The sequence below is a fragment of the Streptopelia decaocto genome, assembly GCF_964273445.1.
Source record: "Streptopelia decaocto genome assembly, chromosome: 1".
Taxonomy (NCBI): domain Eukaryota; kingdom Metazoa; phylum Chordata; class Aves; order Columbiformes; family Columbidae; genus Streptopelia; species Streptopelia decaocto.
In genome coordinates, this window is record NC_138663.1 from 4,606,580 (window position 1) to 4,677,357 (window position 70,778).

Here is a 70,778-nt window from a genome sequence, read left to right on the forward strand (position 1 = left end):
TCCTTGTCCTGCTTTGCTCCCTGGCTGGTGTTTCTTGCCAGGGTATTTTCTGTCTGGCTCTTTGTTTTGTTTAATCTCCTTTCACCTCACTGGTTTCTTGAGCAAAACACAAGGAAATGACCCAAAGGAGCAGGTGTCTCACCTGTCCTAGCACATCCCTATTCCCTGCAGCTCCAGGAAAGCACGTGGTGAGCATGACCTCTACACTGCCTCTTTGACATTATGCTGTCTTTAGCATTTATGACCATTTATGGAGAGATTTTAGAATCATAGAATCACCGAATCATAGAATAGTTTGGGTTGGAAGGGACCTTCAAAGCCCATCCAGCCCAACCTTCCTACCATGAGCAGGGACATCTTCACCAGCTCAGGTTGCTCAGAGCCCCGTCCAGTCTGGCCTGGGATGTCTCCAGGGATGGTTCATCCACCACCTCTCTGGGCAACCTGGGCCAGTGTTTCACCACCCTCATTGTAAAAAATTTCTTCCTCATTTCTAGCCTGAATCTCCCCTCTTTAAGTTTAAAACTGTTATCCCTTGTGCTATCACAACAGGCCTTGCTAAAAAGTCTGTCCCCATCTTTCCTATAGGCCCCTTTTAAGTAGCGAAGGGCCACAATAAGGGGTTTAAGGAGCCATCATGCTGAGCAGTCATGTTCTTAGAATCATAGAATTGTTTTGTTTGGAAAAGACCTTTAAGGTTATCGAGTCCAACCATTAACCCAACACTGCCAAGTCCACCTCTAAACCATGTTCGTGCTGGTGCTCATGGGGTTGTACACAACCAAGCAGCAAAACCCAACACATCTCATGGCGTGGGTGCAGGGAGGACATGCCAGGCTGTGGTGGGGAGGTGGGATGTCCTTCGTTTCCACCAGCCAGAGGTGGGACCACCATCTAATTTGAAACAGGGGTAGGAGGCTTATAAAGGGATATGTGCTGCTATGGGGGAGCTGTGAGGTCCAGTGAGGGTTTTGGGGACCTACTCTGCACCCCAATTGCTCCACAGAAACGCGCCAGTGGGAAGAGATGGGTTGTTACAGCCTCTCAGACTTCCTGAGTCTGGGAATTGAAACCACATAAAGATGAGGTTGTTGATAGCATCTCATCTCCTAACCTGGGAGCAGGCAGATATGTCTGTAACCTGCCTTCCCAGGGACAGCCACCCACGGAGCAACTCAGGATGCTGGAAAAACCCTCATTTTGGTGTCTTGCCTCCCTTCTGCAAGGCTAGAGGGCTCTCCTTTGCTGTAGTTACATGGTGAACAGGCATTGGAGTGACCCTGGTGCTTTCTATCCACGCTGCCAGCTGAAGACTGGGCTTGGTGGCCATGTCATATAGGAAAAGCCCATCTGGTTGGGCTTTTCTGGGCTTGGCCCATGAAGAATGATTCACCCTCTCCATAAGAAGCTCAGCGTTTGCTTGGGCTTCACCCCAACTTTCAGGTCACACCACCAACACCCCATGGGCCACATCTCCTCCTGGCATCCCACCATTTGGGGCCCTCACAACAAGAAAGGCCTTGAGGTGATAGAGCGAGTTGAGAGAAGGGAATGGACCTGGGGAAGGGGCTGGAGCATAAGTGTGATGGGAGTGGCTGAGGGACCTGGGGGGTTCAGCTGGAGAACAGGAGCTGAGGGGAGACCTTCTGATCTCTGAACTGCCTGAAAGGAACTTGGAGCATGGAGGGTGTTGGTCTCTTCTCCCATGTAACAAGTGATAGGACAAAAGGAAGCGGCCTCAGGTTGCACCAGGGGAGGTTGAGGTTGGATATCAGGACAAAATTCTTCATGGAAAGGGTTGTCGGGCATTGGAACAGGCTGCCAGGGTAGTGCCATCCCTGGAGGAGTTTGAAAGATGTATAGATGAGGTTCTTAGGGACATGGTTTAGTGTCAGAGTTAGGTTAATGGCTGGAGGTGATGATCTTGAGGGTCTCTTTCCACCAAGATGATTGTATGATCTCTGACATTCCCTTTGCCACCAGGAGCCCATGGGGCGATTGACAGGCCCAACCCTTCCCTAACACACCCTTCAGTGATGGAGAAATTCATCTCGGCATAAAACAGCTCTCCAAAGGCTTTAAATCAGATGACCACGGGTTTTTCATGGAGGGACGTGGGAGGATTTCAAAACCAGCAGCTGGTGAGGCGTGAGCCCTGTTTGCCTGGTGCGTGCATGCACACATGCACATGCAGACACACACGTCTCTGCAGGGCACCCCGCTTTACTCCACCCCCCTGTGTAGCCGTATTTTAAGACTGAAAAAACAAGGGGGGAGGGGGAAGATGTGGGACAGGCCCCAGCTGAGAGTCAAGATCACACCTATGCAAGTAGTTTTAAATCCCCCATATGTTTTTCCCTGGGGGCGTCCTTGTCCTCCCAAGAGGTATTAGGCTTCCCTTAATACCTGGACAACTTTTCCTATATCTATTTTAAATCTTCCTTGCTATTGAGGACAGCTGCAATTTTCTTTATAACATCCCTTTGCAGACTGAAAGCTATTCCCATGTTTTTTCCCCTAAGTTTCTCCTTCCTGGAGGGTAAAACTCTTCTCACTTTCTGCTTTCCCATATATCCTGGTCTGGAAATACCTCCTTGGTGTTTTCCATTCCTGATTAAAGCTCTTCCAAGAAGTACGGAGCCCAGAGTGAGGTATGTCCTTCTTGGGCTAGAAAACCCAAACTCCTGCATTTTCCATACCACCTTTCTGCTAAAACACCCTGGAATTTGCCTTTCTGGTTTTGTTTGTTTGTTTGATGTCCAGGGGAATCATGCTCTGGTATCATAGTTGGCTGCTGAGATTTGTTTTCTCCCCTCTCCCCAGTTCTTCAGTCCTCACTGGAGGATTTTCAGCTTTATCATTCAAGGCAGGGGAAACTGAGGCACAGGAGTGAGCAGCCACAGGCTGGAGGCTGCTGTAATTGTGGCTTTAGCTGCTCTTATCTGCAGATCCATCTCTCTCCATATCAAACCTGGCCACGCCAGAGCATCCTGCAGTGTGTCCCCCACTTTGGGACATTTTGGTGCGTATTGCTGGTGCAGACCTTACCATAGATCAATGCAGAGTTCCAAAATCAACCCACGTGGGCTGGAGCAGGGTGACAAAACCCCACCTGGGGAGATTTGGGTTGGCAAAAAATGATAGGACAAGGGGTAATGGGATCAAGCTGGAGCACAAGAGGTTCCACTTAAATTTGAGAAGAAACTTCTTCTCAGTGAGGGTGACAGAGCACTGGAACAGGCTGCCCAGGGAAGTTGTGGAGTCTCCTTCTCTGGAGACATTCAAAACCCGCCTGGACATGTTCCTGTGCGACCTCACCTAGGTGTTCCTGCTCCAGCAGGGGGATTGGACTAGATGATCTTTTGGGGTCCCTTCCAATCCCAAACATACTGTGATACTGTGATACTGTGAAATCAGGAAGAGCTTTGCTCAGCCCTGGGATAACTTATTTAAGGACAGAGTGGGGAGACTGAGGTGGACTCCCTGTGAAATGACTTGGGGAAAAGTGATTCTGCTTTGTGGCTGAGGAGGGGGTGATGATAAATCTGCTGGGAAAAGGAGATGCTGCTGTGTTCTTGCACAGCCCCAGCCTTGCTTTAGGTCTGGCAGCCCTCGGCGCCGGCATTTGGGCAGGGTCGTGGCAGTGCTGGTGTTAAATACCTGCAACCTTCCTGACACCCTGATTTATTGCTTTCCCTGACGCCTTGGCAGTCAGCTCCAGTACTTGTTTGTCCAACCTGACGTGGGGAGAGCCCTTTGCAGGGTGGCAAGCTGAACTTGTTTACCCTTTTTTATATATATATATATTTTTTTTTTTTCTTTGGCCGTGCATGCCCCGCCGACTCGATTGTGGCTGCCAGCGCATGTGCCGGCCCTGGGAAGCCGCACGGGCTGTCCATGCTCCGTTCACATGCATGCAGGGAGGAAAAGCTGCCAGTATCTGCTTTCATGACCTCGTCGTCACCCAGCACCAGCATCGTCCCTCCCAGCAGCTGCAGCTTCCTCCGGAGACATGCGAAAGGGGCATGAGCAGCTATCGCCAGTGCTGGGGGGGCTGTGGGGCTTTCTGGCTATTTCTAGGAAACCTGGAGAACAGCTGAGCCTGGTAAACAACGGGGATAAGACGCTGGGACAGGAGGTGTTTTTCTCCCAGTGGTAATGGTAAAAAAAATGGGTGTCCTGCCCCCTGCACCCAGATTTGGCTGCAAGCCCCAATGTGGGAGTTTGAGCTCCCAGTTTCAGTCTCTCTGGAGCTGGGATGCTGTGGTTGCTTCTGCCAGGGGATGAGCAGGAGGGTGGGTTGCACTGAGTGTGTCTTGCTCATGGGCTTGAAGGCAGGGACTGAGTGCATGGACCAAGGAGATTGAATTGTTCTGCCCCTAAAAATGCATGACTGGAGAAGAAAGACTCCTTAGTCACTGACAGCAATTTATTTGGAGGAAACTTGTCCCTTCAACCCAGGTATGACCCAGGCAAGCATCCCACCCTGATGCCAATAGGAGACTTTAGCATGCCTGGTGCAGAAACTTGAGTTTTTGACTGATTTGTTTTTCCTGCTCACCAGTTTTCTTAGCAATTGTCCTTATTAGCAAGGGATTTCAAACAGGAGCAGTAGGACATGGTTGAGCTGTGATCTGGGCTTGGACAGCTCAGTCAAGGCCCTCAACCCCCAGCACTGCTTAGTGCCAATACCACTGCTCTGGGGATGGATCTACACTGATAAAACAATACTCCTTTTGCAAAAAAAAATTAAAATAGGAAATAAAAAAACAGCTGTGTTTTTGTGCTTGGTTTGGTTTGGTTTGGTTTGTTGGTGAACTGACCTGAGCAGGGTGAGTTGAGACAGAAGAGGCACCTGCCAGCAGTGATAGTTTATTATAGTTTGCTTGTGTATTTGTTTCTCCAAGGTTGGTTTGCCACAGGCAGGGAATGCATTTCCACCTCACAGCAGCTGTGAAGAACATGTATTTGGGGGCATGCAGTCAGCAAAGCCCTCAGTCCTATTAAACATGAAATAGCCTTTTGTTGCTGCTTTCTCCTCTCCCTTTTCACTTTCCGTAACTTTTGGGTGCAGATGAGTTGCTCAGAAACTAACCGAGGTCAAACTCACTGGTGCTGTAAATAGGAGAGCAAATTAATAAACCATTAAAGGTTTTATGGCTGTTGCAATGGCAGCAATTTGGGCAAGTTCTCAGTGGAGGACACACAGGTGGGAAGAGGTATACTTTGGGTATGGTTTAGCTGTGGAAATTTTCAAAACCCTGTGTCTGCCTTTTCTGTCTCGGCTTTGGATGTCCTACCATGCGGTGCTTGCAGCGGTGGAGCTGGTTGGCCTTGGCAGCTAACGGCCCAGCTGTGAACAAGGCAAGGCAGCGTGGGATGAGCCTGGTGTGTGCCAGCACTGAGCCTTAGTCACCCCATTTTGCCGATGACTGACTCCGCCTGAATGCGAAAGGACCAGATTTTTGAGTAGCATCTGAAGGCAGCAGCAGCGGAGGCTGCCAGGGATGGAGGCGGTTGCGTGTGCTGCTGCACACGTCCGAGGGAGCTGTGCTTGTCCAGGCGTGGAGGGATGGATCAAGTCCTGCATGGGGCTGTTTCACTGGTCACCTCTGGAATGAGCATCTGTGTACAAGGTAGGACAGGGAGCAGACATGGAATGCATCTGAGCTCAGACTATGTTCTGTAAATACAGAATCATTGAATAGTTTGGGTTGGAAGGGACCTTCAAAGCTCATCCAGTCCCACCCCTGCCATGAGCAGGGACATCTTCACCAGCTCAGGTTGCTCAGAGCCCCATCCAGCCTGGCCTGGGATGTCTCCAGGGAAGTTTCACCCACCACCCACCCTCGGAAGCCTGGGTCAGGGTCTCACCACCCTCACTGAAAAAAATTTCTTCCTCATGTCCAGCCTGAATCTCCCCTCCTTTAGTTGAAAGCCTTTACCCCTTGTACTATTGCAACAGACCCTTCTAAAAAGTCTGTCCCCATCTTTCTTATTGGCCCCTTTTAAGCACTGAAAGGCTGCAATAAGGTCCCCGTGAAACGTTTTCTTCTCCAGGCTGATATGGGGGAATGCAGCTACTGTGACCCTCTGACCATCCTTGCCTTCACCCCAAACCCACACTGATGGGACCCCATGAGCCACAGCTGCAGAAAGACCTTGCTTGTGCATAGCTGGCAGGTGTGGGAAGTGCTGTGCACTTTGTCCAGATAAACCTCTGTGGGTCTCAGTATCCCAATGGATACAGACTGGAGCTCACATTGGCTCTCAAATCCTGTGTTCAGTTTTGGGGCCCTCATGACAAGAAAGGCCTTGAGGTGCTGGAGTGAGTTGAGAGAAGGGAATGGAGCTGGGTAAGGGTCTGGAGCACAAGTGTGATGGGAGCGGCTGAGGGACCTGGGGGGTTCAGCTGGAGAACAGGAGCTGAGGGGAGACCTTCTGATCTCTGAACTGCCTGAAAAGAGCTTGGAGCCAGGGGGGTCGGGCTCTGCTCCCAAGGAACAAGTGATAGGATGAGAGAAAATGGCCTCAAGTTGTGCCAGGAAAGGTTTAGATTGGATATTAGAAAAAACATCCAACAGGGTTGTCAGGCATTGGAACAGGCTGCCCAGGGCAATGGTGGAGTCACCATCCCTGGAGGGGTTTGAAAGACACATAGATGAGGTTCTTAGGACATGGTTTAGTGTCAGAGTTAGGTTAATGGTTGGACTCGAAGATCTTGAGGGTCTCTTCCAACAAAAATGATTCTGTGATTCTATAAGTACCCATCTGACCCATGAGACATTGCCAGAGCCTTCATCAAATAGTGGGGAACAATGTGCCCATCACTGAGATACCTTGGATTATCCAAACTCAGGCAATAAACGCACAACATGAAGTGGAAGAAGGTCATGCCTTGATCCTGAGCCCAGCTTTCTTTCTTTATTGGGAAGTTGGCAGGAGAACCTGCCCGGGAGTCAGGTGTCCGTCAGATCTCTTGTTGACTCAGGCCACTCTCTAGCAGTTGTTTTAATTCAGCCCGAGCGCTGGGTAAACAGCCAGGCTGGGAAATGTGAAACCCTCGCTCTGACCTTGCCGTCGCTGCAGGTGTCAGCCCTGGAGAAGTGGAAGCAAAGAAGCGCAGACCCACCAGCGTGGTGAAGGGCAGCACATGGGCATGGTGGGGTGAGCCCATCTCCTGGAGCCATTTGTTTAGTTTTCAAGGAGCGAGACAACAAAATTGAACCCTACTTGGTTCATGGAGTTTATCATAGAATAGTTTGGGTTGGAAGGGACCTTCAAAGCTCATCTAGTCCAGCCTCTGCCATGAGCAGGGACATCTTCACCAGCTCAGGTTGCTCAGAGCCCCGTCCAGCCTGGTCTGGGATGTCTCCAGGGATGTCTCCACCACCTCTCTGGGCAACCTGGGCCAGTGTTTCACCAGCCTTGCTTTAAGAAATTTCTTCCTCATGTCCAGCCTTACACTGTGATTCCCCAATGAGTGGTGTTGCCAGAAATACTGAAGTAGATGCAATAAAAGTTGTATTGAGTGGGGATGACTCATGGTCAATGTCCAACATGTGCTTCCATCTGTGCCATCCTCTTATGGCTCAGGCTCTTTGCTCAAGCAGCAGTTGTTTTGGGAGGAAACTGGGGTGCTCCCCGGTGCTATGAGCACAGCATCTTCCTTCATGAGCCCTTCCAAACTGCCAGCTACCCAAACACCAGTTTGCTACTGTATGTTAAACTCCAGGGCAGGAATCTAAACATTCAGCTGATATTGTTTTTCCCAAGGCGCTGTTAACAGCTTGTCATGGTGGGCTGGAAAATGTAAATGCATTTGAGAAAATATGTTGGCAGCAAGCTCCCTATATTGTTTCAGCTTGTCCCAAAAGCCCAGAGAAATTTCCCTTTAATATTTTTTGTGTCTAATTGGAAAATGTCAGGGGAAGAAGAAACAAATTCTCTAGCTATTTTTGGACAATTTAGCCTTTTTTTGTTTTGTTTTGTTTTTTATCCCAGTCAGGTCTCCATGGCATGGAAAAGGCTAAACAAAATGCACAAATTAAAAACATCTGCTAGGAATTAGATAAATGGAAATCTTTGCTCCATAAGCAGAAAAAATATTTAAGAAAATCCTGATAAGGAAAACTGGTTATTTAACTTGTGCATTCCAGCAATCCGTGTGATCTGATTCCAGCGATTTGGCTCCAAAAATTGGTTAGGAGAGTTGTTAGGAAATCAGAGATCTGAAAGGTTACCTGGGGGAGGCTTTGCCTATGAGGAGCTCCAGAGAAACATACGGAAATTCAGACTGACTCCTGCAGCTGAAAAAAACCCCAACAAACCTACCACCTTGAGGTGTTTGCTGTGTGACGGGCAGAGCCTTAATCAGTCTTTTATCTCTTGATCACTATTATTCTTGGTGCAGAGAATTTGGAAATCTTTGCCATCTCATGATGGCTTTTCATTTGGTTGGTGTCTGAGCATTTTTCAGTGTAGTTGTAAAACTTACTATTCTAAATTTCAACCTATTGACCATACGCTTTCCCTCTTAATAGTCTTTCACGGACATTCTAAAAGCAGTCCCTGTGGGTCTCAGGTTTAAAGGCCCATGGCAGCAGTCCGGAGAAGTCTGACACTTAGACCTCACCTCTTGATGCATTGTGATTTCCATCAGTAGACTAGAGAAGTGAACCCTTGGAGAGATTGGTCCAAAAAATGACTCAATCCAAAGAGTGGTTTTTGTCCCAAAAGTGGTTCTTCTTGGATGGCGTTGAGGTGTGTAGGACACTGTTGGGCAACCGTTACCTGCTGTTGCCTGTATTGTCCCAGCCCTGCGACGGAGCAGGGATGAGCAGGTTGTCGATATGGCAGACGTGCTCACAAGGGCGTGGGTGGAAAGATTTTCTGCACGTACGCAGTTTCGAAATGCATCTCCTCATCAAAGCGTTGCTTTTTTTCCCTATATGGGAGTCTGGATTCAACAAGGAATTGTGTTTTGGGTCACCTCATGCTGGAGTGCACCGAGATGTGTGTCAGATGACTTTGGACGTAGACAGCAGTGAGGTCTCTCAATGTGGTACAGGAACCTCCAGAACACATCTCAGCCTGGTTTGCAATCAATGACCACAGCAGAGCAGGTGAATTGCTCTAGGAGCACACACTTCTCTCCATGGACGGTAGAAGCGATCAAAGGTGACTGGCTCTTTGTAGACACCCAAAGTGACATAAATCCTTCACAAATACTGCCCACGGCTTTGCTGTGGATGGAGGCAAACACAGCAGGAGCCACGGGGGGCTTCCACGCATCCTTCCTGCTCAGCATCCCCCAGGGAACGCTTCCATCCAAGCCTCCCAGATAATCCCCTCCTGGGATGCTGCTTCATAACAGAGCATTTTATCACCTTTTGATCAAAAGCCCCATAAACTGCTATTAGCAGGGTTTGACAGTAGGGATAAAAAAATACCCTTTCTCCTCAGCTATGATTAATCTGGTGCATGCTGCTGCCTACAAGCGCCTCCTCCTCGATCAGCAGGAATACAAAACACCATGTTTTCTTCCTGAGACCTTTGTGTTGTAGCTTCTTGCGCTGCTTTGAAGAGATTCCCCAGCAGGTACCTGGCTTGAAGGCTCAGATCGGATATTAGGAAACATTTCTTTCCAGAAAGGGTTGTAAAACACTGGAACAGGCTCCCCAGGGCAGTGGTGGAGTCACCATCCCTGGAGGGGTTTAAAAGATGTGGAGATGAGGTTCTTAGGGGCATGGGTTAGTGCTAGATTTAGGTTGTAGTTGGACTCAATGATCTTAAGGGTCTCTTCCAACCAAAATGATTCTATGATTGCTTGCAACTCTTCAGAAGCCTCTTGGTCACTATGGCAATGGTGAGGTTGTCACTGGCCTGGGCTTGTTGCATCATCATGAGACGAGTCAGCCCCAGAATCAAAGCCACAGCCTCTGCGGTGCTGTGATTTAATAACCTGCAATGATGAGATAACGATCCAGGCCCTTAATGAAAGCTGGGTGTTAATAAGACGTTAGGAAATAGTTCAATAGCAAAGTCCAGGGGATAACGACAGGCTGTGATTTCCAGTGGGAGATCATCTTCCGCCTTCAAAGGGTTGAATAGACTTATCTCTAGGGGGTTTCATATCCATCACTGTGGCCCTGCAGGCAAGAGAGCAGGACAGCTGCATCCCAAATGCACCATTAACTGGGAATTTAGCTCTTCATGAGCACAATCAGCTTCAACCACTGGGCACGCCCATGGAAATGGCTCCTCTGACAATCTGTGCTTGGAGGTATTTTAGCTCCTTCCCGCTGGATCTCCACCTCTCTGCATCACTTTCCAGCACAAATTAGGTCTGGATGAAGTGTGAGCACATGGTATTTCTGCTGATTTATCCACTATGGAAACATATGCCAGCAGGATGGGTAATATTAATATCTGATCAGGCAGCTGGGACAGAGTAACCCAGCAAATACACTTTTTCTTTCAGACCAGTAGGATTTTCCTGCTGGATCGGTGCCTTGTCCCAGGTGGTTGTGGCATCTTGCTTAGGGACAAGGTAACCTAAAGTCAAGTTTAACATCAGGGGATTTACACCTTAAACCAAATCCCAGAACTTTTACAGTGGGGATGTTTTGCACCCTAAAATCACAGGGTAAATGGGGAGGTGTTCCTTTGATGTAACTAAAGTACCTGGGAGTAGGAGGCACAACCCAGCGTCAGCCTAATGTGAATATTGGCTTCTCGGACTCACTGACAAGTGCCAAGACCTGAATTTTGGCTCTCTGACTGATACTCACCCTTCGACCCCTTCTGTTGGGCCCAAGCCTGAAATTTTGCAGTCAGATTTCATTTCAAGCAGAACCAGTATCAGATTCCCAAGACTGTAATATCCCCAACCTCTTGCCATCCAATTACCCTGTAACCACTTTTAAAAACACATATTTGTCTCTGTAACCTATGGAGTCAATTATCTTTATAATTTACTCCATGTATGGGGTGAGTTTTGTTTTGCACTAATCTTGTAAGGTCAGGAACTTTCACGGGACGTTGCTCAATCCTCCTGGACCCGTTTCTGAGCAGACTTGCCAGTGTTGAGAAATGTCCCTGCTCCAATGGTTGTTGCAGGTTCAGAACGTTATTTCCAAATGTGGGGTTTTTTTTTTTTTTTGAGATTTACAGAATGTAATTCTTAAAAATTACAGATGAAACTCCTTTCCTGGAATTTTAAATGAGGAGATCCATCTGGGAGGCTCTTTTGGGGTTACCGGACACCCATCTTATACCTCCCCTTGAGCTTTATTGTGTTTTCCCAAGGTTCTTTCAAAACCTGAGCACAGTCAGGGGCACCCACCTCTCTCTGGGGATGATGGAGGGATCTTTGGCTGATTTTCCTTTTAATTTGGGGAATTGAGTTTAAATCCTAGCCCTCATCTTTCCTTCTTCCCCAGTGTCCTGGTTTTGTTAAAAACCAAGTTTCTCTTTTAGTGAATTTGCCTGTTAGCTAAAGCTTCGTATTAGCTGCATTTTCCTGGAGAACCAGATACATGTTTTGGTAAATATAGCAATGGAATGCTAACTTATTGATAAGGACAGATTCACATCTCCCGAGAGGGGCAACGAGAAACAGGTGACCAAGAAACTGACCAACGGTGTATAACATGCCATTCATGTGAATACTTCATATAAAAGTGGGAGATCACGGGGATCTCATCCCTCTTTGCCCTTCTTCGTCCCTTCTGCTTACGGCCGACATTAGGAGAGGACCTGCAAACTGAGGCCTAGTGAGAGACTGAATCCAGCTCCGGTTGGCTGCAGAGTCCAGTCCAGGACTTTGGGTGCTGACTCTGTAGTTGCTGAGACTTTCAAGATTGGTTTTGTATATTTTGTATTATTTTCTCTATTCTTACTAGTAGCATTAGTAAAACATTTTTAATTTTTCCAACTCTCTTCTCTCTGTCCTTCTTTCCCTCCCGATCGCCTGTCCTGAGTGGGAAGGGGAGAGAGGGAGGGGCAAAAGGAGGAAAAGGGGTGGAGAGGAGGTTAACAATACATCTGCCAGGGTTTTATTGTCACCCTGCAATCAAACCCTCGACACTCACGTTCATCTTGGCCATGCAATATGCTCACAGCTCTCCCAATTCCTTTCCTATCTACCTCTAACTCACCTGGTTATAACCAAACTCCTCTCATTAGGGCACAAATCTGCCAGGCCAAAAGAAACTGTGTTTGAACTCTCATCCTGCTGCTTGAAGGGCTTCTAAATGAAAAGGAATTACAAAAAAATAAATTGCTTTCAGCAAGGTTGATGGCATAGCATGACAGAGGACCTGGGGCAGGTTTCTGCGTTGCACTGAGTGTGACGGTGACAACACACAGGGGAGCTCAGAGCAGAGGGCTGAACAAAAGCAAGGAGGTCTCCAAGCTTTCTGGACAGGTTTTTGGTTGAACACAACCAAAAATCACTTAAAGAAAACTATAGGAAGCCTCATTTTTGCCAGCGGACGCTGAAATTATTCTTTTTTGAACCGCCTGGGTAGTACCCACTGTTGCAAGCAAGGTCATGCGCTGATTTTTGCTGCTTGTTGCTTTAGTGTTGGCAGTGTTTGAGCACAAGACCTATGGGGAGAGGCTGAGGGAGCTGGGCTTGTTTAGTCTGGAGAAGAGGAGGATTAGAGGTGAGCTCAGCACTCTCTAGAACTACCTGAAGGGCAGTTCTAGCCAGGTGGGGATTGGTCTCTTCTCCGGGCAGTCAGCAATAGGACAAGGGGCCATGGGCTTCAACTCTGCCAGGGGAAATTGAGGCTGGAGATTAGAAAGCAATTCTGTGCAGAGAGAGTGGTCAGGATTGGAATGGCTGCCCAGGGAGGTGCTGGACCACCATCCCTGGAGGTTTTTGAACTGAGATTGGACATGGCACTTAGTGCCATGATCTAGTCAATGGGCTGGAGTTGGACCAAGGGTTGGACTTGATGATCTCTGAGGTCTTTTCCAACCCAGTTGATTCTGTGATTCTGTGAAAAGTGGCCTCGTGCGTCTCTTCAACCCCTTGGTGGCTTTTCCTGCCTCTTGGCCACCGGGAAAGACCAGATCAGCTCCCGGCACAGTGTTTGGCGCTGATACAGCAGGGCTGAGCAATGCCCTGTGACTCTGTGGGGATTTCCCCCTCTCGGGCTCAGCACTTGCGTCTGAGACTGAACCCCTTTGAATTTTCCCCTTCTCTGCTTGCAGCTATTTTTAAGAAAAGCTGCGCCCAAAGGCACGCGTGCCGCGGCCCTCGGCGCTCGCTCTGCTGGTATTTCAGCACTTGGCATCTAGCAACGAGCTGAATTTCTGACGATCGGGGAAGGAAGATGTTTTGTGAGCACATGGGGTCCGGTTACAGTGCGCAATAATTTCAAAAACTGGACGGCTTGTCCCCAGCTGGGGGAACGGGTGTATTTCTCCGGTGTTTGCGGGATGGATCAGGGGCAGCCCCAAGCACGGGATGTTCCCTGACTTGCCCCCATCTTGCACCCCAGGCAGGGTTCAGCCCTCCCAGTTGCAGACCTGGGAGCTCTCCTCTGATTTCAGGGTATGGGACTGCAAGTGCTGTGCTGAGCAGCAGCCCGTCATCACGGCAGGAAACCCTGCCTTGAAATTATATCGTGAAGAAACGATTTTGCCCAGTTTCTGTTCCTCTTTGGCCAGCGGTGGGGTTGATGCTGCAGGTTTGATGCTGTTGAGGAGGGAAGTGTGTGATTGTGAGGGCAGGGGAGGTGAAAGGCAAGAAATGAGGAAGGAAAAAGCTCTTTTCCATAGCAGAAAAACCCTGATGTGGTACAGGGGCTGATGTGGGGGGCTCACCATGGTCCCCCGAGGCAGCAGGGCTTAGGTGGGATGAGGGAGAATGTGAAATGGGAAGAGGGAGTGGTGATATCCTCATGATACAGGCAATTCACTCCTCGTTTATTTATTCTTGTAATCGAAATACCTGCAAGGGGCGAGGGGGTGATTGGAAAGTGCAAACACAAAGGACCATGAACTCCAGCTGCCTCGCCAAACCCAAACATCTTTTATCGGCCTTTTGCAAACCCTCTTCTCCATAAGCTTGACCCTCAGCAGCTTTTGCAAACTTCAAACCCCTGCAAAGAAAACACCATCAGCAGCAAAACCAGCTCAGCATCCAGTGGGCAAGAGAAGGAGGCAACCCCTGGGATTCATCCCTGTCCTGTTTGAAAGCACCCAGTTCCTCTAATACATTGCAAACAGTTTTCTTGGCTTCTCCAGGATCCCGCTGATTTTTTCCAAAGTGCAAAGCATTAAACTTGTTTATTTTAATGTTTTTTTTTAATAAGTGTATAAATGCCCCTTGGTCAGCCCAGAGGGATAATTTTCTCTGTTGCAAGAGGGTGTTGTTAATGTACCAGCAAGAATTTGGGCAGCTGCTGCCTGATTTTTGCAACCTCCCTCCCAGGGTATGGAGAATTGTTTGTGCCCATGTCCCTGGCTGGTAAACTGAGGCTGTGCTGGGAATTGCTGTGGGTCAAGCTGCCCTGCCGTTAACTGAGCACATGTATGGCTGTATCTATACGGGGATCTATGCACAGATCCCAACCACCACTTCCAAATGTTAACCGTGCAAAGGTTTGCTGGGGTGCAGGGTTGGACCTCGCGACTCAGATCCCACTGGGCACCACGCACACTGTCCCCTCCATGCCACATCCTAAGGAGGTGGTTCATGCTGGAATGTAGACATGAATGTGACTTGTATTGTCCTTTCATGTTGCCTTTAGAGGCAAAGAAACAAAAAAAAGAAAAAGAAAAAAGAGGAGGATGAATCATGGCTTAGTCAGAGTTGGGGCTTGCAGGAGCAATCACTGCTGTTGCATTTTAGTGCCAGGGGAAGGGTGCCAGGGGAGGGTGGCTGGTGGCCCCTTGGTACCGGTAGGTTCTTCCAAAGAGGATGGGGATTTTAATCCAGGATTGTTACTTTTGGGCTGTATTCACAGCCTAATTCCACTGTTTGGGGCAGGTTGCTAGGTCCGTTGGGTGAAAAATAAAAGGGGGAATCGAGGGGTTTTGGGTTTGGTGTTTTGGAGAAATCCTCAGCCTGCATACCCGTAAGAGATAGGTATCCCATCCTCACAAAAACACATATTTTCACCATTTTCTGCCAGAATGCCTTCCTTTGCTCTGCCCTTTCCCACCCCTCTGGACCTGCCACCTCCATCCCTTGGTTGCCCAAGGTAATTTTTTCCCCATCTACCATCAGGACCTTCAGATATCAAGCCCTGACGTTACATTTATACCCCTGTCCCTTTGCATTTATTAAATCCCTGCAGATTCCTGCGATGGAGTAGGTAAGGCAGCATCTCCAGTGAACACCAGGTGATTTATTCCTCCCTCCGCATCTTCCATCACCCGGCAAAGCAGAAGATGCAGGACAGCATCGCTGGGCATCCCATGGCACGCTGTGCCCATGGTGGCTCTCGGCAAGCTGACGTTCCTCTTACTAACAGCATTTGGCCCCGACGGTGTTTTGATTTCTCAAAAAAATGCTGAGCTAAGCACCCTGTGGGCTCCTTTCACAGCAGCTGTGAGCGACAGCTTATTTACCGTCCCGGGCTCTATTTATAGGGAGCTCTACTTTTACGTAGAGAGGGGGAAATAAACCCTCTTGGTGCACCTAGTGCTGTCCTGCTCGCCACCCTGTCCCTGCGGTGAAAAAGCGCCTTATAAATAGTAATGATGCTCCTTCCAGCTGACCTCGCTTGGAGCAGCTGGGCGCTCGTGCCTTTGAAAACCAGGCCATTTATTTAGGAGTTGAAGCTTTCCGCTCCAGTTATTTGAGGAGTTTTTAAGCCAAGAATTACTAGGTGGATCTAATTTGAAGTGACTGTGATTTTAATTCAGGCGGGGTTTTTGCTTTCGGGCTCCTTTTGATATCGTGGGGGTGGTGATTTCTGAAGCGGAGGAGAGGGATGGAGAAAGAGAGCCGAGCTGCTGGAGGAAGCGGGATGCCCAGATTCCTCGCCCTGCAACATCACGTGAATTTTCTTCCTCCTTCTGACTCGGTTTTTAGCCAGGAACCAAATTTTCATTGCCCTCCATGGAAAAATGTCTGGGATTTTGGAAAAAAAAAAACCCAAACCAACTCCTGTCTCTTCCCAAGGATGGATTTTGTGCATGGTGGTCCAGCGAGCACCGTTGTGTCTGACCCCCATCCCCACCTCTACCAGCCAAAGTGCTCATTGCTTTCACCCTCTCCCATCCCACGCCCAAATCTCTGGCTCTTTTCCAGCTCCCTCATAGTAGCTGCTTTTTTTTTCAGTGATTTTTTTTTTTTCCTGCGTAGGAGAAGGAGGAATTGTGCATTTTTTACTCCATCCATTTTGACTCCATGTAAGGAGGTAGCCAAAAATACATTCTTTCTAGATATGTTATAAAAATACAAGCCTTTTCTTCCAGAGGAGGAAAATGCCCTACGTATTAAAATTTAAAAAGGCTATTGAACACTTTAAGTACCCGAGATGCTCCTTATTGAGCTTTAAATTTTCAAGCAAAATTTGCTTTATTAAACCCCATACAAGCAGATGCTCCCACCTCTATCTACAACCTTCCCAGCTAGGATGTATTCTAATATTTCCTCATTTACCCCATAGCTGGAGTTGGGAGTGAGGGGGTGTGAGCACCTGCACACGTGGGGCTTCAGTGTCTCCAAAATGGTTTTTCTGAGTGTCCCCTGGATGTCCCCAACCCCTCAGTGCTGGGAAATTTCAGTGTTTGGGGGTTGTTATTATTGCTGGGCTGATTGTCGCGGCCTGATAATAAAATGAAAGTCATAGAATAATAAGTTAAATTAAAAATTTAATCACGAGTGCGATGGGTGCGGTTGAGGGACCTGGGGGGTTCAGCCTGGAGAACAGGAGCTGAGGGGAGACCTTCTGATCTCTGAACTGCCTGAAAGGAGCTTGGAGCATGGAGGGTGTTGGTTTCTTCTCCCAAGGAACAGGTGATGTGACAATAGGAAATGGCCTCAAGTTGCACCACAGGAGGTTCAGATTCGATATTAGGAAACAATTCTTCCCGGAAAGGGTTGTTGGGCATTGGAACAGGCTGCCCAGGGCAGTGGTGGAGTCACCATCCCCGGAGGGGTTTGAAAGACACATAGATGAGGTTCTTAGGGACATGGTTTAGTGCTAGACTTAAGTTGTGGTTGGACTCGATGATCCTGAGGGTCTCTTCCAACTGAAATGGTTCCATGATGATTCTATGAAATCATGAAGAATAATATAATACAACGCGTTAGAAAATAATAAAAAGGGGAATATTAAATATAATAATAAATAATAAGAATAAAATAATAAAAATGACAAAATAATATGATCATGCCCCTTTGAGAGCGAGACTTCCCTGCAGAGCATCCCCAGCGCTGCTGTCGCTTCACAATCCCCCCCGAAAGCCGCTTTTTGCGGGGAGGGACCGAGGCGCACCGGGGGGACAGTGGGACGGAACGGTCTGATCCGCCGCCGGGGCGCCCGCCCGCGCGTTTTGCGCGTCCGCGGAGCGGGGCGGAGCGGAGCGGTGGCCGCGGGCGGAGGCGGAGCCGCCACCTCAGCCAGGGCATCCCCGCCGGGGGAGGCGGCCCCGGCCCGGCCCGGCAGAGCCATGTGCGACGTGAGCGACGTGCCGGAGCGCAGACCCCGGCCCCCGCCGCCCCCCGACCCGCCCCCGGCCCGGGGGGAGCCGCAGCCAGAGCCCCCGGCGCGGGGGTGCGAGGGGGCGCCTTCAACACCCCGCGTGCCACCGCGGTTTAGTTAGTTTAGTAGTTTGTGGGGTTTTTTATTTTAACTTGTTGTCTTTTTACTATTTTTTATTTGTACTTATTTTTGTTTTCTTTTTATTTTTTTTAATTTTTATTTTATTTTTTGTTTTCTTTTTACTTTTAATTTTCCTTTGCTAGTTTTCTATTTTTAGGGTTTTTTTACTTTTTATTTTCATTTTACTTTATGATTTTATTTTCTTAATTTGCATTGCTTAATTATTGCAATTTTCCTTTCTTTTTTTTTGTGTATTTTAATTTTTCTTTACCATTTGCTTTTTTATTTTCTATTTTTTTTTCTATTCATTATATTTATTGGCTTATAATAGCAGTTTTTATTTTTTTTTATTTTTTCTATTTTTAACGTTTTCTATATTTAATGTTTTTACATCTTTGTTTTCTATATTTTATGTTTTCTATATTTGATGTATTTTATGTTACATATATATTCATTGGGTTTTACGTTTTATTTTTTATCTATTTTATTTTTACACCTTTCCGTTTTTAATATATTTCATTCAAGTTCTTTTTTGGCTTGTGCACCCCCACCACGCACACCCCTCCCACGCTGAACACACACTGAGCGCCGGTCCCCTCCACCACCCCCCCTTGCAGAACAAAGGCTCCCCGGTCCCAGCGGCGCCTCCTTTGTCCCCGCTGCAGTGCGGGGGGCGGGCGGCAGGCGGCAGCGCGGCCCGAGCCGAACCGCATCCCCCCCTCCGCTCCTCCCTCCTCCTCCTCCTCCCCCCCGCCCCGGAGGGCGGGAGCCGCCGGCGACCGGCCGGCCCTGTCGGGATAGAAATAGGCGGCGGCTGCCGGTGCGGACTCGTCGCAGCGCAGCGAGGGGAGGAGAAGGAGCAGCGAGAGCAGCGGCGCCGGTTCCCTGCAGCAACCAAGAGCCGGGCAGGGCCAGCCCTTCCCCACCTGCCTCGCCTTGAGATTTTTCCTCCTTTTTATATTTTTTTTGCAAAATAAACGTTTTTTTTTTAAGTTTTTTTTTTTTTTTTTCTTGCATCCAGATTTATAGCAAAATTAAGCGGCAGGACTCGCCCTCACTTCCCTCCGAGCACGCAGCGGCTCTTTCTGCCGGCTTTTGTGCCCTGAAGCCCCGTCCCTCCTCTTCCTCCTCCCCTTCCTCCGCCGTAAAGCCTTAACGAGACTCCGAGAAGCATCCGAAAGCGCCGCAGCCGCTTGTTCCAACCACCCCGCACAGCGACGACTGCAACAAAAAGCCTTTTTTAAAATTATTTCCCTCCTACTACTTCCTATTTTTTTTTTTCTTCTCCCTGCCCCCCGCAAACGCACCAAGGTGGACGCGGAGCGCAAAAAGACCTTTGTTTTAAAAATGCCCATGGAGCTGACGCAAAGCCGCATCCAGAAGATTTGGCTTCCCAATGACAACCGTCCGGCTCTGCCCCGCCGCTGTGAGTACGGGCACCGCAGCATCCCTGCGGGGTGGGGTGGGATGGGAAGAAACAGTTCCCCCCGCTTCCTCCTGCGTACCCCGGGGGATGCTCTTTACTACGCCTTTTCCCATAATATCCATGCAGCATCCCCCTCCTTCCTCCTCCAGCATCATCCCGGTGGCCGCATCCCACCCGCTGCCATCCTGTGACTCACTCCCAGCCTTAGGAGCTGGAGGAAGGTGTAACCATCACATGGCAGCTCCCCGGCCCCGTGGAGGGTGGGGGTTGAGACACGCGTGTCCCAATTTCACCCCCACCCCCTCCCTTCCTGCCTCCAGCCTTGGGATTAAAAGGGAAGGGAGCAGGTTACTAACTTTGGCGCCTGGGTACCAGCTCAGCTGGGATTTTCAGGGTGTCTTGCACCTTGATCTGAGATTTATTAGTGAATTATTAAATATTTTTTTTGGAGGGGGGGGACAGGCAGGATGATGGCAATGGATTTTGAAAAGAAAAAATCAGCAGCTGTTTGTACTTTACTACTTTACCCTGTGCTGTGATAGGAGGCACGTGGAGGGAGGGCAGAATTCAATGCTGAAATTTCTGCAGTGATTTCCCCCATTTTCAAAGCATCCTGAGTGTTTAAAACTAACTTTTGTGCTTAAAAAAAAAAAAATAAGAAAATAAGCAAAAAACAAAACAAAAAATGCTTGGGTCATCCCGGTGTTACTATAAATCAAATAATGAATCATAATACAATGCCAAAGCTCGAGAGGCAGGTCTTTTAGCTTGCCCAACAGCTACACTGACAACCTGCCAGTTGTGCAACTCCACGTAACTCTAAATAAGCAGGAGATGGAGGAGGTGGCACTTTGCAGCCTGGCGAGGGATGGAAGTGGCTTGGGCAGTTGGGTGAATCAGTCTTTCCGATGCTTTTCTTGAGCAGGCTTTTTTTTTTTAAGTCCCTTCAGACATTTATTTCCCTTGACCGGAAAGTTCTCCCTTTAAAAAATAAATAATATACCCTGTGAATTTGCCACATGTTGTTGCCCCACGGCTATGGGTCAGGCACGTAGGAAGGGATGTCTGAACCCTGTGGCAGATGTTTGCACATGCAGCCTGTGCTTAGCAAGGGCAATTCTGCAGCAGAAGCTGCCGAGGAAATGGGCTTTTAGCAACAGGCTGAACATCTGGTTTGCCACAGGGTTTGGCTTTTAGTGGGACAAAATATCTCCTGGCTTAATGCTTTGCAGATGTATCGATTTAATCTGATTTTTCTCAAGGACTGACACCTTTGAAAGTCCCTCGTGTACGCGTAGAGCATCTTTTTTTGCACCTTTATTCACCTGATTTCTTGGAGGAGAGAAATTCCTGCTTGGCGGAAGAGAAACCTGACATAATATTAAGGCAGCAAGGGGCTTATTAGTACCATAATGTGGCTTCTAATTATTTTTTCTCACGGTGGAAATGAGGCACTATGAGAAGGGTGTTATTGTGCTTTTCTTTTTTTATTTTTTTTTTTTTAAACTCGAGGTGGCTATTTTAAACTCGAGGTGCTATTAATTCCTCAGCAGCAACAAAGAGCAGAGCCACAAATCCGTGTGGGAGTGGAGGTAAAAGAGAGACGTGAGGCTGATGTGGTCCCCGGCAGGGAGGAGGGAGCAGGAGCATCCCTGGGAGCATCCTTGGAAAACTCCCGCTTGGCTGCTTCCCGCGTGTTGAAATAATTAGCCCGATTGTCCGCTTCCTCGTCAATGGGAGGCTTGAATGGATGCGAAGCGATGCCTTCATCTGGCCTTTTGACGGCGATCCATTAAATTGCTGTCAAGCCGCACGTCTCTCACGTAGGGGCTGGGAAAGTCAAGTCGTCGCAGGCGGCTGGATGGGCAGAGCCAGGCGAGGGGAGGGGGCTCGGGTGGGGGATGCTTGGGATGAAAGGGGATGCTGCTGCCTTTCTCTCTCTCATCGTTCCGGCTCGGCAGGCGAGCGTATGTGAAAATACGTCGGCGACGTGCATGCAAAACCACAGCTCACGTGTCAGCGGGGTGGTATCAGTTCTACGCGCGTGTATGTGATAAGCAGCGCAAAAAACATGTTCCCGGTCCGTCCGTGAGGGTGTCAGGGAATTGCAATGGGAAGAAGCTGGAAAAGGGGAATGTTGAGATGAAGGTACAACACGTGGGTGGGCTTGCAGGAGCAGCAGGTTTGTGGGAGCACTTCTCATGAGCAGACAGTGAAAACACCTGAAATGGGGAAGTGGCTATTTTATCTAACCTTTTATAGAAGCAAATTTCCTTCCCTTTGTTTTCTTCCTTCCACCCCCTCTGATGAAGCACTAGACTGACTTTCTAGCGGACAGAAGGCACATGTGATGAGCTACTTATCAATATCCTGATTGAGCCTTTTGAAAGTCATCACCGACCTTGACTTACCTGCATAGATGTTGATAACGAGTAATGAATATGCACTGAAGTCACTGACAGCTTTTCAGCAGCATTGAAAAGAAATGATGAATTAGGTCTTTGTGAAGCCCTGGGAGCAAAACATTGGTTTCTGTTACATCCCTGATGCAAAGTTTCCTGGAAGCTTTTGTGATTTAGCTGTTTTTGGGCTCAGGTTCCTGATAAAAAGCTGCACGGTTGATGCCTTGGTGTTTTTGCAGGTGCTTCCCAGGTCTGTCAACAGATACTTTTTCATGGTCCAAGGGGAAACTGGCTCTTTCCTTTGGCAGCAAACCAAATTTGGGGGAGATTCCTCAGATACAGGTGTTTGACTCCTGCTGCACCCATGTGTCCATCAGCTCTGGAACAGTCTCAGCTGTCTGGAGCCAGACAGACATGAACAATCCCAGTATTGTCCCCATCCTCTTGAAGAGCTGTTGTTCTAATGGCCCCAAGTCTTGTCTGCTGGCAGGTAGGGCAAGAAGTAACTACTTTATTCAGATATTATTCCTTTCCATGTCCCTTTATTTAATGTGTGGTTGTTTATCGTGCAAAAAAAGATTTGCACCCATGGCCTGGTTGAGGATGTGGGACTGTTAGAGAGCAAAAAAATACATTTTTCTGGATATGTTGCACAGCTGCCTTGGTACCCCAGTGTGTGAAATCAGCACTTGCTGCTGAAATTAGTGGGAGCTGGTCTGGGCTTTTGAAATGTGGCACTGGGGATGGAGGTCACACAAAGGGGGCTGATGTGAGGAATGTGGAATATTTAGGGGAAGAAAAAAAAAACAAACTTCTTTTAGGTAGTTTTCTCATGTCTCGCCTGCTGAGTCCGCTTTGGTGAGATGGTCAGGCACATGATGGGTGGCTCTCCACTGCCCTTCTGGTCACCAGTGCTGTAACTCTTCCTTGTGACCTTAATTCAATTTCTTTAGCTGTTGGATTTTCTTACTTTATTAGGGTGGGAGGGAAATCCCATATGCTTTGCATGTTTTCTTGGTCTCATCTCTCTCTCGGTTTGTTTGCCCTTCCCACATCTCTGCTGAGGAAAATCTACCTCAACACACCACCCATCCCTGGGGAGCCCCTCGCATCCCCCCCAAACTGCTCTGCTGCCATCACCTGGTCCCACCTGTGGGGACAGGCAGGCAGAGCTCTCCGCCCAGACCGTAATTAAGCTGTGTTTTCTATGTCTGCCACCAGCCTCTCGCTCCCTGCATTCCTTTCCCGTGAGGTCTCTGGCCTCCCTGGGTGGATTGAAGGGTGGCTGAGAAATCCCCCGGCAGGTCTCGCCTATCGGGGCTGGTCTCTGCCTTTGCTGGGAGGGCTCTTGGTGTGTCAGGCTAATCCAAATTCCATTAGGCATCGTTAAGATCTTCCTTTCCCATATTTTAAAGCGCTTGGCTTTGTGCCTGGGCCTTTTCTGTGTGCAGCAGCATGTGAGAAGCAGTTCCGCAGGGCAAACCCCGGAGAGGAGCAGGGATGGTGCCATGAGACAGGGATGCTGCCACGTTACATGGTCCATGTGGTCCAGATGGTACAGACACATCCCGTGATGCTGGGACCAGGCTGTGGAGCACTAAAAATAATCCCAAACTGCTTTCCCAGTCCTGCGAGCTCAGCAATTTCCTCCAAACTCAACCAGGAATTTACTTTCTAAAGGATGAATGAGGGGAGAAGCGACTCACCTGGGCAGCTTTGCAGCTGATTTGTCTGTGTTTTGGCCATGCCATTTGGGTGAAGTGGTGAGGAGTTTCTCTTCACTTGCCAAGTCATCACTAAGTGATGCCTCTGGATTTATTTCCAGACATGGGCTCTCTTTACAACAACAAAAAAACCCCACCCAGCTTAAAACAGGTTTATGAATAAAAAGGGATAAGTCACACTTACATTAGCTTTTGAATGCTGGTTGTTCTGTAGTCCTTGTTCCCTGCTTGTCTTCAGACAAAACAGTTAGTTGGTTGCATGTATATCAGGTAAAAAAAAACTAGCAAAAGGTTTTGGAAGGTGCTCTTTGCAGGTGAAGGTCAAGTCCTTGGGTATCCTCAAGGTTTTCACACAATCAGCCAAACGGTGGAAATGGGAGGTTGTGTTTGCCATGTTGTTGTTTTGTTTTGTTTTTCCAAGTGGGGAAACTGAGGCACAGAGGTCCTCCAGGGAGCCTGGGGCAGCTGCTGGTTCCTTGCCCGCTTTGCAGCCTTCTCCTTGCCATGGCTGTCAGGCTGTGACTCCTGTTCCCTTGTTTGGGTTGCACCAAGGGGAGTTTGGGTCAGTGTGGCTTAGCTGGGGCAGTTGTGTCTCACCAGTGGGCAGCCTTGGAACCACCTACCATGGCATCTGCTTTGACAACTGTTCATTCAGCAGATCTCATTGCAAAAATGAGTCAGTGGATTTGCCTGCTCAAGGTTTTGGTTGTCTCAGCTCATGAGAGGGATGCAGAGATGATGGTGCATGGAGAACAGAGGCTTTCCTCTAGCTGCTGACGGACTTACGGGAAGGCTGGGCCAAGAGCAACCTGATCTAGTTGAAGATGTCCCAGATCATTGCAGTGAGGTTGGACTAGTTGACCTTGGAAGGTCCCTTCCAACCCAAACTATTTTATAATTCTAAGAGCAAGTGCCTTGTAGGGTTGGTGCCTTGTAGGGTTGGTGCCTTGTAGGGTTGGTGCCTTGTAGGGTTGATACAAGACATGTTAGAAGATTAACGGCTGCTCATGTTGTTCTTTCTCCTCTTCCTCATAGCCTGTGGGCCGCAGCTTGCCAATTCCCCCACGGTGATAGTGATGGTTGGCCTCCCAGCCCGTGGGAAGACCTACATCTCCAAGAAGCTGACTCGCTACCTCAACTGGATTGGTGTCCCAACAAAAGGTGAGGCTTCTACTGGCTGCCTGAGGAAAACATGAGGTCTGGTTCTCAGGAGTTGCTCTAGGTGCTCAATGCCTTCAGGGTGGAACATAGTGGAGAATCTTTCCAAAATCCCATGGGCCAAATATTAACATCTTCCGGTGGCTTCTGCTGCAGCCCAGGTTCTCCTTCACTTTGAAGACCAAGAGAGGTCTCTCAGAGTTTTGCTCTACAGATGTCACTTCTTGGCCTGTTGCTAGAAAGCATTATCTGCAGAAACTCCACAGTTGAGCTGTGCTGATGCCTGCTCCTGGTTTTGATGGTCTTTGCCTTTTCCACACAGTTTTCAACGTGGGGGAATATCGCCGCGAGGCGGTGAAGCATTACAGCTCCTATGACTTCTTCCGCCCCGACAATGAGGAGGCCATGAAAGTCAGGAGGTAAGTGTGGGCATTACATCTGTGCTTGCACTTGGGTCTCAGATGGGAGACAAAGCCCATGGCTGGCAGCATGTTTACCCAGCTTGTTTTGGGGGTAATGAGGAAAGCTGTGCTCTAGCTTGAATTTTCACTACCTGCCCAAGGAGGGCCTGACTTGGGCACCAAGAGCTGAAAATTGAAGCTGGATGGGCTTTGGTAGCATCAGGGTCACCAACGCGTCTTCCATCAGTGGTACCCTAAACTTACCTTCAGGCTCAGTGATGTAGGGTATGAGGTCTGCCATGAGGTTTGGCCTTTGCTGCTTCATATTCCTCATTTAGGCTGGAAAAAAGGAGGCTGAGGGGAGACCTTCTTGCTCTCTACAACAACCTGAAAGGAGGTTGTAGCGAGGAGTGGCGATTGGTCCCTTCTCCAAAGTAACAAGCAGTAGGATGAAAGGAAATGGCCTCAAGTTGCACTAAGGGAGGTTTAGATTGGGTATTAGGAACAATTTCTTCCTGGAAAGGGCTGTTGGGGATTGGAACAGGCTGCCCAAGGCAGTAGTGGAGACACCATCCCTGGAGGGGTTTAAAAAGATGCATAGATCATGTTCTTAAGCACATGGTTTAGTGCCAGTGTTGGATTAATGGTTGAACTTGTGAACTTGAGGATCTATTCCAACCAAAATGATTTTATGGTTCTATCTACCATTGCCTCTGCTGTGAAGACCAGCATGCTGCTCAGCATGTGTGGCTCTTGTATTTTTAACAGGCTGAGAGTGTCCTTCATAAATGTCCCTGAGAGAGGGAGGAGGTGCAAAGCCTGCCTTCTATTGTGGAGGTCAATGCACTGGCTGCTGTGAGCATCCTCTGAGGACATCAGGACCACACGTTTCTCACCTCTTTTGCAGGCAATGTGCCCTGGCTGCCTTGAGGGACGTCAAGCTGTACCTGACGGAGGAGGCTGGCCAGATCGCGGTAAGCTCAGAGATGTGCTCCGCAGGGCTTGGCAGCAGTCCTGGTCCTGAAGGCGCTGTGCCCTGTGCAGTTTGCTCTGCAGTCCATTCTCTGAGGGGAGGGCTCAGGAAGAAACCAGGCACTCCTGGTGCTAATCGAAATCTTTGCTTTCAAAGGTTTTTGATGCCACCAATACCACACGGGAGAGGAGAGGGATGATCCTAAACTTTGCCAAAGAAAATGGGTTCAAGGTTGGTACCATCAGGGTTTGATCAAAAATATGAAACTTCCCTTGTTCCTAATTCTGAGCTCTGGAGAAGGAAAGGATAGGAGTGGGATAGTGGGAGATCTCTCCAGTCAAGGAGGGAGGAGGTTGGGTTGAGCAAGGAGCTGGTTGAATGCTACAAACCTTATTGCTGGTCTTCAGGTGAGCTTTGTCTTGCTTTGCAGGTGTTCTTTATTGAATCTGTCTGCAATGATCCCACAGTAGTTGCCAGCAATGTTATGGTAAGCATGGAAACATCTTGCTTTTGTTTTCTCTTGTGAAGTATTTTCCACATGTTCTCAGTCAGTTTCTTATCAGAATGTCTTGATGGGTTTGGTTGAGGATTAGGGGGTTATGATGTATTTGGCCTGGGATGAGAAAGGGGCTGTTATCTCCCAGGATCCAGGGCCACCTGGAAGTAATGAAAATAAAAGTTGCTGTAGCCTTTCCCTGGTTCTCTTCCATGCTCACTGCATTTCTGTTTACCTGTAACTTGACATCAAGCGGAGAAATGTATTCAAGATGCTTTGGTGACCTCCCCAAAGTCCCACTTTTTGGAAGCGACGAGTTGGAGAGCAGTCTGGCATGGTGTCTTCAGCCACATGCATCCTCCCAAAATCTGTTGGGATCTGCTTTGAGAAGAATAGCCGTTCAGCTTAGAGATTTCTTGCTGCTAGCTGAAGTCTTGTCTGGGACAAGCATAAAACATTATTTCCTGGCTCCTTTGGGAACTGCTGGATCTTTGATTTCCCACCAGCAGAAGTTCTTTCCCACTAAGCATGGCTAGGGCAGGTAGATATTAATTGGTCTATCTATGCATGATTAACTTGAATGAACGTGTCCTGTCCTCAGCTGAGCTCTGCTCCAGCCTTATCTCCAGTTGTACATCTGAACTTTGTGAGCCGTTTTATCGTGTCTGGGAATGTGTCACAGGATACTCAAAGTCTGTGAGAAGGGCTGTTCAGCCTGGAGAACAGGAGCTGAGGAGAGACCTTATCGCTGTCTGCAACTACCTGAAAGGAAGTTGTAGCATAGGAGGGTGTTGGTCTTTTTTCCTACATAGCAAGTGATAGGACAAGAGGAAACAGCCTCAAGTTGCACCAGGGGAGGGTCAGAGGAAAAACAGCCTATTAGAGTAGTTTAGGCAGAACTTCGTCCATGAGAGCTCTGGATAATTCACATTGCCTATTTCTAGCATCTTTCAGCCCAGTAGCTTGTAGCAAATAATACACAGAAAGGGGTTGAATATTGTTACCCTGCTGCCTCAGATGGTGGGCAGCAACGTTAACCACAACCTCCTGGGAGCTTTATTCACTTGAACAAACTAGGATGTTGGGTGGTGAGATGCTTCCCCAGCTCTTGGGAGAACAGGAGTGGACTTGTATTTATCTATACTGGTCATGAAATGGTTTATACCAGATTTTTGCACGTTCTGCTTACCTTTGGGTCTCATTTGCTTCTTTTGTCTTATAAGTGACGACTAAGAAGTTGCTCAGCTGATAGCTGAATCTTGGCAGGACTTTGAAATCTGAGATTAGTATGGTCTGCTTTGGAGAGCTTCCTAACCTCTCCTTGCGTCATGTTTTCTCTCCTGCTGCAGGAAGTAAAATTGTCCAGCCCTGATTACCGGGACCGTAATTCAACCGATGCCATGGAGGACTTCATGAAGAGGATCAATTGTTACCAGGCCAGCTACCAGCCACTCGACCCTGATGACTATGACCGGTAAGAGACTTTTGACTTCTGAACTGGCTTGAATGCCTGTCTTCTCCCAGAAGAGGAGTAATGAAGTATGGAGCTGTATTTTATTTTGTCTTCAAATACATGACTGTGCTAGAAAAATATATGGCCAAACCTTGTCATGCATTCAGCTTCTTCCCTGAAAATGTTGATTTTCCCCAATTCAGTGCCAGGCAGCTGGGCACTGAAACCTTTCCAGGCTCTTCTGGGCTCAGAGATGCTATTTCTGCAGATCTAAATGCAAAGGGTTTGGTTTGAGTATTTCTGAGATGCTTTTGTCAGTTAAAGGAAGGGATTGCTTGAACAGGCTCAAACCACAATGTTGAGCAAGCCCTGTGGTTTCCACCTAGTTGCATGCCCTGGGAAGACCTTTGCTGTCCTGCATAACCATGCAGGCACCTCCCAGGCTTTCTGCTGCTCACAGGTACCTCCATGTGCCCTGTGTGGATTATCCCTGTCCTGGCAAGGAATGTGCTCCCTGCTAGTCTCGTTTAATCCTCTTTACTGCTGCAAGGAAGAATGACGATTACAGTGGTGTTACTTAGCTCTTTATGAATGATCGCTACCTGTTGGTTTCCATTTGAAAATAGCCTGCAAGAAATCCTTTTAGCTAGGTGATTATGTTGACTGAGATACCTCACAAGGCTCTTTTTCAAGAATGGTGTTTATTTCTTTCTGCTTTCCCCGCTGACAACCCCCTCATCTTTGCTGTGCTTTTCCTAGGGAGCTTTCTCTCATCAAAGTCATCGACGTTGGCCGGCGGTTCTTGGTCAACAGGGTTCAGGATCACATCCAGAGCAGAATCGTTTACTACCTGATGAACATTCATGTCCAGCCCCGCACCATTTATCTCTGTCGGCATGGTGAGAGCGAGTTCAACCTCAAGGGAAAGATTGGAGGTGACTCGGGCCTCTCCAACAGGGGCAAGAAGGTAAGGGGGAAGGGAATAGTCCCCTGTGGCTTCTGGGGGTGATTTGGCTGTAGCAGATGCTGTGCACTGGGTTATGTGTATATTTGATGACAGCTGGGGTGCTCAGAGGATCCATCTATAGGTTAAATTTGGGCTTGGGCATGGCCTCAAAACAAGACTTTCCAGCCATCTATGTTGCATGTAGGCATTCATGTAGTTAGAGGTTAAAAAGTTGGGCATCAGAAATCTCTAGGAGAGAAAAGGTTGAGTATCTTCACAGAGTTCTTTCAGACCTTGCATAGGCAGGTTGAGATGTAGAAGGACTGCTGTCATCCTTCAGAAGGGATGGCCAACTCTGAGGGTGCTTTCAGATCACTCACTTCCTGATTCTTCAAAGACATTGTCAAACGCGCCCCTTCAGGCAGGGTTAATAGCTAATTTGGCTTGCCAGACCATTTTGAAGTCCAAATGGATTCATTTGAGGTGTGACTAACATAAAGGACTACAGGATACATCAGTTTAGCTCTATGACAGCAGCGCTGTGGTTATGAGTGGCCAAGGATCTTCCACAGCATTATAGCAGAGCCCAGGTTGTGCTGCTTCTTGGATGCTGACATTGTTCCTTGATGGCATTAGGTTGCTGCTTTCTCCCTGTTCTCATAGCCCTTGTAGCTTCTGGGGATCAATGCATGTGTGGCTGCTCTTTTTCAGAGCAGAAGGCCAACACAACTGCCTCTGGAAGGCAAAAGAGGTCCTGGAGAAGGCAACATTTACTGGGAAGCAGGGAATAAGGCCCATTGGGAAGCTGTGGATTAGGAATGAACCTTTTTTTATGTCCAACAGTTTGCATTTGCACTGAATAAGTTTGTTGAGGAGCAGAACCTGAAGGACCTCAAAGTCTGGACCAGCCAACTAAAGAGGACGATCCAGACGGCAGAAGCTCTCCAACTGCCTTACGAGCAGTGGAAGGCACTCAATGAAATAGATGCTGTAAGTATCTTTGATTGCAATATGAACAGCTGGGCCATGCTGATTCCTGCTTGGCAGAGAGGGTCATAGCACCAGCCTTTTTCACTTTTGCCTAAATATCACTTTTTGAGGGGAAATTTTCCCACAGAGTGGGAAAAGGTACATTTTCTGCTGCAGTACTCACAACTTGGCTTCTGATCTTAGCACTACCTTGTGCAGATGCCTCAAGCTGTTGTCTCGAATTAGTAGATTAAAAATAATAATTTTGCTTGGAAACACTCTGTAGCTGACTACTCAGGGTTATAGATGATTGATTTGGAGAAGGTTTTGCATTTGGATGTGCTGATGATTTTTGACTTGAGCGTGTCCATTAACCTCACGAATGTCCTGTTCTGCCAGGGGGTGTGTGAAGAAATGACATATGAAGAAATCAGAGAGCAGCATCCAGACGAATTTGTTTTACGTGATCAGGATAAATATTACTACCGCTATCCTTCTGGGGAGGTAGGTCTGCAAAGAGACCTTCAGAGATGCGACTCTTACTTTAAACGTAGCATTCTTCTTGTCTCCATGCTGTCATCTACTCTCAGCAGTGTTCCAAGAAACTAGAATCAGGAAAAGTTAGGACTCCCATTTAACTTTTGCATTAAGCTGTTGTGAAACTGTGGTAGTGAAGGTCTCATTAAGAAACATATCACTTAATGATAGTCCCTCTGACTTGACAGCAAACTAGTAGAATGACTTCTTTCTCCTCTGACCAGAAGTAGCTACTTTCTAGAGTAACCTGAAGGTGAGGCTTTGTTGAACTTTGCTTGTTTTTAACAGTAATTATGTTGGTTTAGTTTAGTCGAGGGCATGAAATCAATAGATGGAACAAGACAAGGAACGCTGTTTCTTGTGAGGTGCTTGTTTTCCTCATTCTATGCCATATCTCCCTTCCCTTCTTCTGTTTCAGTCCTACCAAGATCTGGTGCAGCGCCTAGAGCCGGTCATCATGGAGCTGGAGAGGCAAGAGAATGTCCTTGTGATCTGTCACCAGGCTGTCATGCGCTGTCTCCTGGCATACTTCCTGGACAAGAGTGCAGGTGAGCTCCCTGTCGCTGGGAAGTGGATTGATCCTGATGGAGGAGGGATGATAGACAGATCTGAGGAGATAAGAGATGCGTTCAGGTCCATGCAGGGCCTGGAGCATGCATCTCTTTGGTGTGGGATGGCCTTAGTTGCTGAGAATGTTTAAGCCTGCTTATGGGGAGAGGGTAGGACAGGCAGAGAGAGCTGGGGGTGTTCAGCCTGGAGAAAGCTCTGGGTAGATGTTATTGTGGCCTTTCCATACTTAAAAGTGGCCAATAAGAAAGATGGGGACAGACTTCTTAGCAGGACCTGTTGCGACAGGATGAGGGTTCATGGTTTGAAACTAAAGGAGGGGAGGTTCGGGCTGGAAATGAGGAAGACATTTTTTACACTGAAGGTGGTGAGAGCCTGGCCCAGATTGCCCAGAGAGGTGGTGGATGAACCATCCCTGGAGACATCCCAGGCCAGGCTGGATGGGGCTCTGAGGAACCTGAGCTGGGTAAAGATGTCCCTGCTCATGGCAGGGGTTGGACTAGATGAACTTTGAAGGTCCCTTCCAACCCAAACAATTCTATGGTTCTATGAACCCCCCTGCTTTGCTTTCTCTGCAGATGAAATGCCCTACCTGAAATGTCCCCTTCATACAGTGTTGAAGCTGACCCCGGTGGCCTATGGTAAGTGGGGTCTTTCTATTAAACACACCAAGGGGTTTGACTTGTACATCCTCTTGAATCCAAGCTGCCCCTGGGACAAGAACCAGGGTCTGGGGTGGAGCACTTCATAGCATCCTGTACCCCTTGGGTTTGCTGATGGCCTCTTTTTCTCCTTGTGCTCCTTTCTGCAGGCTGCCGGGTGGAGTCCATCTCGCTGAACATCGAAGCCGTCAACACCCACAGGGAACGGCCAGAGGTGAGTGTTGCTTTTCCTCAGAGCCATCCCTTGGTTGTCCCCCTCCTGTCCCCTACGGTCAGCTGGCAGCGAGGGTGCCCAGGTTGCACGTGGGATGATTGCTCAGCTTAGATGCTCAGAGTGCTGGTGGAGGACTGGAGCATCAGATGGGTTCTTGCTCTGCAAAGATGTGGCTGGTTGACGGTTTCCTGAGGGAAAAGGACTATTGCATGTGCCTGTTTGCCCAGATTAATGCTGGCCCAGGGAAACTCCTCCCTGGTCTTTAACTCTCACCTGTGCAATTATCTGCACACACGAACAGGGAATGGAGCTGTGGATGGAGAAGGTGACTTCTTCCAGGTCTCCCAAGTGTCTGGCAGAGCCTGGACTCAACACCTTGCCCAGCATCTCCTGCCTTTGTAGGTTTTTTTTCTCTTTTTTATCCTGGTGTGCCCACAGCTCTGTGTGGCTACCAGAGTGCCGTTCTGTAGGGTGGGAGGTGGTGGTGCTGGTTTGGGGATGCTGTGGCAAGGAGACTCCTTGCATGGAGGTCAACCGCCATAAGGTCAGAGTTATCTGCCCTGTGCTTCACCTGGAGCTCAGAGGTCAGAGCAGGGGGATGCCAGTTCGCTGTTGGGGCTGGGTGGCCACCCAAGGGGGACCACAGGGACCCTGGCGGTGCCCATGTCCCAGCTGCTGGGACCTCTCTGACTTGTGTATAGCAGTGCTGGAGCCCATCTGGATGTTGGATGGTCAGAGCCATCCCTTTTTGTCCCATATCTCCTGTCCTTTACTTCCCAACCTCAGCAGGTGGCTCCATTAGAGGCACCTCTCCCTCCCCATGGCTGTAGGTGGGGAAGCTGGTCCTTCCCCCCGCAACATGGGGGTAATCTATGTCTTCCTCCACCACCCTTGCAGATGGTGGGAGAGCCGTGAGATGCGGGTAGTACCAAGACACTTGCGAAGCGCTTGGGTCCCTCTGCTCTGCTGCGCAGGCGCTGGCCCCTCCATCCCACCTCGCTTGAATTGGAGCTTGCCACGATGCCGACCCTCGCTGGCTGTTCTGCCCCAACCTCCCCTTCCCAAATCTTCCGTAACACCCCGGGCTGGCTCGTCTTCCCTCTTCTTGCTTTCACACCCCTCCCTGGGTCGGAGGGGCTGGCTTCAAGGAGGAGACCCATGGGTGCCTCTTTCTGTTGCGCAAAGTCATGGCTTTTGATTACTGCTATGTTTTTTAGCAATTAGAGAAGGTTTGTCTCATTTCTGAGTGCAGGGCCTTTATTCTTTTTTTCTTGTCCCTTCTTGGGAAATCAAACTGCTTTCTTTAAAGTTTTGCTTTAGGCTTTTTTGTGGTGTCCAGAGCCTTTCAATTTATCCTTTGCACATTGACAGTGACTGGGGAAAAACAGGCCGCTTTAAGAAACAAAAAAAAACCCAAACCAATCTGCTTTTTTTTTTTCTTTATAACTGTCTCCTTCTTCCCTTTATTTTATTTTTATTTACTTTTTTTTTTCTTTGTCTCACTCTAATTTAGGAAGCAAAGAAGGGACCTAACCCGCTCATGAGACGTAATAGCGTTACCCCTCTAGCAAGCCCAGAGCCCACCAAAAAACCTCGCATCAACAGCTTTGAGGAGCATGTGGCTGTTTCTTCTGCCCTGCCAGGCTGTGTTCCTCAGGAAGTGCCCACGCAGCTGCCGGGACAAGTTAGTTGAACTATTTTTTTTCCTTTTTTTTTTTTTTTTTTGTTTTTTCTTTTTTTTATTTTTTTTTTCTGTTATTATTCTTGTTTTATTGTTGTTTGTCCTCCTGTCCCTCCCAAAGCTGGCCAACGGCTTGCACTTGTCGCAACCTGTGCTGCTGTCTCTGAGATGCGCCTCTCTGACACGGCTCCTGTCCCTCCCTGCCTTGGGTTGGTTTTGGGAGCACTCGGCGAAGGGTTGGTGTCAGTCCTCTCTTGGGTTTTGAGAGCATCGTAAACTTCCCCCAAAGTTGCGTTGATTTTAGTGCCTTCACCGTCTGGCATCGTGGTGTCAACCTCCTGAGGAGCCACATCTGTAGAGTGCTCAGGACCAAAGGGCTCCTGCTTTTCCCCTGGATGTGCTCAGCTCTGGTGTAGACCTGGGCATTATAATTAAGCACATGTTCTTGTGCTTCCCTCAAGAAGGAGCTGCCAAGACTCATCTTTGACTGGAGGGGTCTCCTCCTTCCTGGAGCAATAGGCATAATGGACCAAAAATTGAGCGGAAGCCTCTTGGCATGATGATGAACCTGGTTACCTTCTGCAGCCCTGGGGGAAACCCTGTGCATAGCTGCCATGATGCTCATGTGTCCTCTCCTCTTTCACCCACCCAGGACGGGATGTAGAAAGACAGACATTGTCACACACTTCTCCAGGGACAAAACCCCCATCCCTGTGCTCATCAAGGGGCTGGGATGGTACTGGAGAAGCTGTGTAGATATACAGGAGCCCCTTTCACTCTGCTGCCCTTCCCACCCGCTGCCTGTTGGATCTCACTGTCTTGCTCAGCCCCTTTTTGCATTGTCTTGTGTTGTCTGGTGTCCTCTCGCCCCTCCTTGGCCAGGTTCTGGGCAGGTTAGGAAGGGTGCCGTGCTCCTTCAAATGCTCTGCTTGGTGGCCGCTCCGCATGAGCTTTCATGCCCCAGCAAGCATGGAGCAGGACAACTCGGTCTGTCTCTTGGTTTTTGAGGTTCTGCTTGGGTTGGTCTTCTAACAAACGCTCTGCCAGCTTCAGGTTTGGAAGCTCTTGCTGTTCAGTTGCCCCTCTGTGCCGTCTGGTGTCCTCTACCTGTTCTCGCGCGGCATTACTGACACCTCTTTCCATTCTCTCTATCTCTCTGCAGCCTTTACTAGGGAAGGCATGCCTGTAAGTACCTTCTTGCGTCTTATTCTCCCCTCTCGCCCCCCTCCCATGTCTCTTGCCATCCCACTGGTTGTTTTGTTGTTGCTGTGAAACCTGGCTGGGGCAGGGTCATCTTGGAGTTAATATTTGTGTGTGCTTGTGGGATTTGGATGTGTCCTACTTAGGAAAGGTAAAGAAGAGGCTATGAATGATGCTTTGTCCAACCCTTAAGTGTCCTAGCTTGGTTAAATGCCCCAATTTTGTTAAGAAATGAAGCAAATCATCACTTGTCCTCTGTCTAAATTCTCTGGCTCCTCCTCCGACAGTCATGGGGTGGGAGATGCTGTTGGGTTCTCCTGGAGTTATCTCCTCTGGCAGCACATTTTAGTGTAGATTATAGACCCAGGTGGTCTGTCTTCCCAGGGGCTCTGAGTTGTGTTTAAGAGTGATGGCACGAGAGATGTATCTGAGAAGGTTCTGATCTCAGCCCTCAACAGGTTTTTATCGCCTGTATGGGATCGGGACTGTTTTTTTTCTGGAGATGAACTGGTTCTGGATCCTGGCATGCAGTTCTGCAAGCCTGTATTTCAGGAAGAGTCTGCCTAGATGTCTCAGACAGAGTAAATATATGGATATTGTCCTCTAGCTCTAAGAAAGTAAGGTGCCTAGAGTGTTTAATTGCACTAATTATGAATAATACATTCTTCAAGAGTTTGAGTGCTGTTAGATCCTTGTGTAATAAGGACAGGACAGCTTCTGGATAAATTTGAAGCCTTTGGACTTAATTTGTGCTACATCATTGAATTAAGAGAGCAGCAGTTGTTGGAAGCCGTGACCAAATGTCATCTTGAAGACCAGGGATACTTTGGGGCTGGGGGAATGCCCAGGGGTCTTGTCCAGTTTAAATCAGCATCCCTGTCCTGGTTGGTTTTGTGGGCTGAAGATGGGGGGGGATCTGCTGTAACATGGCCAAGCCTCAGCCCTGCTTGCCCATAACAGCTGCTGAATCTCACATTTCTTCCCCTTTTAGCGTAAATGTTTTGGGTTTGTTTTTTTTTGTTGAGAAAAGGGAAGTTAGAAAGGTCAGACTTGGCTTTGCTGGAGGATAGGTTGAGGAAGACCATCACCATGCTCATGTTTCTGCCTAGAGGTTGAGTTGCTCAGCATGGCCTGCATGTCTGTGCTCCTTCCCTTGCTGCTCATGGGCACAAAAGCCCCTGATGAAGTGCTTGGTCTTCTTGTGTTGCTTTGAAAGCATTTTTGGTTTTGTCTGTCCCTCCATCCACTTTGTTCCCCCACCCATGTTGTAATTAGAAGCACTGCATGCCTCAGTGCTGGCTGGAACACTAAAAACAAGCTCTGATGTTGAGTTTGGGAGATGTCTGCATTAAGTTTGGCTAGACTGCTGGAGTAGGCAGTGATGGTACCCATCCCAGCTGTAGGCTGGCAGCATCAAGTTTAAAATCTCCAGCTGCTGGGAGCCTGCCTCCACCTACTGGTGTGGGACTTAAAGGCTGCTTTTTATGGAGCAAAGACAACACCTCAAACCATAGTCTTGGTGTCAGTACCTCTCTTGGAGGCTGTTGCCTTGTGCATGGCATCTGGTCCTCACTATGCCCCACCACAACCTATATGGGGTCAGGGGAGGTGGAAGGTACCTCCTTCCCAGTTTTCACCATGGGACTTGGTTGGCAGTGGGTGCTCTGTTAAATCAGCCCTCGCCATTGGGGTCTTGACCCTCATCCAGGAGGACCAGAAGACACCTGGATAGGCTGAGGACATGACTGTGTACCTAAAAGTCCTCCTGGTTATGGGATCTAGCTGTTGTGGGACCACGTGGAGTGATGATTTCTTTTCCTTTTGCTTGGTTTGTGATCCAAAAGAAAAGTGCACTTTTTAACAACTACCTGATCCCTTCCCTTCTTCTCCCCTTCACTTTTCATGCTTAAAGACGACCCGTTTGTCACTTTCTCAAAGTTTTCTCTTTGCTAATATTTCCAAGGTAAATGGCTGTGGTGCATGTGGCTTTTCCTAACCCTCCTCCTGTCTCCTTAGATAACAGAGAGAACAGCTCAGCCTGCTCTGCCTTGTAGCCTGACTGGGAATCCTGGTGCTTGTAAGAGGCAGTTTAGGTAGTAAAACCAAAACAAAAAAAAAAAAAAAAAAGGGAGAAAAACCTTCCTAGTTGTTTCCTAGTTCTTTTTTCCCCACCTGGTTTTGTGCAGTTTTGTGAATTGAGAAATATCCTTGTTGCGATCATCTCCCCTTGGGTTTCTCCTCTAGTGGATGTCCTCCTCCTCCAGCCACCACTCTCGGGGCTGGTCCTGCTTGTGTTTAGCTGGTTGTCTCTGGTTTTGTGGTCCTCACTGTGTGCTGGTGGGTGCCTAGTGTTGCTACCCCATGCCGAGGCTCTGTCTGAAGCAGCTCTGGGGTCCATGAAACCTCATGGCGGGGCATCACTGGGGGACCGAGTGCTCCTGCCATACTGCTGAGGGTGGCTGTTCCTTATGCCAGCTCCTCGGCATGGCCAGTGGGAGCTGCATCTTCTTGACAGTGCCATAGTGACCTTGGTAGACAGGAGGACTCTACCTACCCTCAAGGGGAACAAGACAGAGATGACTAATTTGGTTCTTTGAATAAACACCATGGTTCCCTGTGACCTTTCCTTGCATGGACCAAAGAGCAGCTTCAGAAGTGCAGACTGGATGTGAGAGTTGTCTTGGTTTTAGCTCTGTTTTTAGGGATATCTGTCAAATTCCCACCCTGTAGAGGCATGCTTGAGGGGAGGGCTGTGGGTAGCAAGTCAGCGCATCCCCCCCACCTCTCTCCTTAGGTGGACAGTGTCTTCTCCTCTGTGGTGGATGCTTTCATAGTGACCCGTGCAGTGGCTTTCTGTTACTCCCCCTCCCCCTTCTTGATGTGCATGTAGAAGATGCTGCTGGGATGGGGTCCAGCCCGAGCGCAACCCCCAACCCTGGTCCTTCCTCTCATTACAGAACATGAACAACTCGCAGAAGCCGTCATGACTCCGTGGGCGCTGTTGCGAGGCCACCAGCGACGTCGTCGGTGACGCCAGCTTCCCATCCCATTGCCATTTCCAAAGCTTGCTTACAAATTGGTCTCTCTCCCGTCTGCGGCGAGGTCAACCCTCGGCTGTTTCTACCCACGCCTGTTCATCTGCAAACTGCTCTGCTGAAGTGGGGAGAGATGCAGGAGAGCGGAGGAGAGGAGCCGAGCTCCACAGGTCACCACCAGATCTTTAGGCTGTGGCATTTGCTCTCCGCTCCGGCGTCACGTTAGATCGTAGCAAGCTGTAAAGTGCTTCTAGCGCACAGGAGTTTAATTTTCTTCCTCTGTAAGCGGTTTTGATCTCCTTTTGTATAGATGACTGGTACCCATCTATCTGTGGGTGGGGTGTATATATGTGGATGGTGCGGGGTTAGCAGAGAAATAGGGGGAAGCGGGAGGGAAGCAAAGGGGTTTTGCATTTTTTTTTAATTATTATTATTAATTACTTTTCAAGAAAAACCCTGATGTGCTGTGTTTGCAGTCCTTTACCCATGCTACAGCCTCTTGCACACACTAACCCAGCTCATCCAGGCCCATGAGCCAAGGCAGTTGTGTGAAGTCCTTTACAGCAAAAACTGCTGGGTTTAACCAAAAAACGCCCAAAAACATTCTCTCCTTTGTTTTTTTTTCTTTTAATCAATACATCTAAAAGGGGTTTGCAGAGAATGTAGATCTGCTTCTAAACCTGGTCACGAGCTGCCTTTAGTGTAGGGGAAGCCATGGTGATGCTTTCATCTCGGGTGATGCTCTCATCTCAAGGAGTGCCCAGGGATGGTCTGAGTTCAGATGTGTGTCAATTTTCTGGGGAGACTGAGCACCGGTTGAGGTGCTGTGCCAGTACTTCATCTCCCCTTTCCTCTTCCTTGGAGGAAAGTGGAGATTTTTTGGGGGGAGGTTGGAATCCCTGCATCATCACAGGATTTAACAGTTAGGCTGAGCAAGATGTATTTTGCAGACACACGTCTTGTGGAGGTGGCCAGAGGTCTGGCTGGGATGCAGGAGTCCCTCTGTGGCTGCAAAAAGCCACAAGAAGGGACAGTTTTGTCTGTTTTCTCTTTTTTTGGTTGTTTTTAATTTAATATATATACATGCACACATAAATGTGTGTATATGTGTATACCTAGAAACCGCTTGGTTTTTGCACTTTATTTGTGGCAAGAGCATATTTTATTTTTCAAGTTATGCCCCTTGACAGGGGAAGCCTGAACACAGGCAGCTTTTTATTTTATTTTGCATGCTAGAAAGCTGGGACTACAAATAAACAGTAGTTACAGCATTCGGGGGGGCGGGGGGGGGGGGGGGGGGGGGAGCGGGAAACAAGGCGAGGTCCTGACTTAGACCATCAGCCAACTCCCAGGGGTTCGATATGCAAGATCCCTTCTTGGCACCTGTCCCAGGCTGCGAGACGGCGGATAAAAATGGCAATTAACCACTATTGCTTTGTGCAAAAGTCTGTGGATTTTGGGGGTTTTATTTTTTTTTTTTTATTTAGGGGTTTGGTTTGTTTTTCCCACTCTGTGCGGCATCTTCTCCATCTTGTGTAACTACATCCCTACGGATGGGAGCAGAGAGGTTTAGGGGGAAATTGTGATTATTATTTTTAATGTGTTTTTTGTGTGCGTTTTTTGGGGGGTTTGGTCTGTTTTTCCTTTGGGAAAAGGCGAACCACAGTGCCTAGCGCTTCAGCCTTGTGCAACCGAGTATGTGCTCGGAGTGGCACCGATGCCAGGAGGGAACTGGGACTGCGCTTGGTCCGTATCCGACCGAGAGAGACATTCTCGGTGTTGCCCTGCCTGTATGAGCTTGTTCATATGTGTATTATATTCCTGTACAGATGAAACAAAGAATGCTTCCCCCCTTTTTTTATTTTAATAACCGCATTAAAAGCAGACTTGGTTGACATCTGCCCTTTTGGTTTCTCTGAGTTTAAGAAAAAAAAATAACACATGAATATTTTGGGAAGGCAAGCCACTTGTCTTTTCAGCCTCCTTCCCGGGGAGTGTTATCTTTCTCCTCCTGCTATGAAAAGATAAGCCTGCAAAGACAAACATGACGTTTGGCTGCCCCATGATCAATCCTGTAAACATGTAATTCTGCAGATGTTTTGGCATGTATTTATGTGTGTGTGTGTATATACATATATATATATACATATAAATATATATATATAAAAATCAAACAGCAAAAAAAACCTTAATGACCCTAAACTTTCTACCCTTGGCAATGACAGAAGTCTTAGTAGATCCTACAAAAAAGGTGAAATTTGAACCTGGCTTTTTTTCCAGTGAGGGCAAAATTGGTCTCTGAGCAGTAGCAACGTTCTCTCATGCTGGAGGGGTTGGCGGTAGGTGGGATGGTGTCAGCCCCATCCCATCGCACTGCCCCAGAAAATCACTGCCCATTGTTTTTGGTTAATGGGCCAAGGACCGGGCAGTGATGCTGCATCATGGTGGGTGGGGAGAGGGGACTTGTTGAACCACACCAATGATTTCTTCCTTCCCCCTTATTTTTTTTTCCTGGTTTAGTTTTCCTTTGTGATACTTGAATTTTTTTTTAATAGCAAAGCGCTCTTTATTTATTTAATGCATACTGCAAAGCTTGGAGAGAATGGTAGTTACTTGGGATTTTATTTTTTTTTTTGGATTTGTGGTATGTTAACTGTTCTGTATATACACCTGGAATAACTGCCTGATACAAAGCTGTGCCAGCTTAAAAACAGGGTATGCCTTTCAGAAATTTGTATATTTTGCAGTTGCTGGACCAATAAAATATCTTGTTGAAATACAGACATGACCTGGTTCTTTCTTGTGTTAGTAATTATGCTCTCAGGCTTGTCTTGTGTGCAGCTTGACACCAAGGGTGACCATGTCCATGCAGTTCTTGTCTGTGAGAGAAACCTTTTGGATCCCATGGCTTGATCCTTTTTTTTTCTGACCATGTTACAGCAATTTTGAAGTTTTGGTGAGTCAAGATCTCATCGATGGAGCTGGGTGTCATTTCTCCAATGAAGGGCTGGCACCCACTTAGGACCAGCTCTACATCCTACATCACTGTTGAGTACAAAGGTGATGTGCTGGAGTATGTCCTGCCTAGATCTTCATCTAAGCTGCAAGTTAGGCTGGACTAGCCATTTCTTCAGACCTGGTACCCTTCTTGAAACCAAATACCTGCTTAAAATTACTTGGTTCTAAATAAAACTAAAGGGCTGGACAAGAGCTGTCCTCAAACTGTTGTGCCTCTGAAAGCTTATTAATATCAAAAGGAAAAAAGTGTGGACTACTGTGTATTCAAGCTCAGCTCTGTGGCTGGCAGCTGATGCCTGACCCTTGCTCTGATCTTCTCTGGGCTTTCAGAGCAGGTCAGGCCTTGCTTTGGACTGGGGTTTGCTGTGATGCAATCAGGATGGGCAGAAATGGTAGAATCATCAGATAGTTTGGGTTGGAAGGAACCTTTGAAGATCATCAGGGACATCTTCACACAGCTCAGGTTCCTCAGAGCTGCATCCAGCCTGGCCCGGGATGTCCCCAGGGATGGTTCATCCACCACCTCTCTGGCCAACATGGGCCAGGGTTTCACCACCCTCACTGTAAAAAATTTCTTCCTCATGCCCAGCCTGAGTCTCCCCTCCTTCAGTTTCAAACCATCCCCCCTTGTCCTGTCACAACAGACCCTGCTCAAAAGTCCATCCCCATCTTTCTTACAGGCCCCTTTCAAGTATGGAAAGGCCACAATAAAGTCTCCCCGGAGCCTTCTCCAGGCTGAACACCCCAACTCTGTCAGCCTGTCCCCATAGAAGAGGAGCTGGCTCCGTTCTCCTAATTGCTCTGTGCAACAGGGCCCTGTTGCAGGGTGAGGGGTCTCTGATTTAAAGCTTCTGTGGCATCTGCAATCCCTTTTTTTCTAGGAACGTATGCAGACGTGAGGCTTTAGGGCGATGCTCACCCCTTCAAGCATCCTAGAGGCAGGGAGGACCTGTGCTCTCCTGGAAAGCTAGAAACCACAAGACTTTTTTGTTTAATTATACAGATAAATTTTTAAAAACCTCCAGCAACCTGGCCATCTCCTTGACCCAAGCAGATGTGAAATGCTCTTGCCTTATTTTAGAGCAAGGAACATAACCTTGCACCCATTCTGCAGAGAGTCCCGCAAGGATGCGGAGGCTTTGATAACCCCACGGGGCTGAGATTATGTGTAGCCACAACAGCAGAGCTGCTCCCCTGCCTGCCCTGGGGAGGAAAGGGCTGTTTTAAAGCTGTGATAACCTTGTCCTTGTGGGGAGAGCAGGGGGGGAGGCTTTGACTCGTGGAACATGGATGTGGAGCAACGCTTTCAAGGATGCTCTGCAAGAAAACAGCTCCTTTGAAAAGACTTTTCTCCCAATTCTAAGTGCAGGGGGCACGGTGGGGCTTGTATCATGATGCAGGAGAGATGTTTAAGTGAGGGGGTTCGTGGGCAAACTCCATCCCAGGCAGCAGCCTTTATTTTTCTTCCATGTGATGCATTTTGTAGCATCTTGTAGCATCTCAGAGAGGAGACATTGCTTGAGGTAGGGCGGCTTTAAAGGTTAAACTTGACAGCGGGAACATTTCTCTGCTCCCAGTCAAGTCCCATTTTCATAAAAAAAAGAATAAAACCCCAGCTCCCTGCTGGCAAACGAGGCCAGAGAACTTGTGATTGCTAAAAAAACCAAAAAAACACAAACAAAAAATAAATAAAACCCAAACCAAAACAAAAAAAAATACCCAGACCAGTCACGCTGTCTGACTCAGCTCTGATTGATGGCTCAGGAATGTGTCTGATAACGTGCAAGGGATTAAATAAACCACGGGCAAACATTTACAATGCAACATGTTGGCTGGACCACAGCCAGCACCCCACTCACCTGCCTCTGGCTGGGGAGCGACTGCCATCGCATCATGGGGTCTGAGGGGTTTTAATCTTTTTTCCACCTGCAAATAAAAAAGCAAAAATAACTGAATATTTTTGGGGGGTTGTTTTGCAAAAGGAAACAGCTTGCTGCTCGTGGCACTAATGGGAATTATTTGCTCCAGGTATCTAAATGCATTTGTGCACTTTTGCTACAACAAATGCATTCTCGGAAAGCATCTGTTTCTACTGATACATGGAAAATACATTTTGCAGCGGTGCACAGACCTGTGTAAATCACAGTCTCGCTGCTCCGTGCCTAAATCCTGCTATGTGTTGACATCCCTTCCCCATCCCCAAGGTGGTTTCAAAGCCCGGGCTTCGTTGATGGCTGCGTGGAGATGAATATTTGACCTCTGCACTTCCACATTTCTTGTGTGTTCATCTGTGTCTTCTCTCCTCTCTGAGGCTGAGGGGTGTGATGGGTGTTAGAGACACATGGGGCAGTGCCAGGCTCCTCTCCCCAGGATTATCATAGAATCATAGAATAGTTTGGGTTGGAAGGGGCCTTCAAAACTCATCTAATCCAAGCCATCAGCTTCACCAGCTCAGGCTGCTCAGAGCCCCATCCAGCCTGGCCTGGGATGTCTCCAGGGATGGGGCATCCACCACCTCTCTGGGCAACCTGGGCCAGTGTTTTACCACCTTCATTGTAAAAGATTTCTTCCTCATGTCTAGCCTGAATCTCCCCTTCTTTAGTTTCCAGCCATCACCTCTTGTCCTATCACAACAGGCCCTGCTAAAAAGTCTGTCACCATCTTTCTTTTAAACCCCTTATAAGTACCGATAGGCCTCGTTTGCAGAGTTCCTGGTCTCTGTAGTCATGGCAAGACTCTGGAGCCCTTAAAGGTTTGGTCACTTGGCTTCTGCTGGGAGTACTTCTGGGAAGGAACTGGTTAGAACAAGTGAATTGAAACCAAATCCAGTTGTCAGCAATGCTAGAAAAAATTACATCATGTGGCTAAGAGTAAATACCAAAATGGGTGACAAATGAACCCCCCAAATCAATGTGTAGTACCTACATCCACTAAGTTGGCTTCATGTCTTGTGTTCCTGCTGAGAATGCCCTGCTTCATCCTGCTAATCATAGAATAATTTTGGATGGAAGAAACCCTCAAGATCATAGAGTCCAACCATTAACCTAACACTGTCACTAAATCATGTCCCTAAGAAACAACTCTGTATTTCTCTTAAACACCTCCAGGGATGATGACTCCACCAATTCTCTGGGCAGCCTGTCCTGCTCTGTGGTCCATCCTCAGGACCTGTGCTTGTTCTGGGGAGGCCATGGGGGGGAACCACTCCTTGTTGCCACTGGGGCCAATCTGGGTCACTTTCACTGTAGGTTTTGCTCTGTGCTTTCCTTATGGCCTGATGCAGCAGCCAGAGTGTGTCAACAATGGACAGTCCACAGAGCAAGAGAGGAAAGAAACCAATCAAGGGTGTATTGAGTGTTGACAGGCCTCACATCTCCTGGTAGTCTCTTCCTGCATGAGCCACCACTGTCCCTTGAGGACCCAGAAGCTCCAACTCAACTGACGATGGGCTAAATCCCTTGAGAGGTCTTCTTCAATGTTATCTCCCACAATCCTATCAGAAATCTAATTTGCAGCCTCGTTAGAGCATGACAACATTACCTAGTCTGGTGATCTTCATGACAAGCCAGACAAAACCCAACTGATACTTCTGTCCACCCCACCTGTTGGCAAAGTGAGATCATCAATCCTTTCTGGTCCCAGCACATGTACCTCAGCTGCAGAGCCAGCACGATCTGAAGGGTTGGTGATGAGACAATGTTCAGGATCACCGAGGCTTTGTGACTGCCTTCTTCCTCTAGTACAAGGTATAGAGTCTTGTATGGCATCCACTCCAAGTCAGACACCAGCAAATGTTATTTGGTCTTTACTGCCATGAAAGGCATCTGAATGTTCTTATCGCTGAAATCAATGTTGGCAAAAATTCATGCCAGACAGAGAACTGGTGAAGCAGTTAGAAAAGTGGATGGTAGCAGAGGTCGTGCCCAAAAAGCATGGCTGAATTAGACCTATGAAGAGAAATAGTAATTAAGACCTAACAAATAATTACCATGGTGGGGGGCAGATCAAGAATGAGCACAGCCCAAATCCAGATATTACTAGCTGCAGCTCAAACCTCACAATTAAGCTGTGATTTTGGTCATTATGAGGAGGTATTTCCAGAGCTGTGTCTTGCGTTTTGCTGCCTTTATCCACCAAAACAACTGACTCAGCGTCAACAGAAAGAAAACCCAGAATTTTGATAAATGTCATCCAAACTAGACTGGAGAGTCTGCGTTGGATGCCAAAGCTGGATGCCAACCTGTGGGCAGAGCTGCCTTTTCCCAATGAAGAGAGGAGAAGACTTTCTGCCTAGCGGGGGATGTGTTGGTTTAAGAGAGGCGGGGGTTACCTAAAAATACTGATGTTCTCCCTTGGGAGCAGGAGTTCCACCATATGGCAACATGGAGAAGCGAATGTCACCATGCATTTCTCCGGTTCTTGGTCCATCTCAACCCACCTGTTACTCCACGGCACTGATGTTCTGATGGAGAGAAGGAAGCTGGAGCTTTCTATAGGTGTCTGGTCACCCCATCATTCCATGCTGCAAGCACATTGTCCCTGGGGGTGTATCTCCAGGCAGAACACACCTAGATTTCAGGGTGATGGTACAAGTGTTAATGGCTGATTTCCTTCTTGGGTTTCCCACTGGTGATGCTACAAGGACTGTGACTTACTCTGACTGTTCCAGGGCTGCTCTTTTGCCTTCCAGACAGTATTAATGTCAGTCCCTCTGATGGGTGACACCACCCTCTCAAACAGCCAACCTGACTCACTCTTCCTTCTGCCCAGCCTTGATCCATGTGTGACAAGAGGCAGACGTGCTCTCCTGCCATGCATCCACCTCCTTCTTTCTAATTGCCCCATCCTTTGGCATTCTCTAGTCATTTGCAGTGCCATGCATTCACTTCTTGCTCTGTATTTTCAGAGCAATGTGTAGGCATCTCCCAAGCATGACCTCCTTGTTCATTACCCCAAGGCCACTTTTTATCCTTTGCAGACATCCTGCTCGTTAACCAACCCACTCTATAATTGCTCAACCACTGCCAGCAGCAACCCAGTTTCTGCTATATGGATACAAGGGTTAGATGCCAGAAAGGCGAGAGGAAAGATCTGGGAGTCATCCCCAGGGCAGGTTCCTGGAGAAGGATGTTGCCTTTTTTTACTAGAGATGTACCCATCGACAGTATCAGAGCCAGTGCCACAAAATCCAGCCACTACTTTGATTTATCGTTGTAATAATTTATATATAGTTTTTTTCTCCTAAGAGGTTCTAATCTGTTTGGGTACATTCTCAGTGACATTTCTGCACCATTATAGGCCCCATCAGTGCGGATGAGCCCACCTTTTAGAAGCCATTAGGGCAGGGAAGTTATTTTCTTATTTAGCTATAAATTACCCATCAGGGACTGGCTGCTGTATAAGGAAGGCATAATGAAATAATAAAACACTAATAATCACCACAATTAATTTGAAATAATGGCTAGAACGCCTTTCCAGACCTGCTAAACCAATGTGCAGGCTTATAGTGAGTGTTATTGAGCATGGCCATTGCGGAGGGACTAATTTCAAGTCTCTTCTTCTGGCACGTTTTTGCCCATGACAGGGTCTGTTGCAGAGGTGGGAGAAGTACATCTGCATCTGTTACATAAAATCACTTGCAAGAGTCAGCAAAGCCTGAAGAGAGACGAGACGGGGAAGAAAAGCGAATTAAGTCAGAAGAATTGTAATAAAGGGTTTGCAAGACTCATGGTTAAAACTGGCTGGAAACCAAGGCTTTTGGTTCACCAGAGATCTTCTCTTTTAAACGTAAATAAAAATAAAAATACCTTCCTGTCCAAACGGGATGGAAAACAGTACTTTTCAAAATTTCTGAAGCTCCTTTCAATCCCAGGAACTGACATATTGTTTTGGTTTTTTTGCTGAAGATGTTTTAAACCAAATGTTAGCTTTTTTTTGACCAAACATTTTTTTTTGCTGGAAAGCACCGCACCAGAGTAACTTGCAGCAGTAATGCTGGGGGAAGAAGCAACACTGATGAGAGAATGGGGGATGGCCCTTCATCACTCATGAGAGATTAAATGGGGGTTTCATTGCCTTTACCTTGCATGGGGCTGGTTATCCACCTTACCCGCACAACTTGTCACCTCCAGGCACGTCCTGGGAGACGAATGCAGATATGGCTCAGGAATGCAGATATGGCTCAGCGTGGTGTCTCCGGCACCTCACTACTATCCCTTGAAATGCTCTTGGAAGCTACGTGAGCTTGCAAGGTCAACAATGCCCCAGACAAGGATAAGCGTTGGGAGGGGTAGGCTCAAATGAAAAGCCCACCTGTGTGTCCTAGGTCATTTTAATGCAAGTATTAATTACCCTCCTATCTGCTAAGCTGATCTGAGCCTGTCTGCGGCCGGCTGCTTCCTCCTGAAGCTGCTCTTAGCAAAGCTGGTGCTGTCTGTGTACTTGCAGGGCTGCTCTGAGGCCTGGGAAGGATGGGACTGGTGCTGATTAAGGGCTACAAGGATGTCAACCAGCCCAGGGAGGTTTTTTGCCATGGCTGTGAAGCCGATTTGCCTGCAGAGAGGCTGACTCAGCAGTGCTGGGAGGGTTAAGCTAAGCCAAGCAATCCCATGCCTGCCACGGGGAGAGACCACGCACATGTTACCACGCACGTGTTGGGCAGCCAGGCTTGGCTTTGCAATAGCTCTAGTCATGTGTCTGAGCCTATAACGTGAGTTTTGCAGCTCCTTTGGGAAGCTTTATGTATTTTTGTTTTCTCCACAACCTGGGAATCTGAAACCCTCTGGTATTTCCCCATGGCAGTGCAATGCTTTGCACAATATTTCCCTTTCTGGTCGTGCTGGTGGGGTTTTGTGCTGGTCTGGGAGGGAGGATTTGGCCTCGTGGCTCATCTTCAGTGGCACAGGCAGGGTTCTTGCAAAGTGTTCTGTTTGCCAAAAGCAGGCAGGAATCCCCACTATCAAAATGTCCAGCCCACCCACTGGCAGTGGGACAGCAGGACTTCTCACGTCTGTGCGTCTCTTGCAGGTTGTGGCTCAAAATCATTGATTATAGAATCTTATGATATCTTAACTTGGAAGGGACCCACAAGACTCATTGAGCCCAACTCCATGCTCCTTGTAGGACTAACTAAAACTAAATCAATGCTAAAAGAAATATAAGTAATAACCAATAAATACATACCGTCCAGGAATTTGGTATTTTACGTGCTGATATGCACAAGCAAATTGGCCATCTACTTCAAAAGGGGCTGCATTTGCCTCTGTGCAAAGGTCAGATGAAATATTAAGCAGCCTTATTGTTTTGAATAACCCTCTATTGTTTTGAAGAGGTGATTTGAGACAAACAGCTGTGGGACCCATTGCTGGAAGCAGTCTGGGTCCAGTTTCATAGGAAGATATTCAAATCTCCTGCATGGGAGATCCATGCTAACGCACAATCAAATTGTGTGCTTCAGTACACAAATGCCAGAGGTCAAGATACCTCTGGATGAGTAAACATTTGCTGGTAGGGCTCAGGAATAAATCCAACAAAGGAAACAAGCCTAATAGCTATTGCAGAATCAGGTCTTGTCTTCTCTCTTGAACCAGGTATGTTTTAGATAGATCCCATTAGCCGCAACCAAGCCACTCTCAGTTATCATCACATTGACTTGTGGCAGGTGAGACAAAGCACAACACTGAAGAATTCAGTTGCAAAATAGATATATTCCGGGGTAGAAATCCAGTAACATCTTCTTTCAAGTAATTAACCAGGGGACCAGAGCTACTATGCAGAAAGAGCAAATTGAATCACTGTGGTTTGGTCACACCTGCGGAAAATCAAACTGTCAAGGAGGTTGTTTCTTACACTAGGTGGGATTATTTATAGTAGCGCTGTCTGTAGGATCCCATCTGAGCAGGCAGGGAGCACAGCAGAGGCTGTGTTTGCTGGGAGAAATCAGCTGTGTTCAAGTAAGGCTGGGAACACAGGCAAAGCCAGGCAGGATTCTTCTTCTTTTGAAAACACTGGCCTCACAGAATCACAGACTGGTTGAGGTTGGAAGGGACCTCTGGAGATCATCCAGTCCAACCCACCTGCTAAAGCAGGTTCACCAGAGCAGATTATACAGGAATGTGTTCAGGTGGGTTTGAATGTCTCCAGAGAAGGAGACTCCACAACCTCTCTGGGCAGCCTGGGCCAGGCTCTGGCACCTCAAAGAATTTTTTTCCTCATATTCAGATAGGACCTCCTATGGCATTCATAGAATGATTTTGGTTGGAAGATGCTTCAGTCTGTGCCTGTTACCTCTCATCCTATTGTTGGGCAACACTGAAAGGAGTCTGGTTCCATCCTCTTGACATCTGGCATCCACCCTTGAGATATTTATAAACACTGATAAGATCCCCTCTCAGCCTCCTCTTCAAATTGAAGCTTTCTGCAGCAACATGTCAGGCCATGTTTATGCTGGCAAACCAACAGGGTTGGGGCAAGGGTTGGAGCTGGGGCTGCGACAATCATGATGTTTTGGTGTATTCCCTGGTGAGGTGTTGGCCTGGGCTAACTGGGACCTGAGGTTGCTGGTCATAGGGGATGGTGTGGTTCAGGGATGGCTCCTGGATGCAGCCACACTACACCCACCACCCAGCTTGGGTAAGTGCACCGGCTGTGTGGTTCTGCTGTACAAAGAGACCCTCTTAAATTAAATCAGAGCACTCAACATAGCTCCTTATTTCATAGACTCATAGAATAGTCTGGGCTAGAAGGGACCTTCAAAGCTCATCGTGTGCCACCCCTGCCATGAACAGGGACATCTTCACCAGATCAGGTTGCTTAGAGCCCCGTCCAGCCTGGCCTGGGATGTCTCCAGGGATGGTTCATCCACCACCTCTCTGGGAAATCTGGGTCAGGGTCTCACCACTCTCATTGTAAAAAATTTATTCTTCATGTCTAGCCTGAGTCTCCCCTCCTTTAGTTTAAAACCATGACCTCTTGTCTTACTTAAAACCATGACCCCTGCTAAAAAGTCTGTCCCCATTTGAGGCACACTGAGCAAGATCTTAACTACAGATGCAGTTCATTGACTGCAGGATTATGTGGATTATACCTGCAGGGTATATATTGCTGAGGGCAGCAGCCTGTTGTCAGCAAGCCAGTGTCCATCCACGATGGATGAACTGGGTAAGATTGGGAGCAACTGGGTGAGGACCAGAAAGGGGGGGGCATGTGAGCATGTTGCAGACCATGGCCATGCCATGCACAGCCCTGGGGAAGTCCCAAGGCTCAGAGTGAAACTCCATCCCAACATCCATGTCCCCACAACTTCCACATGGAAGGAGACAACTGTGGGAAACTACTTGTTTTGCAGGGTTTTGGGGCAGAAGCAGAAAATGGCTTCACCCTCAGCTACAGCTCTGGTTAACTGTGAGGTTGGGCAAGCAGCGCTGCTCCCCATCTGGAATTTTGCATATCTCCAAGGGGAACCTCTCCTTCAGAGGCCATCACCCTGTGGAGCAAAGCTGACAAACCTCCGTGCTGTCCCTGACTCTGTGCCCAACACCCCCATTCTCAGACAGCAGCCCCCAGCTGGGGACATGGCTGGGGTCATTGCACCACCAAAAGTTGCCTGTTCCGGTCTCTGAGCTTCTTTGGCAGAACTTTCCCTTGATGGATGGAAGAGTTGTATTATTACTTCTTTTACTATTATTATTGTTGTTATTACTATTATTATGTCTGGGACTGGCATATGCTCATATGAGCATCTCAGGAGCTGGGAGGTGAGAGAGGGTTCCAGGCTGCGCACTGGATTCAGTATAGCTCTGTTTGAACCCAAAGCCTTTATTTGGTTTCTTTGTCTGGGAAAGGAGGTGGTAAATTGTCTCTTTTCTCATCCTCTTGGGATCCCCAGGCACATTTCGTTGATCCCTGGAGGGGTAAATTCTTGTTGGAGCCTCTAGCAAGAGTCACATACCTGCCTAGTTCTCCGGTAGTTTGAGTGGCTGATGAATTTGTATGGGGAAGACATCAAAACCCAGGGTTTAGATGTGAATTCTATTCCTCAGGGCATCTCCTAAGAGGTAGCCAAGGTGGAAACACATCCTTCCTGCCTTCCAGAGCCAACATCCCACTTCCTCCCCCATGGTCCCAATTATGGATTTTCTGCAATCCTGAGAGCTGGCATTAAGCAATCCTGAGCAAATCACATTCCCTCATCAGCCTTGTGCTCTTACCTTGCTCCAGTCACTACCTTCTAGTTTAGGATTTGCTGGGAGTGGGGGATTGCAGCAGAAGTCTTATCATCTATGGGGGCAGATGATGGACCAGTGGAGTCACAAATCACAGGGAAGCCTGTAACTGGTGTCTAGTCTGTATATATACCCTGTCTTCAGATTCTTGACTTCACATTTATTAGTGCCAATGCTTCGATTTACAACTTGTGCCTTGCCCGGCAAATGCTGCCACTGGCAAAACTTTGCAGCTTCTTTTGCAGCTGCCAACCAGGCTTTAATTATTGCATTGCCTAATTCTCAACCAAATTGGAAAATGTTATCAGCCAGCCTAAACAATAAGGCTGCTTGACTACAGGTGCATTTTGTCTATCTGTTTCTAATAAAGCCTGTAGAAAACATGCAGGGTTGGCTCCTCCCTTGAAGGAGAAACTCTGGAGGCAGACAGAGGCTTTGGGTATGGTAGTATTTAAAGCCGTGGGTAGTTATTTTCTGCCAGTAAATGCAGTTCTCTCACATGTGATGAGTGGAAGAAGTGACTGAGATTTGCATCACTGCCCTGTGCTGGCTCCGAGGCAAGAAGCAGCACAGCTGCTCAAAATGAGACAGCATGGGAGAAGAGGGGAAGGATGTCACCATGTGTTGCTGATAGCCATTTCCAGTAATTGGTGTGTGCTACATGCAGGAGTAATTACATTTATACAATCCTAAAATTACATTTGGCCCTTAGAAAGCAAGCACGAGACTGAGGTGTCCCCCAGTGAAAATTAGTTTGACATCCCTGGCTTAGGCAAAGCTCATGTTTAATTTAACACCAGACAGGTGTTGGATAGGTCTCCTGTTACTTGGTCACAGGGCTTGAAGTCTTCTTTTTCTTCTCTGCTGTTGACCCAACAGAGGCAACCAGCAACACTGATCTTATGGTCCATCTCTACAGGTGATCTTCTGGTGAGAACGTTCTTGCAGTTAACTCATTTCAATTGTTGGCCCAGCAGAACTGCTCTCTTGGCACTGGACGGCTGAACACAAGTGTTGCTGGACCTAGATTTGGTCCTACCAGTGCCCCACATTTAAATTGCGTGAGATGGGGATCAGGTGCTTTGGGTTACCTGCAACGGATCTTCTGGCACAGCTCTTTCTGTTTTGGCTCTACAGGCTGTTTTCACAGGTCTCAAACACCCTGACATCCCTGGCACCTCCAAGGACTCTAATGCCTTCAGAAACTTGAGTCCTTAAGTCAGAAAATTACAGGTGAGTCTAATTAAGTAATGAGGACAATGCCTAGAGGCTGGCCAAGTTGCAACCATTATTGCACTGAGCCTTGCATGGATGTGGAGCTGTAGATAGGCCCTTGCCATGCTGAATTAACAGTCCAGAAGGTTTTATGCAGAACCCAGAAGCTGTAGACTGGGAAGGCAGTGTGGGTGAGGGGGTAGGAGGTGAGGAAACAAACCATGCCCATTGTTTAAGTGCATAAATCAAGCAAATTCCTTGCCAGCTAGTGCTTGCTTTACAGAACACACTAGCAACAGTGTTTATTAGTTATGCAAATGTGCATGATTATGAAAATAAAGTCTCAGATGAGCCAAACTACCCTGTCCTGAGGTCCACACACACACACGCAAAATGGTTAGAGAGATGCAAAAACCTCCCTCTGCTTGGAGCAGTGAAGCTGGGAGAAATGGCATGGTTGCTAGTCCAAGACTGTGCATCAAGCCCTGTTTGATCTCCCAGACAATGCAACAGCTCCTTGTCTCCTCCTTCTCTTGCCCCAGGGATGTTTTGACTTCCTCACTGAGCAAAGAGAAAGGCATATGTGACCTAAATCAGGTTTTACTTCTGCTCACATCCCTCCAGCTTGAGTAAACAGCAGAGGATGTGACTGAGAGCACATAGGTACCTCCTCGGTGCCTCTTCTGTACTTCAGGTTTTCTTCTCCCTGCCCCAGAAGTGAGCTTGACTCATTCTGTATTTCCAGAGATGCTTCCCCTCTCCCCACACAGCTCATTAAACCTCCATAATCAGCCAGTCTCCAGCCCACCTCTACAGATTTTGTTGTTGCATGGAGTAGCTTTGTCCTACAGGACCTACCTCCCAAGCCAAAACCCTGCTTGAGGGGTGGGAAAGGATGGGAAAAACCCTGGAGACTGACAAAACAAACACACATGAAAAAAGGTTCCCTTGATCAACCTGAGTGCCAGCCCCACCCTGGGGTGTGGGATAAACACTGGCAAGTGTTTATTCATCACCACTCAGCATCCAAATATTTGGTTCTCTGTGTCACACCGGCACATGCTCCTGTTCACGCTGCATCCACGCTGCCTGTCAGATGCTTTCGCAGCAAGCAAGGGCAGACTTCTGTCTGCCAAGGGGAGGAAAGAGATCCTGCCTGTGAGATTTGTTATAAATAGGCTGGGATTGCTAGCAATTCCATGGCTAGATGCACAAGGATATTTCTTTTTGGATATCTGGTCTTCCACCTAAACACTCTTCTGCACCACACATTTGTCTATCCATTTTTATTCATGCACTCAATTTTTTTTTTTACATAGATGTGTGCCTATGAATATGCACTATGAATATGCACTATGAATATGCATATATGTATGTCTATCCACCCACATTCACCTACATATGAATAAGCAGTGCTGGAAATTATAATCTGGATGCCTTGGCAATAATAATGCATAAATCTGATGTTTGCAGAAGTGAATACGTAGCACATGATGACATTTTAATCTTTGCATGCACACATACACATCTTTTCTCCATCTGTCTAGTTATGAACATGCCAGTACATAGGTGTGCTTGATATCAATATGTTCTGATATGGGAATGTAGATGAATTAAGCTAGCACACAGCGCTGGTTATCTCAGCTAGAGTATACGTCAGCAGAATCATTTAACTAAAAATCATATGGCTGTTGTATTTGGCTGAATCAATATGAATCCAGTGTGTACATCAATGTACTGATCGTTTTGCTGTAACTACCGAGAGAGAGAGAGAAGAAATGTCCTTGTATGGCTAAAGAGGAAAGGTTCCTGGTTGATCCCATGACGACTAAAGAGCTTCATCCACTGATAGGCTGAATTAGGCTGCAGATAAAATGTGGAGGTGTGGTACCTGGGAGAAAAACTTTATGCCAGTAATGGTGAGCACCCCTAACACATGACAACTACACTTTGGTCTGTCCCAGCTTTATGGGCATAAGGGGAAATGTCTGTAGGGCAAGCGAATTCGAAATATTGACCACGGTGATTAGATAAGGGTGTTTAGCGAGGAGAAGCTCAATTTCCTGGCTAGAATGGTCATGATGTGCTGAATAATGATGGGAACTGGCCCCAAGGAAAGGTTTTTTTCAATGTCTCCAAGGGTGTTTAAAGGGAAGGAATTTCTCAGCTAATCTGAGTTCTTTATGGAGCTGAGATTTTATCCAGACGTGATCCTTGGGGGTTGGAGACCTGTGAATTTGAACTGGTGACTCAGAGGAGTGTTAAAGGCAACATGAAGATTCTTGTTCTGGCCCATGTCTGGCTGTCTCTATACCCACAGGTATAGACATGTTTTATCCTTATCAGTGACAATCTACTTTCATAGCTTTTATGACAGCAATTTGCTAAGACACCAGACTTTTATTGAGATGTCTCACTGCAGCACCTGCAAATGTGCTTCAGTGCCCACATCGCAGTTTAACTTCAAGAGAAAGGTGGGAGATGGTCGGCTCCCAGTGAAAGCAGTGGGCATGATGACCAGTTTAGACATCAACGACATAAATGTCCATGTGTTGTTGACTCCATTGACTGGATAGGGAGCTGAGGTCAGGAAGCTCTGGAGATCTGCTCTGCCCTGTGTTTTTTTTTTTAAGATGGATAGAATGTACAGCTTGTCTTAGTCACAGCAGAAAGTGGTTCAATACTACACATGATCCACCTGAAATCATCCTTTCACTGCTCATTGCCGTGGGCGCCTGTAAATGTGCTTTTCTTCCACAGGTGAACCTACCCACCAGTGGAATAGAGACAAGTTTGCATTGTCCAGCTAGGAAACCTCTGTGGTTCCAGAGCCAAGCCATCATAGAGTATGATGCTCCTCCAGCTGTACCATGTGCACATCACCTATCACATAGCAGGCCAAAGGAGTACCTTCATCTGCTTTTTTCCTGAAACCATCAGAAGAACAGGCAGGGACGTCAAGGTAGTTTTTCAGTCAGATGTGTCAAGTTGCACTTCAGATACAACAGGTTCTATTAGATAAGAAAAGGTATGATGGCTTCTGACCTGAAATTTCCTGGCACGGCATGTCACAAGTTCCCAGTGGTCTCATGGTAACAGTGGCAGACAGTGGCTTGGAGCTGACTCGCAGCACTTCTATAATTGGAGGCACACCTCCGAAGCTATAAATGTAATTGCATCTCAAGAGATTACTGAGATCAGAGAAAGAAGGTCATCAGCTGCTTTGTGACCATGTTGAACCCTCCAAATAGGCTGTTAGCTAAGTCTATTGAGAAGCATTATACATGGCTACTGTCCAGAAACAGGGGTCTTCTGTGGTCCATGGCTTGCTGCCATTTTCATACTCCCAGTTAGACCTTCTAACCATCAGTTAGACCCTCTAACCATCAACCAGAGTGTGCGATCCCACTTCTGGTAAGAGTATCTCTGAACTTAACATAAGTCAACCCCTGCTCTGCACGGAACCCAAAGAGGCCCAGGTTTCAGTGACAAGGTCTCCCTGTATTCCTTTGCGGTGGTGTTGCTGTAGGAGTGAAATGGAGGGAGGGAAGGCATTTGGGGAACCCCTTCAAGGTGGGTGTGGGTTGACCAAGGCTCCTTGACTGTCTTCAAGGTCTTCAGCGCCATCTACTGCCATGCTAAATCTTGGCTCCCTTGTCATCGCTCCAGGAATTGGTTTAGAGGACACTTTTAGGCACATCGGATGGGGATAATTAGTAGCTATGTCTATTGCCCTCCTGTTCTTATAGGCTAAGTACAAATTAATAAACATGCAAGTGTCTGCAGACAAAAACCTGGTGCTATTTCCTGTACAAATTCATACAAAGGGCAAGAAAAAGCAAATATTTGAGGGCTGTTGTCTGGCAACAAGCAAAAGCCAGGCAAAAGATAAGAACTGGGAGCTATGGTGCTCCACTGTCAGCACAAAGTTACAAAGTGAAGGTTGAGTAGATCATTCAGCGAAGGTCAGAGGGAAACAGAGATAGAGTGGTTATCACTATGGGTTCATTGACTCACCTGTGACCAGATAAAAACATATCTCACATTAAGCAGCAAAGAAGTGTTAGATGAACACATGACAGGATAGGTATGGCTGAAGCAATGTGTCTGTCTTTATATTATCTTCTAACCTCAATCAACTTGAAGCAAATCAGCTGAAGTCAGTGAAATTACACTGAATTTACAGGCCCTGTGTTAAGTGCAGAATTTGTTCCTCGTGTTCTTCCCACGTGAAAGAATATAGAGGTTCAAGTGCGTCTGGCAGGCCTAGGAAAGATCTAACTTATGGAGCAGGATATAAAGTAATCTCTAATGTGTCTCAGGATCTTATCTATGTGAGAAAAGCCTTGACAACCAGCCACGAAACACGTCTTGTCAGCATTTTGGAGCTGGTGTCATTCTAAGGCATTTTGTAGGGTATGTTCCTCCCCTGCACTCTCACGTGTTAGCAGTGGTTTGAAATACATATGTTCCTATCTGCACAAGAACCTGACTATTCATTTTATAAAATGGAGGCTCCAAATCAAGTCTGTTCAACTTTGCTGCTTCTCTAGATGTAGCTACAGGCCATACAGAAGCTTCAGCATCTTCCAGGCCTCAGAAACCCACACTCTAGGCAAGGGGGAACATGTATTTCACATCATCTCTAAAGATATCATAGAGCATCAGAAAGATTTAAACATAGTGGAAATGAACAGGATTTGGGTATCTTCTGTATGGACTCTGGTGTGAGCAAATGTGTCTGGGGCTCTAGAACACCTGTCACTCATCTTTTAGAAGAACTTGCCCTTAATTAAGAAGTACAAAGCCTTCCAGACACATACATGACTGATCCCAACTCAGCAATATTTTTTATTCCTGTTTGCCAATGGCCAAGAAACTAATGTACATTTGTCTGTATTTGATTCTGGTTAATTCTGGTTCCCATTATTGGGAACTGGGATCAGTTTGAGCTTATGAGGCTGTGGGATGGCTCCAAGTCACAATTTTGACAAAATGTGCACATATAACTTTAAGTACCTCTCATGTGATGTTTGAACAGGGCAGGGAATCTTACAGGTGGCCTGGACTTCATCTGATAACTTGGCTGATGGATTTGGGAACCAATCTCAACATGCTCCCACACCAAACACTGCCTTCGCCAAGGTCTGATATGCTGTTAAATCCTCTGGGACCTGGAAAAACAGCTTTTGAGGAAACTGTAACCCAAAAACAGGGGAGATTTTGAAGGAGAAACTGTTTTTAATTAGCTCAATCTCCAATTTTCAGTTTTCCTAGCTCCACCAAACGTCATCTAGGAATGCTTGTGGTCTGGGAGTTAAATACAACCTCAGGACCTCTTTCAGGCTCTTCTGGTGAGGATTTTACCAGCGTTGTTGTAAGGAAAGCAGTAGATATTAGAAACAATTTAGACGTTCCCACTAATGAAGGTTCAGAACATAGCCTAGCATAATTGTAGCCTAAATGCCTCTGCTAAGCTCCAGCTGGTGTTGATTCATCACCAGCCTTCTGCTGCAGATGGTTGGGTAGATTACAAGTCCTCTGTATAGCAACTTGCGGGCTTTTTCCAAGAAAAACAAACAAAAAACCTCAGTGTGGTATCTACCGGAATGAAACTCCAGTTGAAACATTGGTTTTGTCTCCACTGAAGAGCAGTTCCATCGACAACTTCTGCAAAGGGCATGAGTAATAAGGACTTCTCCCAACCAGACATAACCCGAAAAGCTCTGATTTTCACCAAATTCTTAGCAGCCTCTCTTCTAGCTCATATGCATGTGTTGCTCCTCCTGGCATGCTGAATGGCGGAAGAACACACCCAAATTCCTAGTGGGCATCGCCCAGGTCTCCAGCTGGGAAATTTGACAAGCAAAATGTGACCCTGATCACCTGCTGAATACTCCAGGGATGACGTGTTGCAATCAGCCTTCCTGGGATGGCTGGTAGGCATGTGATAAGCTCAACACGTGTTAATATCTCACCCATCTCTCTTTGGCAGTTCTGCCCCATGCAGAGAGCGGGGTTTTAGGAGTTCCTGGTGATCTTGCAGAGCATCTCTGATCCCAGACATATCTATGACTGAAAAGGACAGGCCTGGGGGTGAATAATTTGACTTTCCAGTGTTTCTGTTTACCTAGATGAGAAATGGTGATAAGGAGTTCTTGGAGATCTTTGCAAACTGTGCCATGTCTTGCTTATGTAGGAGTTAATTATTCTAATTATTATGCCCGTTTAACTACCAGTGATTTAGCACAAAGGAATCTACCTGAGGTGATGGGACAAGAAACTTTTTATAGTGCTCAATCAGCAGGATTTGGAGAGGAGGCATCTGAGCTCTGTTCCTGACTCTAAAACTGTGTCTCCTCCAAGACCTTGGCCAGGATACTTACACATCTCTGTGGTGTTTATTACCCATTATCTAAACCAGAGTGAATAATTCTGGGCACTTTGCAGAAAGGTTGAATTTTACTATCTGCGAAATGACTAGAGAAGCCTTCAGTGCCAGGGAATACAAAAATGCCTATCATTTTCCCCTGAAATGCAAACATTATTATAATTTTCCTCCTTGTGGCTTCAATTTGTGGCCTCAGCATCCATGCTGTTTTCTGGAGAGGCCTGTGATAGCGAGTTTGTATTTGGTTTATGACAACCAACATGTGCAAGAGGGATCCACACCGCTGGTAGAAAATGCTCCAAAATCAGGGGAAAAAAGAAAAAGCTTGGACTACTCTGCCCTATTCTAAACACATAGTAATGCAGAATTTTAAAGCTCTATATATCAATAGGCTCTAACTTATTTGACAACTGACTCTTTCTTCCCGAGTAGTCATGGCAATCAAGTTCAGCTGAAGTGATCTCCTGGTCTGAGCTAAGAGTGCCTGTCGTGTTGACTCTACCCATGGGTGGTTTCCACAGGGTATTTCTCCACTTAGAAGTTGCTTCTCTTTTACTCTGACACAGCCTTCAATTAGTCAGACTGCAGCTTCTCACGTGGATGTTTTTGGACTTAGGGAGGTAAGCCTGACCTAGCAATGAGTTAAAAACAGTTAAAATTTCCCCTGTGGGAGAAAAGGGATGTGTTTAATCCATTCTCATCCAACACAGGTTCACCTCTTAGACCTGCCCTTCATCCTTTGCTGTCAGGAGTGTTTTAACATTTATATTTCCTTTCCTTTCCTTTCCTTTCCTTTCCTTTCCTTTCCTTTCCTTTCCTTTCCTTTCCTTTCCTTTCCTTTCCTTTCCTTTCCTTTCCTTTCCTTTCCTTTCCTTTCCTTTCCTTTCCTTTCCTTTCCTTTCCTTTCCTTTCCTTTCCTTTCCTTTCCTTTCCTTTCCTTTCCTTTCCTTTCCTTTCCTTTCCTTTCCTTTCCTTTCCTTTCCTTTCCTTTCCTTTCCTCTCCTCTCCTCTCCTCTCCTCTCCTCTCCTCTCCTCTCCTCTCCTCTCCTCTCCTCTCCTCTCCTCTCCTCTCCTCTCCTCTCCTCTCCTCTCCTTCTTCCTCTCCTTCTTCCTCTCCTTCTTCCGGGAAGAAGGAGAGGAAGATCCGGGAAGACAACAATTTGACTGAGCTTGCCAAGCATCTTTTTCACCCTGCATTCAATGATGAATCCAGGCAGAATTGCCTTTTCAGTCCCACTTACACGTGGATCCTGTGAAGACGTGGCTCTTCGCAGCTCTGTGATGAATCACACTGAAATCATGGGGAATAAAGTCAAGTCGCATGCAGGGCACGAAGTCATTCAACACAGAGAGTTTCCATTTTTCTCACCATTCACTGATGTTTAGTGCATGATAACGTGATGCTTGCAACAACAGCGAATAAAAACTTAGGGAGAGGTGTGATGTCTAACTTGGCCAGAGCCTCCCAGGATTTCTAAAGCACATGAAGATCCTTGGATGACAGATTTTAAGGGCAAGAATATCACTATTATCACTTTAAATTCTGCCTTCCAGGCACGTGAAGTAGCAAGATCCCAAGGTCAGGGCAAAAGAGAACTACAGACCACATGCAGCAGTGGAATTTGGTCCTTGCTGCAGGGTGAGCTGCTAATTAGGGGGGAACTTTGTACCGCCTTTGTCAACATTTCTAGTCACAAGTTGCTTACAATAATTGAAAATGGAGTTTTAAAGGAAGCCTGGGATCAGAAGCTGGAGATTAAATTTCAAGAAGTTCTTGAAGACACAAGGCAGGATAACACAGTTCTTAGCAAATCAATCTCTTGGTGTGGGAGCCGGCCTGGGCTGATGGATTATTGGAAATTTTTCTTCTCATCTTTCAAGAGTTTGTTTGTTTGTTTGTTTGTTTGTTTATTTATTTATTTATTTATTTATTTATTTTACTTTCTGCTTTCTTTTCTTTCTATGCTGGGAATTCAAAGAAGTCAAACCAGAAGTAAAAGCTCATTTGACAAATGAGTAGCTAAATGTACTCAGTCCTGACTCATGATCACAAAGCAAGGGCTCAATCTGTATGTGAGAGCTCATTGCTCATGCTTGAGGACCAGTGGGGCATTAATTTAGGAGTGCCCTTAGCCATGAAGTGCTCCAATCTCACACTGTGGTTTCCCCTGGCTGCAACATTAACTAATAAAAGAAAAAAAAGCAACCTTGTCTTTGCAAGGAGCACCACAGGGTGCTTCCTGGAAGGTGCAGAGGTCTTGCAAAATTCACCAGTGCAGCATTTCCACATGTGTATTCACCTCCTAAGTGACGTCCAGGGCACCCAGGTGCTGGTCACTGCTCCAAACCAGTTCTGCACCCTGAGCACTGTGGAGAGCACTAGGAGGGCTGGGGCGAGTGGTTGTTGCACAATGCTGGTCTTTGTGGGAAAATTATCAATGTGAAATCCACAGGAGGAACAGAAAGAGAAATAGCAAAGGCAGCCCATGCTGGTCTTTCTTGAATGCTTGATCACAGGACTCATCAGACTCACTGACTAGAAATGCTTAACCCTCAGTGGGAATGGTGATGTGAAATGAAATGTCTGTTTGCCTCTGGCTCTTCCCCTTGGGCATTGCACAAGACCCTACAGGTAAAAATCAGGTTGTTTGGTCCCAGGCCCCTTTGTGGTGAATAGAGCATCAACCTGAGCTGAAAAGTTACAGGTTGCAAAGCTCAAAGCACTTTCTCCTCCACGTTGTCCCTCATCAGTGGTCTGGAGTTGGTCCAACTCCTCACGCTTTGTGAGATCTCCTTGGGCTAAAGTTCAAGATGATAGGAAGAGACAGCTGCTCCTCTGGAGATAACCAGCACATGGAAGGATGATACATCTACCTGGACCTTGTGCATCTTGTGTCTGCTACAAGAAGTCTTCTGTGAACCCCTGAGAGATAAAAACTCACTGTGACTGTATAGCAATAACAGAGTGTTTCTCCTATGGTCCCGCTGTTCCCTTGGACCAGCAGAGCTTGGGAAGGAGGCTTTTCCTTCCCACTAGCTCCCTTCATCTTGGTGACAACAGCACTGGAAACAGAGCAGATCCTGCCCTTGTAAAACTATTCAGCCTGTCCTCCCTTGAGACCTCTGTAGGAGCCCTACCAGACGGGTACATTGCTGGATGAAGCCCATGTTTCTCCTGAAGAGAAGTAAATCTGCCACCTAGAGCTCCATTTCCAGTGGGAGACTGTGCTAGGTCATTAGGACTTCCAGCCCTGTAAAGTCAGGGCAAGACTGGAGAAGATGAGACATGCATCCAGTGTGGAGCCTGCAGCCTGACGGTCTTAAGTTATTTCTACATGACTGCCTTAGGCTGTCCAAAGGCTATAGGTTATCTTGTGTAAGAAAAGGAGACAACACAAATGAGAATCAGTCCACAAGTCTTCCTCTTTTGGTTATTGTCATTCAAAGAGGAAGGCTGGGCTCTTCTTACCTGACACTTAGACCATTGTGTCATATAAATTCTTTTGAGACCGTGTTGCCACTAAGCAGCTGACAAGGACAACAGGTTGGAAGACAAATGAGAAGGCTCATTTTCTCACATAACCGTGTTCCATTTCCATCCAAAAGGAGAGTGTGACATAACCTGCTGCAGTTCCAGCCTTAATGAGGCATGGGAGAAGGAGTTGATAATTGAGATCATGATTCATGTGTTGGGTGTGAGTTTCTGTTCAATGCTCTGCCAATTAGTGCACGCTTCCTGATCAATAGCAGGGTGATTATGAGATTAGGGTTAATGGGTCAGACTAATTGAAGACTGCTAATATCAGATTAACTGTGCCCTGCTCTCATTAGTTTTACCTTTCCAGGTTGCTGGTTACCAAAGAACAAGGGGAAGAAATGGATTGTAACAACTTCTGGTTTGCACAGGAAGACCCCTACATGGAGGTTTTTAGATGTGAGGATTGTGTTTAAGCTCCCATCAGTCAAGATCTAACCAACAGAGCTAATAGTGTCTTCAGAGAGGTTCATTCTGCCCTGAAGGGGACAGCTGGGGTGGGATTCGTTTGCCTAAACGCGGCTGCCAAGTGCAAGGTTTGCCCTGGACATCTGCACAAGGTTGGCTGATATTCCACAGGGAGAACCATCTGCCCTGGACAGAGGACAGACGAGACTCCCTGAGACACCTCAACTATAGACAACAAGGTGTAGGCAACTTAAGCACCTGGCATGTCCAACCAAGTGAGCCATGAGGGTTTCAGACCAGCTCTTAGCTCAAGGCGGTCAGTTCCAAGGAGAGGGGTGGGAGTAAACCTGGAAGCAGACACCACATGAGTGTTTGCAGCCCTGTCTCCAGGCCACAGAGACCTCTGAGCCTTGTCACATTCTGGAGTTCTGCTCCTTCCCAAGTCCACAGGTTTTACACCCAACTAGGAGAAAACCCTCTGTGGAGATCATCTTCTACTCTGCTGATGTAATTCAGGCAACCAAGCAAAGCCAGATGCTGGGCCTGGAGCTGAGGTGTGTTTGCCTTCCTTAGCAGAAATAGGAGGAAAAAAAAGTAAGGAGGTTTCATTACAGAGAAAAGGCAGGACTCCTATGACCAGCAAGGTCTCTCTGAGCTGTTGACTGAGTAAAACCAGGGAAGAAGACCCCATATGGGAAAGGCAGCACCTGAATGAGTTGAATGGGAACCAAAATCCCTTTGATACTGATGGTGAGTATCAAACAGAAGCACTGCCTGTCTGATGATGATGATCTCTGATGCCCTGGAGAGAAATGCCTCCCAACCCCAGAAATAAGACAAGAAGCAGCAGGTTCTTGGTATTTACAGGAAAGTTTTGTTGCCTTTGGAAAGAGGAAAACACTCACAGGGACACTGAGGAGTCACCAGGGACCAACTCACTGCCAAGAGGGTTTTGCTTCCATGACTATGCCTTGGCCCAAACTTCAGGCCTACTAAGATCTTCCAAGTGACAATTTTCTCATCTCCATTGAATCCTTTGCTTCTCTGCTACGTGGCAGGCAAAAGCGATTTCTCTGCAGGGTTATTCCAATGAGGTGGTGTGAGGTGACCTATTTTGCTATGGCAAGCTCTGTTCAAGTAACAGCTTGGCTGAGAATGAGAAATTCATTACTAAGGTTTGCAGTGTTCATATTTCCCTTGCAATGGGACCTTAAACAAACCTTGACATTGCTGTCTAGACAATGCCCCGACAGTTTCGGTCATTTAAAGTATTTTTTCCTGTAGTTTTTAAGGTTTAAAGAAAAGTGATTTGATCATGCCATATTATGCAGGTTCTTTTTTTCACACTTCCTCAAGGTTGTTTTACACCCATTAAATTCTAAAATGATTTGGTTCTCTTTAAAGGCTCAGATATTTTTTCAAGCGACACAGCCACATTAGAATCATAGAATAGTTTGGGTTGGAAGGGACCTTCAAAAGTCATCTAGTCCAACCCCCAGAGGTTGTGTTGTAACCTCTCTTCTGGGATATTTGCAGCCAAACACTAAAATAAGCAACAGACCTAGCAGCAAAATCTAACATCTGCCCATGAGGACATACAACACCGACTTGACTACTTCTGGGGACACAAAGACTTTCTTATTCAGCACATCAAACAGCTGGATTTGCCCTACACTGTTCCCACTTCAGTGCAGCAGGACTGGTTTTAACAGAGTTATTCCAGATAGCACAGCTCAGGCAAAATGCTATTTGTTTGACAGTAGTTGTCCCATTAGTCAATCCCAAATAACCCAAATCTGACCATAGAATATTCATGATTTTAACATCAGAGGCTTACATGTGCTGTCCTGTTTCCCTGGGACCTTCCCCCCTACCCTGGAGAGTGCTGTTCTTGGGGCTGCAGCAGCTCTGATTCAGTCCCTTTAAAGAACAGGGGACGAAAAGCAAAGTTGTGTATACCCGTGGATATTCTCCATTACCAGAGACATATTTTCCATCACCAAATATGCCACAGACAGAGTCCTGCTGCTTTTAGGGTTTTGAAAGTTATTTGGACAAATTCACTGGGAGAGCATGCAGGAAAAAATGTGACTCTATGTTTATCTTATCACATTTTCCCTTAGGTCACTGCTGTCAACCATAATACTGGGCTAGATGGCCATAGTGTAGTCATTTTTATGCTGTTTTGTACAAATAAACACAACACTTGTGTTTGCACTCTCTGGTTCCAGCCCACAATGCACAAGATGAGCACAAGAGTGGGATGAGAGAGGGTCAGTCCAATGCCATCCCTGAAATTAGGGGAGGCAAATGTGTAAGAACATGATGAGATCTTATTGCGGCCTTTCAGTACTTAAAATGGGCCTGTAAGAAAGATGGGGCAGACTTTTTAGCAGGGCCTGTTACAATAAGACAAGGGGTAATGGTTTTAAACTAAAGGAGAGGAGATACAGGCTAGATATGAGGAAGAAATCTTTTACAATGAGGGTGGTGAAACACTGACCCAGGTTGCCCAGAGAGGTGGTGGATGCCCCATCCCTGGAGACATTCCAGGCCAGGCTGGACGGGGCTCTGAGCAACCTGATCTGGTGAAGATGTCCCTGCTCATGGCAGGAGTTGGACTGGTTGAGCTTTGAAGGTCCCTTCCAACCCAAACTATTCTATGATGAGCATGAAAGCAAATGTACAAGAACAAGTTGATGGTCCACATAAACCATATACCAGCAGTGATAGTCCAAAAAATGGGAGTCTTATCCCAGGGCACCTTTCCAGTGTTCTTTGGCTCTGAACTTGGCAGTCATGGACAAGCATTGCCAGTGACACGCACAGCAAGGAGCCCATCCTGGGTCCTGGTGTTTGCTAAGCTCACACTGAAGTCTGCTGCAGCATCCTCGTGTTGTCATCCAGACTAGGTAGGTCCAAAGGTGCATCAGTCCCTGCTGCAGCCTCCTGCTCTCTTTGCAATGGAGACAGAGGTGGTGAGATCAAGACACATAGACACAAACACACATGGGAAGGGCTGAGGCTGGTGGGAAAGTGGGTTATTTCTATCTTATGTCTTTGGCTTGGTCTGAGCTGCTTGGGAAGTGGGGTTGGATGGCTCTGGATGTAGCTGTTGGATGTTTTGAATCCTGTTTCTTGTATACTCAGCTGTTCAGTGTAAAGCACCTTATCAGCTAGGAAGCCATGCAGGAATTCACAGGGACCTTTGGTACAGTGAGTGATCGGTGTTGAGGCGGTTGGATCCGCATTAGATGCTGGAGGTGATAAATCAGGATTGCTGAGAAAGCTCAGGACAGAGTGCAGGTTTACATTTGCACGCACTAAAGAGTTGCTTTCATTACCTGCAAGCCCAGGCCCAGAAATATGGGGAGCATCAGGGAGAGGTGCTCCAACCTCCATTCGTGAGCAGAGCAGCATCACCTAAGCAAGAACAGATGGACAGTGAGTGCTGCTGACCCATGGCCAGACCTGGTCAATAAGCCAGCCTAGAGCAGCACCAGCCCTGGAAGAAAACCAGCACATTCCCTGCCCTGAAGGTTCAGTATTGGCCAAGATCACCCCTCCAAACTCTAGGCAAGAATTCCCCACCTGGCCCTGCTTGCTTTGATCTCTCAACCCCGAGTTCCCCTTCATTAAAAAAAGAAATATGAAAAAGTGCCCCTTTGCATCTGCATGAGAACATTATTCTACCTTTTATGAGCAGGGTGACAGTTTTCACAGAAGACTAATTCTGGACAGAGTTATTAGAAGATTAAAAAACACACCCATAAAAAATTAAATCCAGGCTGAAAAAACAAATATCCTTACCAGAACCCAGGGGCGTTTCTTATAACGTCTTGCTAATGTTATGAGGTCTGATTTTTATTTATTTATTTATTTATTTTTAAAAAAGCATGAGGTAGACTTGATTAACTTTGCCGAAGTTCATATGACCTGCTGATAAACCAGTTTACAAGTCTCCTGCCTTGTGTAGTGCTGCAAGAATCTCCCCAGCTCTGTAATCTCGTTTTTTCCTGTACCGACAGGAGAGGCATTGCCCGGCTTGCGTTTTTGATGGGTTGGTGCCTTATTCTCGTGACAGCTCGTAATTCACCCTCCGTGTGGGTGTGAGTGTGTGTTATCTGTGGTACAGCAGGTCCCCGTGACTCCCGGCAGCGTCACGGCCCCAGGTAGCGCTTGCAATGGGCGGCTGTTCACCTTGTCCTGGAAAGGAAAGGTGATGCGGTTATAAGTGGCTCTATTGAAATCTGGCCAAAGAATTGAGATTTCAGGGCAGTGAACCCGAGAACTGCAGGGAGAAGAAAAAAAATATTAAAAATATATCTTAAAAACTACAGAAAATCTGTGATTTTGGGTAAATCTCAATGTGAACTGAGAATATGTAAAAGAATGAAGGATTTTAGATGGCTTGTGTTTGGGCTGGTGCAAAATTTGCTGCACTGAAACCTGCTGTAAACAGCATCGATACCAATGTGCTGTGTCAGGCTTTGCTTCTGTAGGATGAAATAAATGCTTCTTTTTAAAGGTAAAAGTGAGTGTACGACATCAAGCAGGGAAAGCAAATGTATTTATACAGTTACTAATGTTTGCTTGAGCCGGCAGATGTTCGGCATGTCTCAAATACCTTTACTGTTTCTTTTTTGCTTTTTTTTAAGTCGCCGAGTCTCATGGGGATGAAGTCACTCTCAGAGGTGACTTCAGGACACGGAAATCACCTCGAAGCTCTCCTGGACTTTTGCCTTATGTCTATACCAGGTGTTTTGCAGCACGTTGCTTTATACGTACTTCTCGTCTCTTGAGATACCGGGAACCAAAATAAAGCAGGGTGTTCCATTTTCTCTCCTTCGGCCATTAAAATTGTGCTGATTCCTTATAGCAGACATGCTGCAGCTCAGTTCTAAATATGGATTTAGAGGAAACTCAACATCCTCACTCTAAAAAAAAGCTGAAAAACCCTCCCCCGTAATTACAGTTTGACATGAGTGAGTGGTGTTTATTAATTTCAGCTCTCGGAGCTGATGTCACCGCGGAGCCGGGGTCCGGGAAATTGCTGAGTCACATGGAGATGCAGATCCAGGAAATACCAGCAGAAGAATAAAAAGTAAATATTACGGCAAAAGGCACTGGAAACAGGTGGCAGCTTCCTGAAAGAAGCCACGAGAAGTTTGGTTGACAAATTAAGGCAGAATACCTCGCTGTTGTGGTTGCCTAACGATGCAGAGGAGGAGGGAGGTGACACGCTAGAATATGACCCACGGTCCTGGAATGTAAACTGTCATCTTTCAGCTTCAGCTAATTGAAAAAGCAATCAGTGCCTCTTCAGGGGGGAAGATGGGGAGTGCGACCCATTTCCATCTCTGTTAATTTTCCCAGCAGACCCAATATCGAAATATATGGATTAGGGGCTGGATGATGCTGGGGGCTTTGAGCTTCAAAGGCTCAGGGCTGAGAGGGTGCTCTTGGTATGGAACACAGCTTCTTGTATTTTTCTTCCTCGTTTTCACCCACTTTATTGGTGGGAGGTTTTTTCATCACTAGATCAGTAGAAGAAAGGGGAAAAATCTTATAGGGGAGAAGAGAAACCAAGGACCCATGAGGACCTACTGCTCTGAATTGACTATACATGTAGGCTGAGCTGCCCATGGTCCGAGTGGCTTGGTGGGGTGTTTGAAAACACATGGGATTACAGCAAACCATGACTTTGGAAAAGTAGAAAAGAAAAACAAAACTCAAACCAATAACAAAGCCCCAAGTATTTTTAATTTTATTTTATTGAAAAAAACCTCAAAACGTTTCTCCTATTGTAAATTCCAGGTTTTCCTCATGAGATCATCTTAGTTACGTTGATTCCAGGCTTTGTATAGACAAGCAGAGACCTAGGTAAACAGAGAACAAGATTTCTTCCCTGCTAAGTCAGTGAAGAGAAAATGACTGTCTGATGACTTCAAGTGAATCTGTCATGTTTTTTTCCCGATCTGCTGAAGACATTCAAGTTTCACTTCGCTGTGGGAACTTTGCCTGTGGTCCGAGTTTGCTGTCACTTGCAACATCACATGGTTTTTGATGCAAAGCTTTTGCTTGCTTGTGCTGAAGCACAGCAAAATTCAATTTGGTTTTTCTTCTGCAACTGCAGCCATGGCTGGGAAAATGGAGTCTGTGAGCACTGGGGGAGCTCAGAAGTTTGGTTTTGACACTGGATGTGCCTGGCCATGGAGTAGAAAGGACACATTCTCACTTTTCTCCCTCAGCTCCTTGTATTATCGCAGCCTGCAGCAAGGAGGAAGCTGCTGGTTTAGGTTTCCTTTCAGGTGTGTCCTTTGGCAGCATGACTCAGCTTGCATTCATCTTTGTCACACATTTTTCTTTTTTTCTTGTTTTTTCCCCTTCCCTCTCTTTAGTCTGAAAACAAACCCAACAAACCTCTTTAATCTTGGAGAACATATTTTGCCCCTGAGGGATGTGTGTGAAACATAAAGAGAGGGAAGGCATGTGAACAAGTTTAAGAGGAATGTCGTGACGAGATGGTCCTGTGCCAGAAGTCATGAACCTTTTCTCCAGTTTCCTGAAGTCATTGATAGAAACTTTTCACAATCTTCAACATCTCAGAAATCCCTAACTTGATGCTGGCAGCCTTCCAAGTGGTTTAGTGAAAATCTTGGTTGCATTTCTTCTAAACTAAACTTTCTGGGAGGTAGAGTACAACTTTAAGGAGATGCTTAATGATGACTTCTTTCCTATTGTAATCATTAGTGTTATTTCACAGAACTTGAAGGTAAGATGATACTTCTAATGATAGGAAGGGCCTTTAGAGAGACTCAGTGCCCATGCCAAAGACCTTGAGATCACATCCATGGGGGCATCTAGACCCTGGTGAGGTTGCAGGCCAGCAAAGATGTCATGCCAAGGAGAATGGCATCTTGTCTTCAGACCCCACCAGCAGTTCCTGAAATTAGGTGCATACACTGTCCCTTAGGTGAAGTCACCAAACACTCTTTGCCTTCCAGAAACAGAGGTGCCCTGGCTGTTGTTTTAGTGGTGCAGGACTTGGAGACATGGGAGTTCTACACAGCCTACCCTTCTACAAGGTCCAAAGTGAGCAGATACAGCTACATCTAGGGACACGGTTTAGTGCTAGAGTTAGGTTATGGTTGGACTTGATGATCCTGAAGGCCTCTTCCAACCAAAACGATTCTATGATTCTATGATCTCACTCGCCTTTCTGTTCAGTTTCATGCATTTGCTTTTTTGTATCATAGGTCCTTCTTGCCTTTTGTCCTTGTTTTGCTCTTCTGAAGTCTTTCTGACCTCTTAGGAGGCTTATCTCTGCCTCCTGCTGCCTTCTGATACACTCTGGGAAGTCTGTTTCTGCAACGGCTGACTCTGGATAAGGCAGTGAAGGTTGGCTTAATATCTTATAAGCACAAGTGGAAATAAAAACATTGAATAAAATAAGGGGAATTCAGGTGTTTGCAATTTCTTTTTTTTTTTTTACTAACTCTAAAGAAATATTTCTCCTGTTTTGAAGCACTGTGAAAACAAGTGGAAACACTGGTTCTCTTAAATTAATCATATTTGATATAATGCAAGTTATTTTAAAATCATTCACAAAGTGAGTGATCCCAAAAGGCTGGGATCGAAGCCTTTTGCAGAGTAATTCATTCGAGACTCAGATTAATGCTGTTTACAAGATGGTTAACAATTAAAGGACAAGTTTAACATTAAGCTTGCTGGTTCATTAATGCCACATGAATTCAGATCTCTTCAACAGCTTGACCACCCTGCAATCCCAGTCTTATCTTTAATTTCTGTAGCCCAGCTGGAAAAAAAAAGTAAAGCCATGGGAGACAGTAGCAGCATTTCTGGTTGCTCTCTCTAGGACAGCGCCAAAACATGTGGCACACCATGTATTTCTGTGGGTAGGTAACAGGGTGTCCCGAGAGAGGAAGTAAGATGAGGATGGAGATATACAACATCTTTATTTTTGAAGCAAAAGCTGCATGGATGAGGAAGGGTAAGAAGTGAAAGCAGGTGTGTAATCTTACCATGACTGGAAGGGAAGGATGAAAAATGTGAACTTGATGCAGAAGGGAGCCACAGAGTCAGAAGACAATAGATATTATCTGCTGTGTTTTGGGTAGAGAAGTATGGGGGAACGGGTGGGAAAAACGTTCTGATTTCTAGGACCTATGTGCCTGCTATAGAGCTATTTACATACTATAGGCTGTCATTCTGAACTTTTGCAGACAATTGCTCCAGAGTGGGATGAATTGTGTCCTGAAAGGGCCTATTTTCTCCACTGGTTTCCAAATGGGTGTAGATATCATCTCAGATACACATTTCTACACT

At 47.0% G+C, this 70,778-nt stretch overlaps 1 protein-coding gene across 3 annotated transcripts; it reads left to right on the forward strand.

Annotated features, from left to right (window-relative positions):
• Positions 1-18,839: 18,839 nt before the first annotated feature.
• PFKFB3 (6-phosphofructo-2-kinase/fructose-2,6-biphosphatase 3) lies at positions 18,840-40,420 on the forward strand. Of its 3 annotated transcripts, none has more exons than XM_082049956.1 (16): positions 18,840-19,221; positions 24,383-24,508; positions 24,828-24,924; positions 25,814-25,880; positions 26,036-26,110; positions 26,310-26,366; positions 27,725-27,849; positions 28,588-28,795; positions 29,618-29,764; positions 30,143-30,247; positions 30,699-30,828; positions 31,426-31,488; positions 31,659-31,723; positions 33,237-33,407; positions 34,567-34,589; positions 37,562-40,420. In XM_082049956.1, exons 1-16 carry the CDS (start codon positions 19,143-19,145, stop codon positions 37,566-37,568), a joined length of 1,545 nt encoding a protein of 514 aa, XP_081906082.1. In that variant the 5' UTR covers positions 18,840-19,142; the 3' UTR covers positions 37,569-40,420. The 3 variants fall into 3 exon arrangements, with proteins under 3 accessions (XP_081906082.1, XP_081906083.1, XP_081906084.1); XM_082049958.1 differs by lacking the exon at positions 37,562-40,420 and adding an exon at positions 36,517-36,731 and having other exon boundaries at positions 18,999-19,221; XM_082049957.1 differs by lacking the exon at positions 34,567-34,589.
• Positions 40,421-70,778: the final 30,358 nt, after the last annotated feature.

Bases quoted from the DNA above. Each gene is read 5' to 3' on its own strand.
- PFKFB3 (XM_082049958.1), top strand. From the start codon at position 19,143: ATGCCCATGGAGCTGACGCAAAGCCGCATCCAGAAGATTTGGCTTCCC. The intron at 19,222-24,382 runs GTGAGTACGGGC...TCTTCCTCATAG, and splicing joins TCCGGCTCTGCCCCGCCGCT to CCTGTGGGCCGCAGCTTGCC. The intron at 29,765-30,142 runs GTAAGTATCTTT...CTGTTCTGCCAG, and splicing joins CACTCAATGAAATAGATGCT to GGGGTGTGTGAAGAAATGAC.